This window comes from Rhinoderma darwinii, chromosome 5, assembly GCF_050947455.1.
Source record: "Rhinoderma darwinii isolate aRhiDar2 chromosome 5, aRhiDar2.hap1, whole genome shotgun sequence".
Lineage (NCBI taxonomy): Eukaryota > Metazoa > Chordata > Amphibia > Anura > Rhinodermatidae > Rhinoderma > Rhinoderma darwinii.
This window is the reverse complement of record NC_134691.1, coordinates 28393861-28454808: the sequence shown is the minus strand read 5'-3', so window position 1 is coordinate 28454808 and position 60948 is coordinate 28393861. Positions and strand designations below refer to the sequence as shown.

The window sequence follows — 60948 nt, the reverse complement described above, 5'->3', positions numbered from 1 at the left end:
ATAAACAGTGCACATTGCCCAGATAAACAGTACACATTGCCCAGATAAACAGTAAACATTGCCCAGATTTACAGTACACATTGCCCAGATAAACAGTGCACATTGCCCAGATAAACTGTAAACATTGCCCAGATAAACTGTAAACATTGCCCAGATAAACAGTAAACCTTGCCCAGATAAACAGTGCACATTGCCCAGATGAACAGTGCACATTGCCCAGATGAACAGTGCACATTGCCCAGATAAAACAGTACACATTGCCCAGATAAACAGTGCACATTGCCCAGATGAACAGTACACATTGCCCAGATGAACAGTACACATTGCCCAGATAAACAGTGCACATTGCCCAGATAAACAGTAAACATTGCCCAGATAAACAGTACACATTGCCCAGATAAACAGTGCACATTGCCCAGATAAACAGTACACATTACCCAGATGAACAGTGCACATTGCCCAGATAAACAGTAAACCTTGCCCAGATAAACAGTACACATTGCCCAGATAAACAGTACACATTGCCCAGATAAACAGTAAACATTGCCCAGATTTACAGTACACATTGCCCAGATAAACAGTGCACATTGCCCAGATAAACTGTAAACATTGCCCAGATAAACTGTAAACATTGCCCAGATAAACAGTAAACCTTGCCCAGATAAACAGTGCACATTGCCCAGATGAACAGTGCACATTGCCCAGATGAACAGTGCACATTGCCCAGATAAAACAGTACACATTGCCCAGATAAACAGTACACATTGCCAGATAAACAGTAAATATTACCCAGATAAACAGTGCACATTGCCCAGATAAACAGTGCACATTGCCCAGATAAACAGTGCACATTGCCCAGATAAACAGTGCACATTGCCCAGATAAACAGTGCACATTGCCCAGATAAACAGTAAACATTGCCCAGATAAACAGTACACATTGCCCAGATAAACAGTGCACATTGCGCAGATAAACAGTACACATTGCCCAGATGAACAGTAAACCTTGCCCAGATAAACAGTACACATTGCCCAGATAAACAGTACACATTGCCCAGATAAACAGTGCACATTGCCCAGATAAACAGTACACATTGCCCAGATAAACAGTAAACATTGCCCAGATTTACAGTACACATTGCCCTGATAAACTGTAAACATTGCCCAGATAAACAGTGCACATTGCCCAGATAAACAGTACACATTGCCCATATAAACAGTGCACATTGCCCAGATAAACAGTACACATTGCCCATATAAACAGTAAACATTGCCAAGATAAACAGTGCATATTGCCCAGATAAACAGTAAACATTGCCCAGATGAAAAAAAAAAACACATTGCCCAAATGAACAGTAAACCTTGCCCAGATAAACAGTAAACATTGCCCAGATAAACAGTACACATTGCCCAGATAAACAGTAAACATTGCTCAGATAAACAGTACACATTGCCCAGATAAACAGTACACATTGCCCAGATAAACAGTGCACATTGCCCAGATGAACAGTACACATTGCCCAGATGAACAGTACACATTGCCCAGATAAACAGTGCACATTGCCCAGATAAACAGTGCACATTGCCCAGATAAACAGTACACATTGCCCATATAAACAGTAAACATTGCCAAGATAAACAGTGCACATTGCCCAGATAAACCGTAAACATTGGCCAGATGAAAAAAAAACACATTGCCCAGATAAACAGTACACATTGCCCAGATAAACAGTAAACATTGCTCAGATAAACAGTACACATTGCCCAGATAAACAGTAAACATTGCCCAGATGAACAGTACACATTGCCGAGATAAACAGTGCACATTGCCCAGATAAACAGTACACATTGCCCAGATAAACAGTAAACGTTGCCCAGATTAACAGTTCACATTGCCAAGATAAACAGTACACATTGTCACGGGCAATGGGTTTGTGGACCCACTAGGCCGCTCCGCCGTAGCGGGGAGGCAGCTGACCAGGTCACAGTCTATGCGAACGTAAAATGGCAGACAGTAATGCTTGGGTACCTGAATAGTCCGGGCGGTGGCTGTGGCTTCAGCACGGGTGGAGGCAGGTGCGGCAAGTGGCGCCAGATGTGGCGGGCAGTATCCGATGAGCGGTAGACACTTGACGTGGCAGATGACACTTGACGTGGCAGATGGCACTTGGCGTGGCAGAAGACACTTGATGTGGCAGATTGCACTTGACGTGGCAGATGGCACTTGACGTGGCAGATGGCACTTGGCGTGGCAGATGGCACTTGACGTGCCAGAAGACACTTGAACGCGGGTAGGCACCGGAACAATACGGAATACAGGAACGGTAACAGGGCACGGGTAACAGCTGGAAACGCTCAGGCAAAGATTAGAAGGCCAGGGGCCTTCTTATAGACCAGGAAATTGTGACAGTTGATGATGATGACGATTTCCTAATTGCGCGCGCTGGCCCTTTAAGGCCGGGCGCGAGCGTGCGCGCGCACCCTACGGGACCCAGCCGGACGGAGCGGAAGTGAGCGCTGGCTTCTCCTAGGAGGGAGACGGAGGCCAGTGCTCACAGATCCATGGCTGCGGGCGTCGGGGGGTGAGTAAACCCGACGGCCAGCGGCCATGGGCGCTACACACATTTCCCAGATAAACTGTAAACATTGCCCAGATAAACAGTGCACATTGCCCAGATAAACAGTAAACATTGCCCAGATAAATAGTACACATTGCCCAGATAAATAGTACACATTGCCCAGATAAACAGTACACATTGCCCAGATAAACAGTACACATTGTCCAGATAAATAGTACACATTGCCCAGATAAACAGTACACATTGCCCAGATAAACAGTAAACATTTCCCAGAGAAACTGCAAACATTGGCCAGATAAACTGTAAACATTGGCCAGATACACTGTAAACATTGCCCAGATAAACAGCAAGCATTTCCCAGAGAAACTGTAAACATTGGCCAGATATACTGTAAACATTTTCCAGATACACTGTAAACTTTGCCCAGATAAACAGTACACATTGCCCAGATAAACAGTAAACATTGCCCAGATAAACAGTACACATTGCCCAGATAAACAGTGCACATTGCCCAGATAAAGAGTAAACATTGCCCAGATAAACTGTAAACATTGCCCAGATAAACAGTACACATTGCCCAGATAAACAGTAAACATTGCCCAGATAAACAGTACACATTGCCCAGATAAACAGTACACATTGCCCAGATAAACAGTGCACATTGCCCAGATAAAGAGTAAACATTGCCCAGATAAACTGTAAACATTGCCCAGATAAACAGTGCACATTGCCCAGATAAACAGTGCACATTGCCCAGATAAAGAGTAAACATTGCCCAGATAAACAGTACACATTGTCCAGATAAACAGTAAACATTGCCCAGATAAACAGTACACATTGCCCAGATAAACAGTACACATTGCCCAGATGAACAGTAAACATTGCCCAGATAAACAGTACACATTGCCCAGATGAACAGTACACATTGCCCAGATGAACAGTGCACATTGCCCAGATAAACAGTGCACATTGCCTAAAGTGTAAGCACCCGCTAAGGTCAGGCACATGCTAGGGTCCCATGCTGCTGCTGTATTTCTAAGTTTTGTGTAGTCTTGTCTACAAAGGAAATTGGAGGGAGAGAAAAAGAGAGATAGATATGCCACGGCAAGCCAGGTTTAAAAAAAAAAGATTAAAAGTGCACAATTCAAAAAAAATAACTCCTTTATCACATTATTATGGTGATTTGTAAATGGCATAATAAAATAATACAAATGGTGTAATTGCCCCATATTAAACGTTAATATAAATTTAATGCTACAGTATCTTATGTGTATTGCAAAATGCCGCCAAGCAAAACTGCAGCTTGTCTTGCAAAAAATCAAGACCTTATATACAGCTAAAGATAAAAAAAGCTATGGCTGTTGGAATGTGAGAAGACAAAAGCAAAAATATTCTGCCGGCCACCTGAAACCATATCCCCCACATTTCCGGCACTGAAAGGTGAACATACCAGTAGTGCTATTGGAGGCAGTATTGGTATATATTATACTGTGTGGGTCAAATAAGATGAAACATAAGGGGGCCCAGTGTGGCTGTATTATCCAAGGGCTCACCAAAATCTGGACCTAGCCCTGCAGTCCATTATGACAAGACGTTCAGGCCCTGAAGTTGCAAAGTATCTATCATAACAACATTAGCAGTATAATTACGGCACTCTGATCGCGCGGGCACTGTCACTGTGTGTGCGCAATCAGCAACATGATCACGGCTGTAAAACACAGCCTGATCCCGGCAGTGTAACCCCCAAATAGCGACATCAGCATTTGATGTGCTTGACAGAGCGAGGGTGTTCTTTCTGCCAGTCCATCAGCACTCCACACCGATTGGTTAACATGGAAGCCAGGGCCTAGCAAAGGCCCCCAGGTCTGCCATAGGCCTCTGCCCATTAGGCCATGAGAGAGGCAATAACAGGCACTCACAGGCAATAATGATTTGAAATACTATGTATTTTGAAGAATTATACAAGCGATTGATCAAACTTCAAATCCCCTTGAGAAAGTTTAATAAATAGAATAACAAATCTCTCCCCCAAAAAAGAAATACATAAACCCCTATTTTAGTTCAAAAAGATTGAATTAAAAAAAAATACTGTTTCGTACCACCACAATAGTAACAAAAAAGATAATTTAGAATTTATGCCACACATTGCAGGGCAAGCTGTAGTTTTTATTGGTACCATTTTGGAGTATTTTTTTAATCAGTTTTTATTGCATTTTTTGGGGGCAGGTGATGCCAAGGTCACCAAAGAACAGCAATTCTGGTGGGGTCTTTTTTGCATTGTTCACTGTGCGGGTTAAATAACGTGATATTAGAATAGTTTGTGCATTTATGTATACGGTGATACCAATTATGTTATATATTAAATTTTTTCACATTACTTTAGCGAAAAGATGGTAAATGTGTTGTTTGTTTTTTTTAGCTTTTTATGTATATTGATAAAAACCTTGTTTAACTCTTTTTTACAATTTTTTTTTTTTTAGCCCCCTTAGTGGATTTGAACAAGCGATCATTTGATCGCTCGCACCATACTCTGCTTTACTTATATATTGCAGTGTATGGTACTTTTAACTGACACTATGAAGCCCTCCCTCTGGCAATGTTTAATAGTGGCAAGAAGATGGCAGACTTGGGGGCATTTAATAGGCCCCCAGGCTACTATGACATCCATCGGCACTCAATCCCAAATTGCCCAGGGAATGGGTTGATGGAGGGGGCTGCCCCTCTTACTAATGGCTTGGATGCCGCAGTCACTATTGACCGTGAAGTGAGCGGTCGGGATTGCAGTTAGATGTCGACTGCAACATACAGCCAATGTCTGTCGAGTAAGGAAAGGGCTCAGCCGCTACTGTTACGTCACATGTTGTCAAGGGGTAAAATCCCTTCAGCTGTCCATTGGGGGTGTAACCTGTACTTGTGGATGAGATTTACATAGCAGGACATTTCTGTGCGTGGTATGGGGTAAATTCACCATAATTCCCCTTTAAACTTCATTTGCAGGATTTCGGATGCAAGGAATCAGATTCTAGGTTTTGAATATATTTCCCAGCTGGTAGGAATTGTATTCAGCCTGGAAATCGTAAACACTTCAGTGAACACCCTGCACTTTCATCTTTATTTAGAACGGCCAGCAGGGAGTTCCCTCCGGTGGTCACCAGCAAATTGTTTTGGTTTCATCCAGCCAAGACTCACAGTCCGGAGATATTACAAAAACTTGTAACAAAAAGAAAAGTGCTTAACTCCTTTATATAAAGTACAAAAGCTTTTTTCTGCCCACATGAAAGAAACTAAAACGTTTTAAACCACGGCTTATATTAAAATAAAATAAATCTGCCCTCAGTAGAACACGTAGAGGACCGCGGTCGCCGCAGAATTTTGTATTGTGTAAACCAGTTTTGGACCTTAATAGGCTACCCTAATTCTGGCATTAATAGGACCGTATAGGTGGCGGATTATAAGATCTTCTCATAATGGTGGAAAAATAGCTGTCTATGTGGTCTCTATCACCAAAGTCAATGGACATGGGAGTTATAGGAACAGCATAGTGCGGACCCTTTTTGTTTGGGTTGTTGGGGTCCTTGTAGTCGGATCCCCACTGATAAGACCTTTATGGTATACTGGTAAGGGAAAACGCCTTTGAATTACAAATTCAGCTTTGTTATATGGTTTTAAGTTATTCCAGGAGGCTGAGTAATTTTTACCCATGGGTGCAGCTCCTTTGCTAGTTTTTGTTTTTTTTCAAATATTCTTATCATTTGAATTTCACCTTATTTGCTAAATCTTTTTATTTATTCTAAACCTTCTGGTTCATGAATAAAATGCCAGAACCACCAGAGGTGCTACAATAAGGGTTAAACGAGTATCTCCCTCTTATCTGGCATATCCACAGGGTCCTACCTACCGTATGTTCGCCAGTTTAAGGGAAAAGAGTTCACAGAAAACTTTTGAATTGACCCCCAAGAGCATTTTCCAGCTTCATGCAAAAGTCACGGTTGTAAAAAAAACAACAAAAAAAACAACACATATGAAAGTACAAGTCCCAGCATAGCAATCCGAGAATTGATCATCAGACTACTGTGTCCCAGGGATATACTGTGCCATCCAGACTACAAAATTAATCCAGGCCCTAGACCAGACCCTGAAGTTAATTTTGACCCCAAAATGAATCCATACCTTAGACTAGACCCCAAAGTAAATTGAGACTCCAGACAATAAAATTGACCCAGACCCTAAAATCAATACTTACCCCAAAATAGACCATTCATTTAGTGCTTCTCGTTTACGGGTCTCTTCAATTCAGTCAGCTTCAGGATGCGCTGCTAAACACAACATTCCACTGCTATCTGGTGTCATGACCGTGTGTGCAGCGGCGCCCGGAGGTGAAAAGGGCCCAGGAATGAAGAGTGAAATAGACATTATCTATTGGATCACATACAATAAATAAAAGCTGGCACCAAACCCCCTTGAGTCCACGGGCCCCGTAGCAGGTGCTACAGTGGTAGTTATGCCTGGTCAAGAAAAGGGAACTAATATTTATTATATGGAGTTACATAAAATTATAATAATCCAGGATGTGCTTGTGATGAATAATTAATTTTTCCAGATCAATGGACACATGTATTAAAGGGACTGTCTGCTTATTGTATCTCATTGATTCACTCTGTTTTACTGCTTTTATACCTGCCCTTTAATTCTGGCCCTATCAGAGATCTGGTGAACATATGTTCTAAATAAACAAAAATATATAAAAAGTGGGCGATGCAAACAAAGGCTGAAGCTTTTTCATGCTGACGTCACTGATTATCTCTTGTGACATAATCACCAGGTGAAGGTGGTGTCATTAAGCAGGGGTGTGACTGGTGGGGCAAGTGCCCCAGGTGCTGAATGTTGCGGAATGGGGGTAGTGCCAACAAGTAAATCTGCCTTGAACAGGGTATCGAGATATATGGATAGGCCAGTGACCTAAATCTTTGCTAGGCCACATGACCAAAATCAGTTATTGCACCCACATTTTATTAACCCTATCGCTGACGACATATTTCCACATACAAGTAAATCATATAACATTATAAAAAAATAAAACCGACCAGCACTTTACCCTCGCGGGCACCTTCATGCAATTTTTCATCAAATCGTAGCGCTTTGTAAAAAATGCAAAAAATTCAAACCTGTGGCTGACCCGAGCAGAACCTGAGAACCTCAAAGAAATACAAATTCAAGATGTGCAGAGTTTATACACACGACTTATACCTGTACGTATGTTCACAAAATGATAAAACTGAAGATACCGCTAATATTCTGGTCCAGTAATTATGATGTTGACAAATGGTCTGGTAACGAGCAGGGGGAGATTAGATATTGATTGAAGCGAATGGAAGCTAAGATTCTTGCCTTTACTATGATACCAAGATCTAAGCTCTTGCCCTTATATTCTAGTCGCCTCAATCATTATAAGGGTCCCTTAAAAATAGGTCCCACCTATTCCCATGTGCAGTGCCAAAACATGGGACATTAGGCAGTACACAGCGCCCATTCAAATTCATGGGTTGTCTGTTTAATGCAGGTCAGGTCCTCCAGAGAAAGAGAGAGACACTCTCTGTAGCTGCTCCCACCTCCGGGCAAGAGTTGAGAATTCCAAACAGAACAGTTGACCTCTTCTATTAACTTAGAATTCCCTAGTAGTGTGTAAGAAAATTGGTTTCTAAACTGGACCCACTGACCCTGATCCCAATAGCTACGCTTTTCAAAACTGGAAATAAAATAGGAACCAAGCAACTAAAAAGGGTACTCCAATGATAGGCCATTTGGAGTCGGTGGGTCGTTTTCTGCAGCACGACATTAGCTGGGGGTCGTCCCCGAGGGTACAATGACTTTTATGTATGAATGACCAATTTTAATCAACAATAAATGATAATTTTATATTTACCGTTTCCTGCATTTACTGTACACTGGGCAATTATCACAACAGTTGTGAAGCGTAAACGGCCCTACATGCTTTTTTCATTTACTCTTTAATGTTGATAACCACCCAATTTTTAATGAAAATGAAGAAGTTGTCCTAGTCTCAACCCTGTTAGAAGCATTACTGCATCACAAAAGAATAACTCCATTTAAAAGTGTTATCTGGATTTTGGTGTAGGGAAGGATAAATGCGTCATTGATTCATGAATGTTCCTGTTGTCTTAGTCTTGCACATTCTTCTCAACATTATTAGGCTATGTTCACACTGCAGTTGGAGGCTCCGTCGCCAAGAATAGTGGAAAATGACAGAAAACACTACAGAACTTTGACAAAACCAATTATAAGTCAACGAGGACCGTCGGCACTGTTGGGATCCATCATATGACAGATTTGGCATAGCGTTGTGGCTTCCGTTACGAACATAAGCCAATATACAGATGTGAACAGAGCCTAAGAAGACGTTTTCTCTCAAAGCTGCTCTTCCTTCTATAGCGGAGAACAGGAAGATCCAATCATGGTTAGTCATTTTTGGAGACTATTAAGAGCAGTAGTCAGGGGCTTCATAACCATCATGGTATAATATTCCTAATGATCATGGTATAATAACCCCCTTCACCTCAGTGCAAACTCCATCACCCAGATCCTAGAAAGCAGACAATTCAGCAGACCCCAGACCTTAAGCTGACCATATAAACCAGACAATGATCGACCGCAATGCAGCCGATCAATAATCTGTGAGATCATTCATACAAATGATCCCACCAGCAACAGAACAGACTGAATTGGCTGATCCGGGAGTCAGTTTTGTTTTTTTTGTTTTTTAAAAAGTGATTACCTGGGACTGGCACAAAGTGGCATGTGGTTATTGCTGACCATGGCCAAAATTTTCCAACCTGGCCGATCCCATTTTTGGCAGACAGAAGACGGCCTCGGCCTTGGCCAGCTATAGTGACCCAAATCTTTTAGAAGAATAACCTCTGTCTGCACCACAAACTCTTCCCCGCTGAGTCTATAATATAGTCCGATCCCCAGCGTGACCCATGTGTCAGAGAATAGTTTGCTCTTTTTGGTGATCTCCCGTTTTTCTGGAGTATCTCAGACATTTTGAGAGAGTAGGCAACACTGATAGGCACTCTTATGGGAATTACCTGAATCAGTACACAAGGGGGTGGCTCTCTACACTGAAGTAGGAATGGCCACATGCCAGCCCACATGCCATCTATGAACCAGCAATGCAAGCTTTTCCTCTTAGGCTTTCCATTTTTTCCAATAAAAGGAACAGTAAGATAGAAACAGCTATAATGTGAATGAGAAATTACAGTCAACTCTCTAACACCGCCATTTATAGCCATGTACTGTTAGGGAAATATACATTAGTGGATTTGTGGGCACTACGTGGTTGTCTTTGAGGAGTATATATAGAGAATATAGAAAGACATTTCTTGAGTAAACAGAATTTTGGGAACTAATATGAATCATCAACTTCCTAAAACGTTCTTCCCTACCTGTGTGATGTGACATGTATACTTCCTTACATAAATTATATTGTTCTCGGTGTCCGCACTGAACCCTGTATTTAGATCTTGGAGTGTGAGTCATTATGGACTTTGATAAAGATCACGCAGCTCGGTAATGAGTGGGAGTTGCCAAAACTTTGATCTAATTTCTTGTGAATTAAAATGCTTTCTAGTTAAAGTGACTGGGAAGATGTAGTCAGTGAAAGTTATTTAGGATATGTTAAATTATATGGTAGGTACTACTGATCCTACACGTCAAACAAACAAGTGAATAAGACTTTTTGTGAAAACCACTTATATTGCAATTATTTTCTTTGCTATTTCAGAATGATTTTTATTTCGCAATAATTGGTTCTAAAAAAAAACTCTTCCTTTGTGAAGGTTCTTTTAAGGATTTGTCCATTAGTTGAATAGGGCTAAGCTGTAGAACAAGGCACAGGTGAATATATGGTTGAGCCGCTACGCCTGGTAAAACATTGATGGCCCATCTTGTAGGAGCTGTCCGGGTTCCGAAAATGTTTTTGTAATGGCTGAAAATGAGATAAATTAACCAAATAAGCTGCACTTACCTATACTCTCCTCTGGCAATCCAGCGCTGACACACCGGTGGTACTCCTGGTGATCATTTACATGTATGTAGCATGTGACCACTGCAGCCAATCATAGGGCTCAGCGCTGATGAATCGTATTTCTAGCGTAATGCCAGAAGTACAACTAAGACCTCAGGCGGTTACATGCATGTAAACAATTACTGGGTGTGCCGCCGAAGAATCAGCGCTGGATTGCAAGGTAAAGGATAGGTAAGTACTGCTTATTTTGTTAATTTATCTCATTTACAGCCATTTACAGCACTCCAAGAAAAGCTGATCAGAAATAAAGTGGCTCAGCGATCACCTAAGCTCTGCCGCTTCATTTTAGTGATTGGTGGGGGTCTCAGTGCTCAGACCCCACATATGAAAACTTCTGACATGTCACTATGACATGTCAGAAGTTTTTTGAAAGTTTAGTTACCTTTTAATTTATTTAAATTAATTCATGTTATTTTATATTAATAATGTGTAATTTTATTTCAACTTTTGGTTTCTCTTTCCATTTGATGTGGGAATTTCCTTGGAAGACTCAGATGTATTTAGAAATATTTTGTTTCTTCAAAATATTTTTTCAAACAATGTAAGAAATGTTTTCTTTTAATTACTTATTGTGAAACCGGTAGTTGGGATTATTTATTACCATGGAATAATATAAACCCCACAAGGAGAATAAAAAAATAGCTTATTTTTTTGTTTTTTTAGATAACTAGTGTAAACAGCACTGGCTGAGGAATGTCTTCAGGATTTGATATAAAAACATATGTGATTCTGTGCTGAGCTGCGGGAGTGTGTCCTATAAAAACTATTTGAAATGCTGAAAAGCTTTGAGCCTCTGATGTATTAATTGTAGGATGTTTTTAATATCAGAGGAATTAGGGGCTATTTATTGATGCAATTTAATAATTCTTTATTATTCTATTTATTATCTATCGGTCTGTCATATTGTGTATTTTTTTTATTTATTTGTATTTAGTTATTTAATTACTTTTCAGATGTGCTTTAGGGCAGCCACTTGGCACAAGAGAGCTAGAAGAAAAAGTGAGACAGTCATGTGCAGAAAACATCATTCCACTTTTGTAGGAGGCCATGGATCCCTTACCACTCCAACCCCTTGTGCAATACTGATGTAAATGTTTTAAAGAACTGGCCCAAGTCTACCAAACCTGGAGACGCTCTTATAGAAGAGTTCCCCCTACTGGCTTCTAAAGTGGGGTCCTGAGTGGGGGACCAGCCTCTATGATGTCCATATAGTCAAATAGGACATATGGATAGGAGTTGTCTTAATAAAACAACCCCTTTAAGAGGAAAATTACATATGATATCTTAATAAATAAAGGGAGTGGGACTGATTGGTTTCCGATAAGTCAATAAAAACAGTAAATTTAAACTAGGGAAGAATTGTGCGTTTTGTAAAGGATTTAATTCAAGGGGAACATTTACATGATCCATGTGACATATGCTGTAATCTATGTGCATGATGATAGAATATAGCAGTGTGTCAAATGCAGAACCTCATTATAGGGAGACCTAATTACCATGTATAAAAATAGCAAAGATCCATCTAATGGCCTTCATAAGCCCTGGCTTGTAACCATAACAAGGGGGTATCTACAGAAAATAATCCATAGTAGCTACATAGGAGCAGTAAGATTAGGAACAATGGGTTGCTTGTTAGATAAATGAATGATACATATGTAATCGTTGATATGGATTCAGAAATGTGTTCTGCTGCCACCACTGTTGGATTCCATGCAATAGTTGTATTACAGATACATTAAGATTGCACCCTCATGCGATTTTAATGAATTTCACTTTAAGGTTGCATAATGTGTGCCTCTGTAGCCCATTGCTGAACTTTTAGGAGTACACTAACAGCTGCTATTAATTATGTAACCCAGCATTAGTACAGCAGCACCTGGTTTCCTTATTATGGACCTGTAGGTGTGCCGCCATAGGGTGCCTCCATGCTATGGGTACCACGTTACAGATCCATACGGATGTACATTATGCCTAAAATATCTGAGAAATTAGTGATTAAAATAATAAATGATGCACACAAGAGGTCAACTCTGGGATTTAGACTTCGTCCAAATCGGCATCGGAGCCTTAGTCACAAATTTTGCCACATTAGATAGAAAAAATAGCGCAGCATGCAGCACTATTTTTTTCTAGTAATATGATGAACACCTTGGGGGAACCCGATGGACCCAATTATAAGTCAATGGGGTCCGTCAGGCGCTGTTGGTGTCCATTATGCGAGGGATCCGGCATTCCATCAATTTCCACTCAATACAACTAAAGGCTCATGTTTTCTTAGTCTGCGCAGTATTTTACTTTGTTAGAGATGCAGTTTATACTTCAGAGCTGTATTTCCTTACATAAACTGTGACAGAAAGCTGCAACTGTAGTCATACATTTTGGAGGTTCAGTCCCCAAACCCATCTCTTTTCTCTTTTGGGTTTAGTTGGCCTTCATTAAACAAGGTATTTTTTCTAATTCTGCCCAAAGCGAATACACATTACCTTCTGTTCAAATGACCTTCTTCTAAAAGACTTCCAGGCATCTTTACAAATAAGACATTCTATTAAAAATCCAAATAATAAAGTCAGAAAAACAGCAATTAGTTTATTTTCCCACATACTTGTGTTCTTAGCACTGACTGCTCCATCATGTACAGATGAATGAATATAAACATCTGTCAGGCTGAGATAACTACTCCTGACATTGAGCAGACTGCTGGAAGATAACGTGTCAGCCATAATTGTTTAACACTAATTACTTGTCTTCCTTACAAACAGACATTTGGAAAGTCCACATCTCAGAAGCGTCTCCAACATGTTGTGTCGAGTGACTTTATACGTTACTTTGCTTGTGTTCCTCCCGGGGGACATCTACTCTTCTGAGGCCGAGAACCGATCTGCTTCAGACATCTGTTCCACGCACACAATTCTACCTGGACCCCAAGGTGAGATATTGATATGATGATATTTCACTTACAGATTTTTTTTTTTTGATCGTTGCATAAAGGTTTACGTACAAGGTCGAAAAGGAATATCTGAGGTCAACTTTATAGTGTTATCTACTCTAGCGGAACTTCATAATTGATGATAAAGAAAAATACTTGTAAATTACTTTATTTTATTATTCCCGTCTACTAACCTTCCCTTTTATAAAGATGTAGCAGAGCTGAGTTTGTCATTTGGCATAACTCATTATATCATGGATTATCATCAATGGTACATATCATACTGAAGTCAACTGAATTTCTTAAATGGGGATTCCAGTTTATTTTTATTTTTCATGTGTCTTACAGACACTTCAGAAGATAGCATTGGCGTTTTTTTTTAAATTGAATGCACCGTCGATTCCAAGACTGAAGCAGCTGTGTTGCTTGGTATAGAACCTGAATTATTTTGGTGCTGGTCAGATCTTCCTCCAGAATTTATTTCATTGAAAACAACAGTGATTCTAAAGAAGCGATCAGTCGAAAACTTTAATTTATGGAAATTTCTGACCAGCGCCATAGTTTAGGTGCTATACTGAGCTCCACAGCCTCTTCATTATGGTATTTGGTGGTAATCTCAGGTAATAAATCCCCAATAATAATTTAAGGCAGAAACATACTTTAACTCCTTAACGTCAAGGCTTGTTTGGACCTTAAAGGGGTATTCCAACCGCCAGCCTTTTTCACCTATTCACTGGATAGGTGAAAAATGCTAGATCAGTGAGGGTGAGACCGCTGGGACCCCCACTGGTCACCAGAACGGGGACCCCGGGTCCCACCAATCTAGCAATTTTTATCTATGGATAGGTGGATATTGATAAAGGCTGGAATACCCCCTTAAGAATCAAGTATTTTTTTTTTCTTCTTTTTCACAGTCGCTTTCCAAGAGCCATAACTTTTTTATTTTTCTGTCGACGTAGGTGTTGTGACTTGTGAGTTTTCATTTTTAATGCCACTATTTTTGGCTACATATCTTTTCAACTTTTATTATCTTTTTGGTGGGGAATAAAATTATAGTGTAATTTTGCCATTTTTTGCGCCATAAATAATGTGTTATCTGTATTCTAACGATCGGTACGATTGTGGCAATTCCAAATACGTATAGTTTTTTTTTTTATGTTTTACTAATTTTGCACAATAAAAACATTCTAAAAAAATTATTGTTTTTGTTGCCGCATTCCAAGAGCCATAACGTTTTTATTTTTCTTTCGATTTGACTATATGTGGGCTTGTTGTTTGCAGGCCGAATACAATTTTTTTAATAGAACCATTTTGGGGTACATAATAATTATTGATTTACTTTTATTAATTTTATTGGGCCGTTGATACTTTGCTTTTTTATGTAATTTAATGTGCAGTTTAAATAACATGTTAACTTTTTTATATGGGTCATTACGATTGTGCCAATACCATATATGTGTTTTTTGTTTTTGCACTTTTGCAAAAAACAACAACACATTTATTATTATTATTTTTATATGAACACTTTTTTTTTCTTAACTGACTTTGTTAAACGTTATTTTTTATTATTTTACATTCCAGTAGGGGACTTCACAATATATATAATAGTATAATGCTTTGGTATACTCCGTATACTAAAGCATTAGTAAAAATCTGAAAGGCAATCTTATAGGGTGTCCCTGCCAGCCTAGAGTGGGTGTTCGACTGACGGCCATTTAACACTTTGATTGCTGGGGTCAAGAGTGACTGCGGCATGATTAAAGGGGGTCACCGGATATCTTTTTTTGAGGACTGGGGGATCCCTGTTCAGTAGTCCCTTGGGGCCTGGAAAGGACCCTAGGGCTGTCTGTTCACAAAGTCTTATGTTGGGGCACACTAAGTGTTGCCCTGACAGCAGCCTGTGTCATAGTTTCACAGATCATAATGTATTAGTATACATGAGTATAAGTTTAAAATAAACATGTAAAATAGTAATCCCTTAGTGGTATTTAAAAAAAAAAAGCAATAAAAAAAAGTAATAAAATCGAGTAATTTAAAATGGAAAACATTTTATTTAAAGGCTATGTAAACCGTCGAAAGCGATTTTTTTAAAATAAAAATATCAGTGTGATTTGTGCAAATTTTTAAAATTAGTTTTTATAAAAAAATTTAACTTTTTTAGATACAGCTGTTTTGTATCCTGTACACAGAACAGCTGTTTCTTATGCTAAATCCTGCACCCATCAGGTCAGCGGGACTGACGGTTCAGTGTCAGGGGGTCCTGCATGTCAGAGACACCTATCGATCGCATATATGTTCATAACTAAGATGTGATGGATAACGGGTGGATCGCAGGACCCGCTGACACTGAACCAGTCAGTCCCGTGGACCTGATGGGTACAGGATTCAGCATAAGATACAGCTGCTCTGTGTACAGGATACAAAGCCGCTGTATCTAAAAAAGTACAAATAATTGTTAATAAAAACGGATTATAAAGTTGCACAAAACACACTGATAGACATTTTTCTTAAAAAAAATTTGCTTTCAAAAGGTGTACATAGCCTTTAAATGTTTGGAGATATGTCACGTGAAAGCATCTCATAGGGTCCTTTAACACGGCCCGATATGAGCCGTGAAATGAGCGCCGATTGGTGAAAAAGCTCATCGATCGGCGCTCATTTGTTTCTTTCACAAGGAACTATGATCGGTAATATATGGAGATGAACAATCGTTCATCAGGTTTGCAGCACATCTCCTGCTTTACATAGCGAGATGAGCTGTCAACTCGCGACCATTTTATTTGCCACAAAAACAAGCAGATCAGCCGATTAACGCTCATTCGCCTAATTAATGGCCTGCGCAAAATGGCCTTATCTCATCTAAAGTTAATATTTTTGATATTACCCCTCTCCATCTCCTAAATCTAATTTCTTGCCTCTGAAATAATGATCCTCCCTGGAGACCATAATACATTGTGCCACCAATACTACAAGGCTGGGAAACAAATAAAGCCGTATAAATATTTATGTAAAAATTAATGTTTTTTAACAAGTGAACTTATAAAAATGGATCCAGCACATGACTGTGTAAATACATTCTCTCCCACTCACATATCAGCCGATACCCTGTAGGACTTCCTTTAGGACCAATGTGACATCTAGAAAGGCAGGTTCCCTGGGTGAATGGATTGTTTTCTTAGTTTTATAATAAGGGCATTGCGTTGTTATTTTAGGTTTCAGGTTTCCCCTGTTGTTTTGTAAGTGGTTGGACTGGCACACACTATTTCTTTTCTGCGGAAGAACAATATTTCAGAAGTTCTCCCTTGTTTTCATATTGGGTGTCCAGACCTATATACTTACTCAGCTTATATACTGTTTGCAATTCTAGAAGAAATAATAATAAAAATGGAGGAAACCTTTAAAGAGCATTTCCCCCTAAAATTCAAAAATCCCAATTTAGGGTAGGGCTCTATGGGGAATAGAGCCCTACCCTAAATGGAGATTTTTGAATTTTAGGGGGAAATGCTCTTTAAATGTTTCAGCCTTTTAGTTGCATGATGGTCATGGTAAACGTGTGCTTACCCGCAACCTCAATGTTTTCCTTCTATAGGGGACTAGGTAGGAGGCATAATGCTGGTATACAGGCTGGCATGAGCCAGCGATGGTCTGTTAGCAAGTATGGCAGTTCATATTTCATGAGTTTTACATGGTGGAAGTATTAGATTTCACAGTGCTTTTGATAACTGAAGAATATTGAATGGTGCCTCTGACGTTACCTGCGCATTGGACAACCCATTAGAATATAGCAGATTTACCTACAAGGTTGCGCAATAAATCTCCCTTTGCCCCTAACTCTTTCTAAGATTACCAGTAATTGACCTGTAAATGGAGCTTTTCAAGGTTTTTTTTTGGATCGCCTTCCAAAAAGTCTCAAGAAACAGTTGACCAACTCTGAACTGAACGCTGAAGAAATGTTCATATCGCCATGACATGGCTGAAGAAAGATAGAATAAATTGCTGCTGGTATCCTCTGTCCCAGCCCGCTCCTGCCTTGGATAAGTTGTGCAGTGACGGGTATGGCCGCTGGATTTATTCTAGTCAGGAATGTAGACAAATTAGGCATCGTAGCTCAGAAACACAAAAATGGCGCTCCAATGCTAAGTTATATATATTTGTATTAACTTCCATGTCTTGTTCTTGGAGAACTGGGAAGTGGAGGCTCTTGGGCAATGGCCTCTTACGCCTTCCCTATATTCAGGTACTGACTCGCCACTGTACCTCTGCTTCCGATCATGGACTCAACCGGACTGCACCTCATCATATGATGTTGAGTATATATTCTACTAATGTGATATTGGGACTGTGTTTTTGAATAACATGTGGGCAAGAATTCAAGACCATTAGTCCAGTGTGATGCTGTAAATAAGTAGGTAGTCTTAAACTACCATAGACCGCTTCTAGGAATATACCTATAAAGGTTGCAGTCCATCCGGTACCTGATTGGGCCCAATGATTCTTGTACACATAGGAGGACAGCAGTACTAGCAATGGAACATTATGGTTGAGGGTCGCAGGGGCAGATCTTGTATTGGGGCTCAGAAGATTCATGTTTTGCCTGGCAGTGCCTACTTCTTCTACTACATTTTCTAGCCTTTTACTCTTCTTTTTGTATTTGTTTTTGTCATTTAAAAATCAACCATTGTAATATGGCTTTTAATAGGATCATTGATATATGGGTCAATGACCTGAGATATGGGATTCATTAGAGAATGGGAGTAAATTATTTTCTGGTTAGGGTGAGGAACGATAGTCCACTCTGCTTTGTGTCAAGCCCTATTCCACTTTTGCTCGTCTGTCTCCAAGACGTAGTGTGCAAACATCCCATACTGTGAGAGAAGAGGAACGTGCCAGTTAGCCCACACTTCCTGGAGAATATGTGATTCTGTTTCCCACATCCCGCAGAATTGTCAACCAACGTTCCTGTTCTGTGTCCTCTTTTATTCTTTCATCTGAGGAAAACCTATAATTTATTGAATTTGTTTTTGGATGTCCAGAATCAACATATCCCCCAATTAACTCATTCTCTTACCTCATACTGTAATATTTCCAGTAAACCTTCTGTTATCTGTTTTGGGATAGTAACGTAAAAGATATAATCATCATGATCCTCGCAGATTACACCAGCCATATAAAAAAAATAGATTAAAATAATAAAGTAACAAAACAAAGACTTTAGTGTATATTCATTTAACCGTTTATTTTGTGCATTATGATGACTTGTGGGGGGTTGTCCACTTTCAGAAAATGAATGTTATTTTTGTTTATAATGAACAGTTAGACAATTATCCAATATACTTTCTGTATTAATTCCTCAGTTTTCAAGACCTCTGCTTGTTGTTGTTATTCAGTTGTAAATATCATTGTTTACTTCCAGTGGATACAATTCTGTCCATGGTCATGTGATGGACACACAGGTGCTGGGATTGTTATAAGACACAGCTCTGATACACATACTGTAACTGTAACACCTGTGTGTCCATCACATGACCATGGACAGAATTTTATTCGCTGGAAGCAAACATTAAATGTTCCTACTGAATAACAGCAAGCAGAGATCTTGAAAACCATGAAGAATTAAAACATAAATTATATTGGAAAATTGTATAACTTTTAATTATACAAAAAAGAGAATTAATTTGCTGAAAAAGGAATTCCCTTTTTAAATAATAAAAAAAGGTTTAACAGCAGTGATAGGCTATGCAGACGAATTAGCCCAATTGTAATTAAAATAAATGGACACTAACTTTTCAAACAACTTATGCTGATCTACTAGTATACCTGATATAAAACTATTTTGTAATTTACTTACTGTTAAAATGTTGTTGTTTTATCCATGCAAATTCTGGGTAAAGTTACTGCCACTAGGTGTCTCCCTTCTTGAAATCTGCTGTCAAGCATTGTCCATCCCTGGTTACAGGGTAGAATTGACACCTGCAGAAGATGGAGGGGGGTGTCACTTCACTGCCTGCTATGACAGGCTATGGATGGGGAGCAGTAGTAGGGAGCAGAGAGAGAGTGTGACTCAGTAACACACGCTGTATGTAAGTCTATGGGGAGGCGAGGGGTGAGCAGGGGGAGGAAGTAGGAGCAGAGAGAGACACAGTACGCTGCTGGTAAGATGTCTATGTCACTCCAGTGCTGGATTCTCAGCTACACCGCTCCACAGTCTATGGGGAGGGGAAGGGTGAGCAGGGGGAGGAAGTAGGAGCAGAGAGAGGCAGACACGCTGCTGGTAAGATGTCTATGTCACTCCAGTGCTGGGTTCTCAGCTACACCGCTCCACAGCTAGACTGCTAATTATTGTTGTATGATGTCCTCCATGCTGCTGCTGTTGCTTTTATATATATATATATATATATATATATATATATATATATATATATATATATATATATATATATGTGACATATATATATATGTGACAGAGATAGGAGAGCAGGATTCTCCTCTTCTATCTGAGCAGTGTACAGGACATGATAGGTGTGACTGTAGATTTGTTGACATTATGGCTAGTGCTACATCTAGACTTTTTTCTAGAGAGTAATCAAATCCTAAAGGTACATACTAGGATTAGAAAAACATGGCTGCTTCCTTCCCAAAACAATGCTACGAGTCCGTGAGTTAGGGCTGGTATTGCAGCTCATCTCCATTGAAGTGAATGTGACTGTGCTGCAAAACCGTACCATAGATTTTTATGTTACTCTATGGAAGAAATAGCAGCTACTACTTATTAAAATCACTTAGAAATCCCAGCATATAGCATCTAAAAAAGAAATTGCTCGCTTGACTGGAGCGATTTTAAAGTCATTTTCAACCTACTTAAAGGGGTTCTCCACAGGATAGTTCATTAGTTTACGATCGGTGGGGGTCTGACAGCCAGACCCCGAACCGATCAGCTTCTCCAGCTGCCTCCGTGCACCGGATGTCTATGCCAGAAGCAGATGGCTCCAGTCCAGAACATCGGCCGAGCTGCAGTTCTGCAGCACGGCCGCTTTTCAGTGTACGGAGACATCTGTTTCCGGCAACCGAACTTTGCATACACTGCATAACATCCGGTGCCCGAAGGCAGCCGAGGCAGCTGATCGGTGAGGGGTCTGAATGTCGGACCCCCACCGATCATATACCGCTAACCTATCCTGGGAATAGGTCATCAGTTGTCCGTGCCCGGGCAACTACTTTAATGCATTTCTGTGGACAGTGATTTCTGTGCAATTTTCTTGCAGTGATAAGGCTGCGGCTACATCTGGACTTTTTAATCATTCATTTAAAAAAAAAAATCGCTCTGACAAAAGACTCATGCAAATACACTTAAAGCGTTTATTCACACATTGCGGTCAAATTACGGTTTTCGCCACGATATAATTATAAAATCGTGACCACGACTTGTGAATAGACCAGCGTTCCCCAACCAGGGTTCCGCGGCGATTCAGCCATGCTGTCCAACGGCTCCATGTGGATTTACGGAAGAGATGACCTTCTGCGCAGCTTTCAGTTTTACATCTTGTCTCCTAAACAGTGATACAAATCGGTGCAATTACATCAACACGATGGTCTATATCAGCATTCAGGAGTCAGGGGCACCAAGCAGAAGGTCTTCACTCCCTCTGCGAATCCCCAATGAGTGTTGGCAGAGGAGCCGAGAAGCACAGACTAGTGTTGTCCAGCTACTTAGAAGCTCTGAGCAAGCGAGCATGCTGGGTGTTGTAGTAGAGCACCGTACGTAGCAGTAATAACGTTTTCAGCACTACTACAGTATGAAGCAGTCCGCCTCTTGTACCAGGTATACTCCCACCCCCACTAAACCTACAGTAGTTCAGTCATTGTGGGCTTTAAGTGATTCAATTAGGCACCAGGTAACTTAACAGAACTAAAGGGGCAATAAATAGTAAATGGGCACAGAATGCAGTGCCTCCTTAGTACCCATTTGCCATTTATTGCGCCTTTAGTGCCCTTTCTTTCAGTGCCTCCTTAATGCTCATTTGCCATTATTTTAATTTTTAGTGCCCTTCTGTGATAGCAGTGCCCTAAAGGGGGCAATAAAGGGCAAAAGGGTCTTTCAGTGTGCACTGAACAGAAGGGCACTAAAACGGTCAATAAATTGCAAATTGGCACTAGGGCAGCATTGAATTCTGTATCCATTTGCAATTTATTGACGCTCTAGTGTCCTTCTGTCCAATGCCCCCTTTCTGCCCAATTGACAATTATTGCCTTTTAAGTGCCCTTCTGTGGCTGAAGGGTTCAAAAGAGTCAATAAATGTCAAATGGGCACCAAGGGTACACTGTACAGATGGGCACTAAAGGGGCAACGAAAGCATTAAGCCTTGAAGTGCAGTAATTTAATGCCACTTTTCTATACAGAAAAAAGTAGCAGAAAACTTTTGTAAGTCAGCGATGCCCACAAAAATTACGGAAGTAATCGGTAAGGGTTCCCCGAGATGAAAACTTTTTGCCAGGATTTCCTTAATGCTAAAAATTTACAAATCACTGGAATAGACCCGAATATAAAACAGAGGCATAACAAGAAGCTCCTGGACCATTAATAACACTGATACCGTCTTATGTGGTAAAGGGACCTCTGGGCCCCCTTAGGTAATAGGGCCCAAGTATGACTGCTACCTTGGCACCCTTTATAGCTATGCCCCTGGTTCTACAATAGCAGACGGCTGAGTTATATTTATTCTAAGTAATGCAGACTTCTCAGGACATGGCAGATGAATAATGCAAGAAAATAACTCATGGAATAAAACATTTACCAGAAACACATTCTTAGAATTTCTGAAACTCATTTGTTTCCAGAATCAGCGCAGGAAAACCATTGTGTTCTATCTATTGAATAAAGATTTCGGAAAAAAATCCCCAAACCTTTAGATTACTTCACCCATGATTTGATCATAAAAATAGAACATTTCAGGTGCTTTCCTTCTAAAATGACAACATCTCTGATAGAAGTGAATGTTTATGTAACAGGAGAAGAGTCTGATGATTCACAGCATGGCATTTTGTCTAGACGACGGCCCTGTCTGGGGTGGCAGAACACAGATCTGAAGGCACAAGGTGCTGCTTCAGCCTTAAAGGGATTGCAAAACTTTGTGCATATGTATATCTGACTTTTCATAAAAACATGCCAGATAATAGCATTTGTAGGGATGCCGGGGCTGGGACCCCACTGAACCCTAGAATAAAGAGGCTTATGGAGGCCCTCAAAGTGCGCTCCATGGACTTAAAAAAAATCCCTGACACACATACCCTTGGCACCTGGACCCCAAACACCACTATATTCTCACACTTTTTTATGACATACCCTTTGACCGATTCCCACGCACTATCACCTTCATGCACGTCATTTAAGAGCTTTGACTGAGGGAAGGGGCTCCATCTGTCACCCATTAATGGCCCATGAACGCCATGGCAGAGTTTTTTTTTACAAAGGTCCCCAGGCCTGCCATGACTATGCCAGAGGCACGGTCTGATAGACTGACTGTCAGTTTTACACTGACAGGCAGTAATGCTTTTGTATTTTGTGCATTATAAATGAAAAAAAAATGTAAAATACACATACATGGTATTGCCGCAAATGTAACGACCCAAACAATAAAGTTAAAGGGGTTGTCCACTACAGAAAAACTGATGATCTATCCACCGGATAGGTCATCAGTATATAATCGGTGTGGGTCCAAAACCTGGACCCCGCACTGATCAGCGCTCCAGTGGCCGCGGGAACTGGATGTTATGGCACATTATGTTAAGTATGGAGCCGGAAGCAGTTGGCTCTGTACATAGCATAGTGGCCGTGCTGCAGAACTGCAGCTCTGCTCCTATTCACTTGAATAGGAGCAGAGCTGCAGTACTGAAGCTCGGACACTATTCCATGGCCGGAGCCAACTGCTTCCGGCATATACGTCTGGGACACGGAGGCAGCCGGAGCAGCTTAACTGTGCGTGGTCCGGGTGTCAGACGCCCACAGATCATGTACTGATGACCTATCCGGTGAAAACCTCCAGAATTAATTTTTTCCATTTCTCCCCAATAAAAGTGAATCACTAAGTAACATATTATTTACACAGCACAATGAACGGTGTCAATTTAAAGCGCAAAAAAACAATGCTGTAATAGCTGTTTTTTTTGTCTCTCCCAAAAAAAAGTTAGTAAAAATTAATTAATATACTCTATGCATCCAAATATGGTACCATTGAAAAATACAATTTGTCTTGTAAAAAACAAGCCCTCAGACAGAAAATGAATTGTTGACTTCTACAGCAGAGTGTTGTGAGCATGCTCTGTGTCGGGAGGAGGGGAGCTGTGTCCATCACCTATTGCCATTGGTGGACCCTGTGTTATCTATATATAGGTGTTACCTGTCAGTGTAATCCTGCCTGTGATGTTAATGAGATGACTGCTGACAAGTGATCTCTACAGAACAGGAAGGGTCAGTCTATTGTGAGGCTCAGTGGCCAGAGGAAGAACTGCAAAATTTCAAGACACATTTTCTTCATATGGTGAGAGGCAAATACAAAAAAATGGCATCAAAAGGTTTAACATTTTTATTTTAACAATTTTTTCATGATGCATTCCCTTTAAGAGTGTGTGCTGAGTTGTTTTTTTTTTATGCTACTGTGTAGGTGACATTGGTGAAAATGGTGACACAGGTGAAACTGGAAAACAAGGGAAAGAAGGTCCCAAGGGGTTAACCGGTAAGTGGATGTCTTACTGTTTTGAAATACATTTTTATATTTGTATTAACTAACTGCATCTGGGTGAGTGATCAGAGAAAGTAAATGAAATGGCAGGAGGGTAATAGTGTGTTTATCTTGAGGAAGACAGTGACCTGTCCACTCCTGATTATTTTAGTGTAGACTTTATACATGTAAACATGTTATAGGGGATGGGGCAGTGGTATGAATACAGTATACCTGTCAGATCATGAAAATGATGACAGCAACAGAAGAGGAGTATGTTGATTTTGTGAGTGACAGTGATCCATCCACTCATCTGAATTTGTTAATGTAGAGATTGATAACATGTGTCACAGGGGATAAGGCGATAGAACACAATATAGCATGGCAGATACTGTAAGTTTCATTACCGTCGCCGCAGGGAAGGGGTGTGCTGATCTTGTAGTAGGCAGTGACCTAAAAGCTTATGTAGTTATAATACTGTATGTTAGGGATGACAAGGCTGCATGTGACCGGTCCGATAGTGAAATGAGTAGCATACTTACCATTACAATGTAGATAAATGTACAGTAAGTCTAAAAAAAAGAATTGTAAAATGTCTAGAAACATTGTTCATGTTCTGAAGTCAAACCTGCGTGTGTTCCCTACAAAATGAATGAAGCAATGCCTGGAAGATATCCACAACTATAATGTAACCCACATGCAGGTCTAGCAGCTATTTCCAACTCTTGCTACAGATTTTATTACAAAGTTGTAGAGATTCGTGCTGCTACAGCCTGGAAAAGAGATTAGTGTTTCACGTTAAACCTTTCAGGCTGCAAAATCTTAAGCAGCAAAGGTCAAGTGGGGAAAATCCTTCCAGACCACCAACAAGCAAACTGCCAATTCCTTAAAAACTACTACTATGTTGTGTTATTAATGGCCGGGGCATCCCTCCCAAGTGTCTTTCTTCATAAATGGGTTGTCCCATCAGGACAACTCATGTCTATATGCGCTATGCTCGGGACCCCCCTTACGAACCAGAGTGGAGAGATGCTAACAAGCAGAAACTCTTGCTTTGATGGACCACAAGTCAGCTTGCCAGAGGTTCATCATGCCATGAATGCCCCCACAATAAGCAGAACTGGAGTTCCACTGGCCCCTTCACTGCTGTACCAACACATAGCAAAACACGTGTACATGCTGCTGTGGTGGGTGTGGGCATGGACATCGCTGCATGGGGTATTACAGTCAAGGTGCCCCTTTTTTGATCGGTGGGGATCAGGCCATCAATGTAAAATCCGTTAAAAATCCTTTATATCATAAAATTCTCTCCGCCTGCAGCCACCACTAGGGGGAGCTCACTTCGTACAGATTTATTAAACTCTCATTGAAATGAATAGCAGAATTGCAGAACACTTATTTGTCTCAACCCCTAAGTGCTATTACGTCCTGGAGGTGGGTGTGATGTTTGGAGCACGCTCACGGGCTGAGCGTGCTCAATATGCTGCGGGTGTCGGCTGTGTTTTACAGCTGACACCCAGGATTAACAGCCAGGATCAAGCGATCGCACTGTTCCTGGCTGTTTAACCCCTCAAATGCTGCAGTCAATCGCGACTTCAGCATCTAAGGCGTTGAAAAGAGGGGGTCGGCCCCCTTCGACAGCTCATCCCAGCCTCCACAACGAGATCGTGGGGTGACGACGGTTGTCATGGCATTACTTTTTGAGATACAGCTGATTTGTATTCTGTATACAGAGCAACTGTGTCGTGCGCTAAGACCTGAATCGGTCAGGTCCGCGGGACTGACAGGTTTAGTGAAAGCGGAGACACGCAGGATCCACCTGTAATCGATCACATCTAAGTTATGAACGGCACTGAGTGGCACGGACAGGTTCAGTGTCAACAGGTCCTACTTGTCTCCGACACGCAGGATCCACCTGCAATCGATCACATCTTAAGTTATGAACTTAGATGTGATCGATAACAGTTTGATCCTGCCTGTCAGAGACAAGTAAGATCTGTTGAAACTGAACCCGTCAGTGCCGCTCACAGAGGCGTAGCTAGGTGCAGCAACCCACGGGAGTGTGTGTTGAGAGGATGGGAGTTGTAGTACACGGCTGGCTGTGGTCTAGGGTGTAGCCAGTGGTTCCTAGGGACTCTACCTTCTCCTCCCCACTCCTCTTGGGCTGGTTCAGTGATAGGGGGCTGCACTGATGATGATGGTGGTAGTGGTCTTTCCCCCTGGGGCAACACCCAGTGCTATATAGTGTCTCTGGCTGGTGTTGTGAGTGGGGTGCCCATGATGGTGTAGTGCAGAGACCAGAGGACACAGATGGATGGTACAACTCACGTTTACTGAAGTATCCAAATATGTACAATACATCCAAGATAGAGGCACAGTCCTTGCGGTCCACTTCAGCCAATAGGGAAATGAAGGTGACTAGTTGGTTACGGTTTCTCTTATCCAGCAATACCTTGGCAGAGATGGACACAATTTCCAGCAGCAGTTGTATAGTTACATGAATTCACTTTTGCAGTGATTTTGGTTAAATGGAGTGACTTGATAGACACTTAGATTCTGTTGCGGCGTGGGGCAGAACCAGGGACGTAACTAGGAAAGACTGGGCCCCATAGCAAACTTTTGACTGGGGCCCCCCTCCCCTGGGTATCACACAACCTCCCCTTGTAGATAGTGCCTCCCTATAGATTCCGCCACACAGCGCACCACTGTAGATAGCGCCATACACAGCCCCCTGTAGATAACGCCTTACAGGCCCCCTGTAGATAACGCCATACAGCCCCCCCTGTAGATAACGCCATACAGCCCCCCCTATAGATAACGCCATACAGCCCTAAACCCCCCCTGTAGGTAATGCCATACAGCCCCCAACCCCCCGCCCCAAAAGAAAAACGGCCTATAGTTTGTCCTACAAAAGAGATGTATCCCCTATTCACAGGATAGGGGATACGTGTGTGATCACTGGCAGCGATAAGGAGAACAGTTCAATAAAAAATTAAAGGAGCGCTGGTCACGCATGCACACAAGCGCGACCGGTGCACAATTCATTTCTATGGAGCTGCCGACAGACCCCGGAATTCCGAGGTTTGTCATGGAGAACTTCGGGGGATTTTCGGTCCCCCGTTCTCCTTATCGCTGGGCGTCCCAGCGATCCCACATGTATCCCCTATCCTGTGGATAGCGGATGCATGTCTTTTGTAGGAACAACCCCTTCAGTGGCGTCGCGCTGTAGCAGCCATAGCGGCTGCTAGCGGAGCCTCCGGCCATGGGGGGGGCCATGCCGGCGGGCGACACGGGCCCCCTCATGCTGCGGGCCCCGTAGCAGCCGCTACGGCTGCTACAGCGGTGGTTACGCCACTGGGCAGAACCCCAGACAACGCCGGCACAAGCTCTGAAGTCCAGTAATGGTTACACTTCTCCTCAGAGGCAGGACACACAGCTTCTGGGGAGCTGAAGGAATATTGCTGTGGAGTTGTGGTAAAAGCCGGTATGCAGATGGATAATTCTCAGTCTCTTGTCTGCATTGAGGCTGTGGTAGGCTCAGCTAACAGGGCTGAGGCCTAGCGCCTTTTGGAAGATATAACAGTGTATAGATACCCTAGAAACACGTCCTCTGCTTAGAGCAGGCAGGACTCAACTCACTAACTGATTTCTGTGTGAGCTCTATGGTTAACCCCTTCCCGCCGCAGCCCTTTTTCAGATTTTCATTTTCGTTTTTTCCTCCCCACCTTCCAAAAGCCATAACGTCTTTATTTTTCCGTCGATATAGCATACCTCCCAACTTTTAAATTCGGAAAAGAGGGACATTTTAAGACACGCCCCCTAACCACGCCCAATATCCCGCATAAACACATCAAATCACAGCCAGATCCTTCTGCAAATAACAAGTGCACATTCTCACTGCAGATCTCTAGTGTCACGATGCGGGGTGTGGACCCACTGGGCCGTACCGCATAGCGGAATGGCAGCTGGCCAAACAGGTAAGTACAGAGTTCAATTAGTTCAGCGAGGGTACCTGAGGCAATTGTAGGCAGTAGCGAGGCAGGCACGTCCAGGACCAGGCGGCGGGAAGTCGTCAGGTGAGGCGTAGCAGATCAAGTGTAGGCTGTAGCACAGCACGGCAATAGCACTAGGTAGCACGGAAACAGGATACAGCATACAGGATACAGGAGCAAGGTACACTGGAAGACACTGGGAGACCATAAGCACGACAAACAAAGGGTAACGAACAATGCTCTGGCAAAGAGCAAGAGGACAGAGCCCTTTTTATAGCCCAGGGCTAGATTGCAGACTTCCTGTAAAAATGCGCGGGTTCGCCGGAGACACTCGAGGTCCGGAAGTGAGTGCCGGAGCCTCATAGGAGGACGACGCTGCAGCGAGGTAAGATGTCCATGGCCATCGAGGTTAATGACTGAACGACGGACCGTGGCCATAGACGTTACATCTGACTGTATCACAGATATTATGGATCCGGTTATGTCGTCTTTGTGTTACTTTTCCTATCTTGGGTATAACATTTGCTCATCACGGCGGCAGCTGCAGGACAAACCAAGAGGCTGAGAACAATGAAAGTCAAGAGGGAGACCCTGTGGTTGATGACTTTTCAATTGACAGGTAGCAGAGTTACATGATGGGGAGTTTTTTTCCAGTTGTGTAACTCTGCTACCGGTCAATGCAAAAATCATCCCCCAGAGCTCCCTTGTAGATCGCTCCACACACAGCCCCCTGTAGATAGCTCCACACACAGCCCCCCTGTACATAGCGCCACACACAGCCCACTGTAGATAGCTCCAGATACAGCCCCCCTGTAGATAGCTCCACACACAGCCCCCCTGTAGATTGCTCCACACACAGCCCCCCTGTACATAGCGCCAGACACAGCCCCCCTGAATATAGCGCCAGACACAGCCCCCCTGTACCTAGCACCAGACACAGCCCCCCTGTAGATAGCTCCACACACAGCCCCCTGTAGATAGCTCCACACACAGCCCCCTGTATATAGCTCCACACACAGCCCCCCTGTACATAGCGCCAGACACAGCCCACCCTGTACATTGCTCCACACAGCCCCCCTGTACATAGCGCCAGACACAGCCCCTCTGTAGATAGCTCCAGATACAGCCCGCCTGTAAATAGCTCCACACACAGCCCCCCTGTAGATAGCTACACACACAGCCCCCCTGTACATAGAGCCAGACACAGCCCCCCTATAGATAGCTCCCTGTAGATAGCGCAACACAACCCCCTTATAAGAGGTAGCCGGCCCTACTGCTGCCACTCTCCGCTCTGCTTTCACTCACCGTCAAAAGAAGGCAGGAGTCTTGCAGCGGCGTTCCCACTAGTGTCGATGCCGGCCCGGGAGTGAACCAGTCCAGTCACCTGACCGGTGAGGTCAGGTGACTGGACTGGTCCACTCTCGTGCCGGCATCGATTCCAGTGAGAACACCACCGCAAGACTCCTGCCTTCTTTTGATCGCTGCTGCAGACGTCTGGCATGCAGGGCGCCTGTCAGCAGCGATCAGCTGTTTTGATACAACTGCAGTGTCCAGTGGGATATTTTGCAGACCGCCCGGGATGGTGGGACAGCGCTGAGAAACCGGGACTGTCCCGCCGGATCCGGGACGGTTGGGAGGTATGAATATAGTACTATGAGGGCTTGATTTTTGCGGGACGAGTTGTAGTTTTTCGTAGCACCATTTATTTTGCCATATAATATATGTGCAAAAAAGAAAAATTATTTTGTGTTGCCAAATTCCGAGAGCCATAACTTTTTTATTTTTCCGTCGATTAAGTGGTATGAGGGCTTATTTTTTTGCGGGATAAGCTGTAGTTTTTAATAATAGCATTTAGGTGACAAAAAAATAGAGATTCTGGCATTTACAATTTTTTTTTAATGTTGTTCACCGTGCGGGTTAAATAAGGATATATTGTAATAGTTCAGACTTTTACGGACGCGGCGATTACAATTATGTTTAATATTTTTATTTTTTTACTATGCTCTAGGGGGAAATGGGAAAAGGGGGGTTTTTTGAACTTTTACTTTTTTTTACACAAAAAAAAACTTTATTTAACTAATTTTTACTTATTTTATTAGTCCCCCTAGGGGACTTCAACCAGCGATCGTTACTAATGTATTGCAGTATATCGTGATTCTGACAGGCAACTATTAAGCCCCCCTCTTTCTAACGATTTAAATGCTGCGGTCGCTATTGACAAACATAGCATTTAACAAACAGCTGACATCGTATGGAGCGGGTTCACTCCGTGAGCCCGTTTCATACTTCCCCTACCCGAAATTTCGGGAAGGGATTAAAGCAGGCTCCACTTTCTTCCAAACACATCAAAGATGCACTATGCTCCCTCTAGTGGCTCCCAACTAGAACCGTCACATCCTATTTGCATGGTGAACAGCACATAATGTGGAAAATAACAAAACATGTCATATACATTTAGACAGGAACCAGAAGGGTATCTTCTGGGATGCTGCATAGATTCTCCTGCACCCAGGCCAAAGATTCAGATTGGCGTCCCCCGCCCCGAATTTCTTCCTCGACATCTCCTTTCCCCTCTACATGTTTGCTTTCTCTACCAAACAACGAGGTGTAAAAAAAAAATTCACATTTTTTTATTGTAACTTGAGCATAAAAGCATCTGTACATTTTACAAGTAATATAGTTATATAACAATACACACAGCCCCCTGTAGATAGTGCCACACAGCCCCCCTCTTGTAGATAACGACACACAGCCCCCCTTGTAGATAACGACACACAGCCCCCCCTTGTAGATAACGACACACAGCCCCCCTCTTTTAGATGGTACCACACACAGCACTCCTTGTAGATGGGGAAACACAGCCCCCCTTGTAGATATTGCATACAGCCCCCTTGCTATGGTGCCAAATAGCCCCCCTTGTAGATATTGCATACAGTCCTCTTGTAGATGGTACTATCCCCCCGATGTAGATGGTGCCACACAGCCCCCCCCCTCTTGTATATGGTGCCACACAGCCCCCCTTGTAGGTAGTGTCATATAGCCCCCCTTGTAGATAAAGCCACACAGCTCCCCCTTCTTGTAGATAGTGTCACACAGCTCCCCCCTCTTGTAGATAGTGTCACACAACCCCCCCCCCCCCTTTTGTAGATAGTGACTTCACTCGCATTTAGGAGCAGGTCTGAGTGAGGTCAGTGCCGACCAGGGAATGTACCAGTACAGTCACCTGGCCTGAGTCAGTCACGATTTGAGGTCAGGTGTCTGAAGTGGTCCACTCGCGGCACCGACCTCACTCAAACGTACTCACTTGGCCACGCCCTGCATATTTTCAGATTGTCCCTTGTCCCTTTTGGCGCATGCGCAGTGCAATGGTCCAGGAGAGTTAGAAAAAAAAACTGTTTTCGCAGACTGTGCCAGCGGCATCCTCCTTCTTTCATCCTAGTTGCGCCTGGGGCACATGACCGACCACCTCCCCCCCCCCCCCAGCTATGCCCCTGGACATTCACAACTGAGATGTGATTGATAACACGGGGATCCTGCATGTCAGAAACACATAGGACCCGCTTTCACTGAACCCGTCAGTCCTGCGGACATGATGTATTCAGGTCTTGGCGCACGATACAGCTGCTCTGTATACAGGATACAGGGCAGCTGTATCTCAAAAGTTTTTTTGCAGCATTTTTTTTGCCGTGGTAACCACAGGCAAAAACCGTGGCAAAAAATTGACGAAATTGCCTCCCATTGATTTCAATGGGTGGTGGAGGCGTTTTTTTCGCGCGATTGGAAAAAAACTCTTATGGGAAAAAGAAGCTACATGCTCTATCTTGAGGCGTTTTCCGTCTCAAAAACCCCATTGAAATCAATAGGAGATGGAAAAAACCACCGCGAATGGTGGTGGCATTTTTTGACGCGTTTTTTTACACCTCCTTTGCCTGTTGAAGACAGAGGTAAAAAAAAAGAGACAAAAAAATGAGGCAAAAAACGCCTGTTGTGCAAAACCACTTAAATAAAAACAGAGCTGATTTTTACAGACAGAATTTTCTGCCTGCAAAAAAAACCTAAAAAAACTAAGTGTGAACAGGGCCTAAGGGTATGTTCACACGACATATTTTCTGCCGTTTTTCGGGCTGTAAACATCCCGAAAAATGGCTAAAGAATCAGAAGCAGAGCGTTTTCTTACGCCTCATTTTCGGTATACGGTGCGTAAAAACGCGCCAACGAAAAAGAAGTGCATGTGACTTCTTGAGCCGTTTTTGGAGACGTTTTTCATTGATTCTATAGAAAAACAGCTACAAAAACAGCCATAAAAAACGCAGCAAAAAACGCGAGTTGATTAAAAAACTTCTAAAAATCAGGAGCTGTTTTCCCTTGAAAACAGCTCCGTATTTACAGATGTTTTTAGCTAAGCGTGTGCACATACCCTTAGTGTACAAGCCTAATACACTTTAAGCTCCACCCATACTTTATGCTCCTCCTCCTGGTGGCTGAAGGCAATTAGAATATTATCATTTAACTCTTTCATGTCTATGCAGATTATTTGGAGCTCTCACCACTGTAAAGATTTATTAAGAAATTTATCAGCACAGAATTTTTGACCTAGATAGTTAATTTAAAAAAAATAATAATAATTGTGTTTAAGGGTGGTCAATCACTTTGAGCACTTGAGGACATAGGATAAGAATGCTTGTCCTGAGCATCAGGCAGCTGTCTCATCAGTACAAGCATTGTCGTCCTGATAATAGAGCATGCTGGGGTGGACCCACCTTTGATCACATCACTAGAAATACCTGGGATGCAATTGGGGCACACACTTAGCTGGGGCAGTCAGCCCAGAATGCATTGAAAGACCCCTGGGCTGCCTGACCATATTATTCTGCCATTAGGGCATGCATAGGGGATTCTGTTTTTAGGACATACATACTAACAACTGCCTGGGCACAATTAGTACACAAGTTAACAGACTGGCATATAGGTAAATGCCATAACATTATAGTTAAAATAAAAATGTCAAAACTCCCTATGTTCACACCTGCGCTGAACCATTCCATTGTACTGCTCAGTCAGAGGAGCAGAACAAGGGAATAACGGAACCAATGATTCCGTTGCACAACGGAACCCGAAGGTTGTCGAGGGAACCCACTGACTTTAATAGGTTCTGTCAGATTTACGTCGGGGTGTCTATGATTTTACCAGACAAAATAGCGCCACATGCTGTGCTATTGTCTCCGGTAAACCTTGCCAGATTTGCGACTGAGGCCCCTAACGGAGCCGCCGACGCAGATGTGAACAGAGCCTTACAAGCAATGTTAAAAAAAAGAAATGAAAATTTATTAAAATAGACAAACACACATTTTTTTAAATAAATAAATATAAATCACAAAACATAAAATAATATACACAAATTTGGTATCATTACAATCGTTATAACCTGAACAATAATTGTATTGAATATCTTGTGATGATTTGTCTATGCAATGAAAAAATAATAAAAACTGCAGCAGAATTGCTTTTTTTCTGCAGTTATGCTGAAATAAAAAACGTCACCAGCATAAAGTACAGCTTGTCCCGAAAAAATTAAAGCTTCATACAGCTATGTCGAACAAAAACAACCACAAAAAAAAGTTATGACTGCTAAAATACGAAGAAAAAAAAAATGCTCTGGTCCTCAAGGCAAAAAATGGCCCAGTCCTCAAGGTGTTATAAGGGTTGTACAGCATTTGAAAACATACCCGTTGTTTGATATCCCACCATTCCCTCCCATCCCCTTGGGGGAAGAAAAAAAAGTATTGTGTACTTGAGATAGTTAGGATTTAATTTTTTTTCTAGAAACAAGTTCCACTTTTTTTTACATGCAATACCAAAAACCACCCATAGACAGGTGAGGCACTGTTTTTGAAAGAAAGCAATTCATGTTTTTCTTATCCTCTACAAATCCTCAAATATATCCACGTCTCTCGGCTTACTAAATAATTGTCAATGTGAATTTTATAGCTTCAAAGCTGTAACTGTAAAGAATCCTTTCATGGTTTGAATATTGTGGTCATTTAAAGAAATCACTTATTGAATGGGTTTTTAATTCTTTGAAGCATATATTTTAGTCTGGTGGGAAACTAGTCATATGAATATTGTGGCTTTAATTTTCTGTTTTTCTTTCAGGTGATAAGGGGATAATCGGTAATGTGGGTGATCACGGTCTTATAGGTAAAATTGGTCCAATTGGAAGTAAAGGTAAGCTGGTTACTTTTCTCTGAGCAGAACTTATTCCCATGTTGTAGTTCAAAACTTCTTAAAAAAAATCGTTTTAAAACAAATAATCTGTACTCCTTATGACGGTTAACCAGCTCCCCCTACTGACTGTTCATGGTACTCTTTAATGTTTTGGGGAATTTCCCTTACTATTGTATACTGTCTAGAATCTGTCTTTATCTATTTCTTTATCTATCTATCTATCTATCTATCTATCTATCTATCTATCTATCTATCTATCTATCTATCTATCTATCTATCTATCTATCTATCTCATATCTATCTATCATCTAATTGGCTTTATTGATAGGACTGTATAATGCCCGTAAAGCTTCCCCCACACAGTATAATTCCCCCATAGCTGTCCGCACACAGTATAATAACCCCTTAGTGCCCCCATTACACAGTATAATGCCCCTATAGCTGCCACTCACACACAGTTTAATGCCCTATAGCTGCCCTGACAATATAATGCACCTATAGCTGCCCCTACACAGTATAATGCCTCCATAGCTGCCCCCACACAGTATAATGTCCCATAGCTGCCCCCACACAGTATAATGCTCCTATAGATGCACTTCCCACATTATAATGCCCCCCATAGATGCCTACACACAATAAAATGCCCCCATAGCTGCCCCACACAGTAAAATGCCCCTGTAGCTGCCCCACACAGTATAATATCCCCATAACCGCCACATCACAGTATAATGCCCCACAGCTCCCCCCCATGCAGTATAATGCCCCTATAGCTGCCTTTACACAGTCCCAATAGTGCCTAGTAAAAATAATAAAATACATACTCACCTATGCCTGTTCCCACGAGGGGTGGAGATCCCTCTGCTTCTCCAGTCTGTGCAGTGTATGGCTCAGTGCAGACGGGCGTGATGGCGTCACTACAACGCGTCTGTCTGTTCTGAGCCTTTTTACATCACTCCAGCAGGTGGAAGGCGGCGCTGCGCTGGCTCCCTTCCCCTGCTTATTTCAGAAGCGCCCCGGCCTGGCGACTCAGCAGCCGCCTTTTCGCCTGGGCGCTTCTTTACTCAGCGTCGTCGCTAACGCTGTAGCAGCTGCTACAGCGGTAGTGACGCATTGCTATAGCAGAGCAGTGAGGTGTCTCCCTGCTCTGCTATCTACTCGCGCCACTGTAGGACCCTAAAGGAGCGGAATCCCCGTGTGGCCGGGGATTCTGCTCCTGGATATAGCGCTTGATGTTTCTATCCAGACATGGACTGTGACATCAGGGGCAACTCCTGAAGCGAAATCCCCGTCCACAGCGTTGCCGACTCTGTGACCGGGGATTCTACTCCAGGAGAACCCAGTGACGTCAATGTCCATAAATGGACACAGACGACAGGGGCTTCTCCTGGAGTAGAATCCCCAGTCACAGCGTCAACACTGTGGACGGGGATTCGGCTTCAGGACTTGCACCTGATATGTCTCTGTTCACAGGGTGATTCCACTCCTTCAGGGAGCCACAGTGGCGCTATCTCCAGGAAGGGGGGTGCTATCTACAAGGGGGCTGTGGGCTGTGTGGCACTAGCTACAAGGACGCTGTGTGGCACTACCTACCAGGGGGCTGCATGGCACTACCTACCAGGGGGCTGCGTGGCACTACCTACAGGGTGCTGTGTGACACTACCTATAGGGTTCTGTGTGGCACTACCTACAGGGTGCTGGGTGGCACTACCTGCAAGGGAGCTGTGTGGCACTACCTACCAGGGGGCTGTCTGGCACTAGCTACTAGGGGGCTGTGTGGCACTACCTACAAGGGGACTGTATGGCACTACCTAAAGGGTTCTGTGTGGCACTACCTAGAAGGGGGCTGTGTGGCACTACCTACAAGAGGGCTGTGTGGCACTACCTACAGGGTGCTGTGTGGCACTACCTACAAGGGGGATGTATGGCACTACCTACAGGGGGCTGTGCGGCACTACCTACAAGGGGCTGTGTGGCACTACCTATAAAGGGCTTGTGTGGCACTACCTACAAAGGGGGCTGTCTGGCACTACCTACAAGGGGCCTGTGTGGCACAACCTACCAGGGGGCTGTGTGGCACTATCTACCAGTGGGCTGTGTGGCACTACCTACAAGGGGGCTGTGTGGCACTATCTACAGGGGGAATCTGTGAGTGGCGGCTGATGGTCATTTTGGGGGTCACAATATGGCGATGCAAATTCTTTTGTTTCTTTCAAACTTCTACATTTTTTTTAAAGCTATATAAATTTTGTATTACTGTGATCGTACTGACCCGCAGAATAAAGATAACGTGTCATTTTCACCGTACAGTGAACACCGTAAAAACGAAACCCATAATAAAGTGGTGGAACTGCTGTTTTTTTCCAATTCCACCCCATTCTGAATTTTTTTCCAGCTTCCCAGTACATTGCACATAATATTAAATAATACCATTAGAAAGTACAACTTGTCCAGTAAAAATTAGGCCCTCATATGACTGTGTCAACGAAAAGAGGCAGGGAGGAAAAACAAAAGCATAAAAATGAAAATTAGTCTAGTCCTGAAAGGGTTAAATGCTATGTACACATTTGAAAATGATTTTTTTCTTCTATTTGTAATAAAAAAATAATGACAAAGTTGCACCGAACATACTGATAGACATTTTTTATATAAAAGAAAAAAAAATTGTCTTCAATGGTGTACACAGCGTTTAAATCTCCCAATCTACCAGTTCCAATCCGATGTAGTCTAGACCACAAATCTTGCATTTTCTGGATATTAGCGCCAACACCGTCCTGTAATATCTGGGATAGTTGGTAGCTGGTCTATGGTACATGTGAGAGAACATCTTTGAAATGTATCCAGCCTCTTTTCTAAGGAAGGGTTGGCTATGATATTACTATTTGTTGGTAAAATTAATAAAACAAAGACTTCCTTTAAATACATGCACAGAACAAGGCAGCACAAACATGAGTAAACTGGATCCATGTAATATATTAGTAGTAATAACAATCCAAACACCTAGTGGTGTACTCTGGGTCATATACTGGTGTGCGATAGATAGATAGATAGATAGATAGATAGATAGATAGATAGATAGATAGATAGATAGATAGATAGATAGATAGATAGATAGATAGATAGATAGATAGATAGACTACCCGCGGCATGAGGGGGCCCGTGCCGCCCGCCGACACGTGCCCCCCATCAGTCCCATGGCGCCGCTAGCAGCCGTTAATGTTGCTACAGCGGTAGCAACGCTACTACGGGGCCCGCGCCGCCGAGTCTCTAAATTTAATGGACCGGGTGGCATGCTTGTTCAGCTCCAGCAGACCTGCTCAGAAAAGAGCAGATCTGCATTGCCACCGGATGGCGCGGGAACGGGATCATGTGAGTATGTAGAGTTTTTTTGTTTTTTTTCTACTAAAACTGTGAGTGGCATTATCTACATGGGGGGGGGGGGTTCTACATGTGGGGATGTGGAGCACTATATAGAGGGGGAGCGATATGTAGGGCACTCTCTGCAGGGGTAGGCTATATGTGGGACACTATATACAGGGGTGGGCTATATGTGTGACACTATATATAGGGGTGGGCTATATTTGGCACACTATATACAGGGGTGGGCTATATGTAGGGCTCTATTTACAGGGGTGGACTATATGTGGGACACTATATACAGGGGTGGGCTATTTTTGGGACACTATATACAGGGGTGGGCTATATTTGGGACAATATATACAGGGGTGGGCTATATGTGGAGCACTATCTATAGGGGGAGCTATTTGTAGGGCACTATCTATAGGGGTGGGCTATATGTTGGACGCTATATACATGGGTGGGTTACCCGTGGGGCACTATCTACAGGGGGGCTATATGTAAGGCACTATCTACAGAGGTGGGCTATACGTGGAGCACTATCTATAGGGGAAGCTATATGTAGGGCAGCACGGTGGCTCAGTGGTTAGCACTATTGCCTTGCAGCTCTGGAGTCCATATGTGGGCACTATCTACAGAGGCTCTATGGGGGTCACTATCTACAGGGGGGCTATGGGGGCACTATCTACAGGGGGCACGGTGTGTGTGTGTGTGTGTGTGTGTGTGGGGGACACAGTGTATGGTACTATTATAATCAGGGACACAGTGTATGGTGCTATTATAATCAGGATCACAGTGTATGGTACTATTATAATCAGAGACACAGTGTATGGCGCTATTATAGTTAGATGTGCAGTGTATGGCGCTATTATATTTAGGGGTGTTGAGAATTTTAACATTGCTTATAGGTGCAGAAATGTTTTAGAAGCGAGAAGCTGAAGACATCTGAAAACTGCATAAATGGGTCGTGGCCGGGAGAAATCCATCATAGAGGTCTGGATCGGAGGGAGAAGAAAAGAGAAAAATAACTGGAATCTGAGACGTCACCGGTGAGTCACTTAATGTAAATGTTTATTCTGCCTCTTATCAGTCCTGTAGTCACTGTATGATCTGCAGCAAGATGATGGGTGGTATGATTTTTTTTGTGTGAAACAGCATCTCCCAGCATATCCTTACCATTGTTCGGGCCATGCTGGGAGCTGTAGTTTTACGCCTTACAAACCTATACTGCAGGGGTTGCACTAAATTTAGCTGTATTTGTTCTGGTGTTGTATATATGTACTGAGTTTGGTTCTGAGGCTGTATTTATGTACTTAGCTTGGTTCTGGTGTTGTATAGATGTACTGAGCTTGGTTCTGGGGATGTATTTATGTACTGAGCTTTGTTCTGGTGTTGTATGTATGTATTGAGCTTTGTTCTGGTACTCTATATATGTACTGAGCTTGGCTCTCGTGCCGTATATGTATGAGTGTAATGTCTGTGGTCACTGACCACGAACTCCTTCCATCCAGTCGATGCCCTTCTCTCCAGAGATGTTTGCACATACGGCCGTCTGTTCCACAGTGACCACCAGGGTGCTCTCGCGAGCTCAGTCCAGACTCAATAAGCCAGAGCGCATGCTTTTGGGAGATTGTGCTGATTGCTCCCTGAGCACCCAGGCCTATAAGAAGGTCTCAGTCCCTTCCTCCCACGCCTGAGGATTGTTGTTGTATCCTAATTTTGTCTTGCAAATGGTCCCCTAGTGTTTCCTGCTCCCAGTGTTCCCTGTTCCTGTAACCTGTATCCTGATCTAGTGCCGTGTTGAGCTGTTACCATGCTGTGCTGTATACAACGCCTGTCCTGCTACTCCATGCCTGACGTCTACCTGCTGCCTAGTCCCAGCCAAGCCTGTCTTGCTACTGTCAAAGCTGCCACAGGTACCCTATATGAACTATAAGCTCTGACTTGCGCCCTGTTGGCCAGCTGCCATACCGCTTAGGCGGTACGGCCCTGTGGGTCCACAAACCCTATGTGACAGTACGTGTCGTTCCTCCTACTACACCTCCTGGCAGTGTTGATCCACGTATTTCTTTGCCACTTCCTGACCGCTATGATGGAGACACAAGTTCATGTCGTGGATTTTTTAACCAGTGCCAGATCCAATTAAGCCTGTATTCAAGGGCATTTTCGTCTGATGGCGCAAGGGTCGCTTTCATCATCTCTCTTCTTACTGGCAAGGCCCTTGCTTGGGCGAACCCTATCTGTCATTCCTCCTACTATACCTCCTGGCAGTACTATTCCTCAGACTACACCTCCTGGCAGTGTTGATCCACGTCTTTCTTTGCCACTTCCTGACCGCTATGATGGAGACGCAAGTTCCTGTCGTGGATTTTTGAACCAGTGCCAGATCCACTTCAGCCTGTATTCAAGGGCATTTTCGTCTGATGGTGCAAGGGTTACTTTCATCATCTCTCTTCTTACTGGCAAGGCCCTTGCTTGGGCAAACCCTATCTGGGAGAGACAAGGACCAGAGATCCATGACTTCCAAGGGTTCTTCCGGACATTTCGCACAGTGTTTGAGGAGCCTGGACGAGTCTCCTCTGCTGCGGCTTCCTTGCTGAACCTACGCCAAGGAGACATCTCTCTGGGCGAGTACGCCATCCACTTCCACACCCTGGCGGGAGAACTTTTGTGGAACAATGAGGCCCTGGTGGCTACATTCTGGCATAGACTGTCTCCTAAGATTAAGGACGAACTTGCCGCTTGAGACCTGCCGTCTACCCTGGATGACCTCATCCTCCTGGCTGCCCGGATTGATAGAAGGCTCTGAGAACAGCTCCAAGAGGTTCGTCGGGAGGGAGGCCTTCCTAGTCTGGCCCCTACCTTGCAGCAACCCCTGTCGTCCTCAGATGCCGATCCTCCTCAGGAGTCTATGAGGATGGACCTATGTAAGCCATCTACCCAGGAGAGACAACTCAGACGCACTTCGGGACTCTGTCTTTATTGCGGCCTCGGAGGCGATATTGTGCGTCTGTGTCCCCAAAAGCCCCAAAGCCTAGGGTTGGTAGGAGAGACAACCTTTGGTAAAGAAGGACTCCCGTCTAAGTTGTCCATACCCGTGAGCATAGTGTCCGGTGAGAAAACGCATCGGGTCTCTGCTTATCTGGACTCTGGAACCGCTGACAATTTCATTTGTAGAGACCTGGTGGACCTTCTACAATTACCTACTACCCCTCTGGAGAGATCTTTGATGGTTGCATCAGTAGATGGACTACCTCTGTCAGACCCAGTAATAGCTGTGACCAAGCCTCTGAGGCTCCAAGTAGGGGCTCTCCACTCTGAACTTCTACCGTTCTATGTCCTGTCCAAGGCATTTAACCCTGTGCTGCTGGGTCTACCTTGGCTCCGACTACATGCCCCAATCCTGGACTGGAACTCTGGAGAGGTTCTCCAGTGGGGCCCCGAGTGTCACAGCCGATGCCTGGTGCAGATTAGTTCGGTCCAGCCTCCTCTGCCTCGATCATTGGCTGAATTGCCTGGTCATTATGCTGCATTTTCGGACGTCTTCAGCAAAAGGGAGACGGAGACACTGCCCCCACACCGGGCGTATGACTGTCCTATCGAGCTGATCCCTGGTGCATCCCTTCCCCGTGGTAGGATATATCCTCTCTCCTTGCCAGAGACTCTGTCCATGTCCACCTATGTTAAGGAGAACTTGGAGAGGGGCTTCATACGAAAGCCTTCCTCCCCGGCAGGAGCCGGGTTCTTCTTCGTCAAGAAAAAGGATGGCTCCTTGCGTGCTTGTATTGACTACCGGGGTCTCAACCAAATCACGGTGAAGAATAAATATCTGTTGCCGCTGATCTCTGAATTATTTGATCGTACACGCGATGCCAAATTTTTTTCCAAACTAGACCTGCGTGGGGCTTACAACCTAATCCGGATTCGCCAGGATGACGAATGGAAGACTGCATTTAACTCCCGTGATGGACACTATGAGTATCTAGTAATGCCCATCGGCCTGTGTAGTGCTCCCGCGGTCTTCCAGGAGTTTGCTAATGACATTTTCCGTGGCCTCCTCTATGTTTGTGTTGTGGTCTATCTTGATGACATCTTGATTTTTTCTCCAGATCCTGTAACTCATCAGAGACATGTCCGTCAAGTTTTGCTGCGGTTAAGAGAGAATCGTATGTACGCCAAATTGGAGAAGTGCGTGTTTGAAAAGGATGCTCTGCCCTTCCTCGGATACATTGTCTCGAATATATGTCTCAAGATGGATCCTGAAAAGGTAAAGTCCGTTCTGGAATGGCCACGCCCTCAAGGCTTGGGGGCCATACAGCGCTATCTGGGATTCGCCAATTTTTACAGACAGTTTATTCCAAACTTATCACTGACTTCTCATATCTCTGACCTCACTAAGAAGGGTATGAATGCCAAGGTGTGGACTCTTGAGGCAGAGCCTGTATTCAATAGCCTGAAGAGTGCCTTCACGTCAGCTTCTATCCTCCATCATCCCGACATTTCTCTACAGTTCTTGCTGGAGGTGGACGCATCCTCTGTTGGTGCTGGTGCACTCCTGTTCCAGAGAAGTCGCAAGGGCAAGTCCATGGTATGTGGCTATTTCTCTAAGCTCTTCTCTTCCGCAGAACGCAACTACTCAATTGGGGATCGGGAGTTACTGGCCATCAAGTTGGCCCTGGAGGAGTGGAGACATCTACTAGAGGGCGCAGCTCATCCCATCCTGATTGTTACGGACCACAAGAACCACACCTATCTCCAGATGGCCCAACGGCTGAATCCTCGTCAGGCCAGGTGGTCGCTGTTCTTTATCAGGTTCCAGTTTGAGCTCCATTATCGCCCGGCCGACAAGAATGTGAGGGCCGATGCCTTGCCCAGGTCTTTCGAGGACACCATGGAGATGCCACAGAACATTATTGATCCGTCTTGCATTGTCTCTGTCATCCCCTGCAAGTTGGGGACATTCCCCCAGGGAGGACTTTTGTGCGCCTGGCTGACCGAGGGAGAATCTGGTGGCCCACGCTGCTCAAGGACATTTTGGACTTTGTTTCGTCCTGCTCAGTGTGTGCAGCTAACAAGGTCGCTCACTCCAGACCTACTGGCCTGCTCCAGCCATTGCCTGTGCCCGATGCTCCCTGGCAGCATATAGCTATGGGCTTTATTACTGACCTGCCTCTCTCTGCTGGATGCAGAGCTGTCTGGGTGGTGGTGGATCGATTTTCGAAGATGGCCCACTTCGTTCCTCTGACCGGTCTTCCATCTGCTCCTCAACTGGCCAAGCTGTTTATCCAACACATCTTCCGCCTGCACGGCTTGCTGCAGCATATTTTGTCTGATCGGGGGGGGGGGGTTCAGTTCACCTCGAGGTTCTGTAGAACCCTCTGCGGACTTCTAGGTGTGAAGTTGGACTTTTCCTCGCCCTACCATCCTCAGTCCAAATTCACAGGTCGAGAGGATCAATCAAATCTTGGAGAACTACCTGCGTCACTTCGTCTCTAGGCTGCATGTTGACTGGGTATAGTTGCTTCCATGGGCTGAATTCTCCTACAACAATCATACCAGCGAGTCCACAAGGAACACTCCGTTCTTCATAGTCCTTGGCTAACACCCACGAATACCTCTCCCGGTTCCTAATTCATCCAAGGTACCAGCTGCTGACGCAGCCTTTAGGGATTTTCTACAGATTTGGCGACAGACTCGATCCTCCATCCTGCTGGTAGTTGACCGTATGAAATGGAGGGTGGACACAAGGTGAAGAGAACCTCCTCAGTTTCTTCCTGGCACAAAGGTCTGGCTGTCCTCCAGGAACATTCGACTAAGAGTGCCGTCATGCAAGTTTGCTCCCAGGTTCCTCGGACCATTCGAGATCCTACAACTGATCAACCCTGCCGCCTATAAGCTTCGGCTGCCTCCTACCCTCAAGATCCCCAACTCCTTCCATGTATCCCTCCTGAAGCCAGTGGTCCTGAACCGCTACACCAAGACCCTTAGCCCTGTGGTTGCCTCCAGCGGCCCTTCAGACACCTTTGAGGTTCAAGAGATCCTAGACTCCGAAAGAGTGAGAGGAAATACCTTTTATTTGATGGATTGGAGGGGATTTGGTCCTGAAGAGAGGTCTTGGGAGCCAGAGGAGAACCTCAATGCTCCTGCTCTTCTGAAACTTTTTCTCTCTCACTCTGGTCCCAAGAACAGAGGGCGTAAGAGGGGGGGATACTGTAATGTCTGTGGCTGTGGGCTTTCAGCTCTGTTCTCTCCCTGACAGCCGCAGCCAAGAGTCGTCAAGCACTGGCCCCAGCCTCCTCCTCAGGAGAAGCCAGCGCTCGCATCTACTCACCACAGCCGGATCCCGTAGGGTGCAGCGCGCGCACCGGACTTCGTTCATGACCCTTGACCCGTGAGTGCTCTGGACTATAAGAGGGGTCCAGTCCCCTAGTTCTTTGCCTGAGCTTTGTTGTGTCTTCTTAGTCTGTCTTGCATATAGCCCCCTAGTGTTCCCTGCTCCCAGTGTTCCTGTTCCTGCATCCTATACTTGTATCCTTATTTAGTGCCATGCTGAGCTGTAGTCGTGCTGTGCTGTATTCCACGCCTTTCCTGCTTCTCCACGCCTGACGTCCACCTGCTGCCAAGTTCCTGCCTAGCCTGCCTTGCTACTGTCCCAGCTGCCACAGGTACCCTATACAAACTATAGACTTTGACCTGCGTCCTGTTGGCCAGCCTCCTTACCGCCAAGGCGGTACGGCCCTGTGGGTCCAGGAACCCAACGTGACAATGAGAATCATGAAGTGGTAAAAATATCAATCAAATAGAACCACTGAGAAAGAAGAGGGCTAAATATAATACCATGGACTGATAAATAAAGTACTGACTTTAAATAGTATAATGATCACAGGGCAACTGCTGCACATAAACACGATGAATTATACAAATAAGTGGAGCCTTGTCGGACATACGTATAGACTGCATAACATAACATTCAGACAGTCAAGCCATATAGTGAATGTATGAGAGGATATACTTATCAAAAAATATGTGCATGACAACCGACAAGGAGTCCATTTGAGACAGGCTCTGTCAGTGGAGGCGACTGTATCATCTCTCAAGCAAATATGTACCGCAGTTCAGGGAGGTTATTTCCTTTCCCCTCCTCTTTTTTGTCATTATATAGGATATATTTCTAGTAACAAAATTGTAGGGCAGATGGAATTGTTTTCAATTCATTGTATATTTCGTGGGAACCTGTCTGGTAGTTTTAACCCTTTGAACCGCCACCATGCGGGAAAAACATGACCTGACAATATTTCCAAACATTCCCCTGTGTGTTTTTGTCAGATGCAGCAAAATCTATAAAATCAACTATTAAATCCGCGCACACTATATGCTAATTACTCATTAATGGCCATGGGGTGGTGAGGCTATATAGAAAATTCACATAGTCCTGCCTCCAAACCCACCTTTCCATGTTTGATTGACATCCCCCTGGCTGATACAACTTTCCCGGATGTGCCATTGCCTTGTACTACTTGAGGGGCTGTGTGGCACTATATACAAGGGGGAGCTGTGTGGCACTATACACAATGGGGGAGCTGTGTGGCACTATATACAAGGGGGAGCTGTGTGGCACTATACAGAAGGGGGAGCTGTGTGGCACTATATGCAAGGGGGAGCTGTGTGGCACTATACACAAGGGGGAGCTGTGTGGCACTATATACAAGGGGAGCTGTGTGGCACTATACACAAGGGGCTGTGTGGCACTACTAAGGGGGGGCTGTGTGGCTCTATCTATTAGGGGGCTGTATGGCACTATTTACAAGGGGAGGGTTGAGGCTCTATCTACAGGCGCCTTTATATGGCGCAATCTACAGGGGTCTGTGTGTGGCACTATCTACTAAGGGGGGGCTGTGTGGCACTATCTACTAAGGGGGCTGTGTGGCACTATATACAAGGGAGGGGGCTGTGTGGCGCTATATACAGGGGGAGCTGTATGGCACTATATACAGGGGGCTTTAAGATGATATCTACAGGGGGGCTGTATGGCACCATCTACAGGGGGGAGGTTGGGGGCGCTATCTACAAGTGGGGTGTGACACTGTCTACAAGCGGGGCTGTATAACAATGTCTACAGGAGGCACTATCTATAGTGGGGGCTCTGTGTGGCACCTGCGGAGGCCCAGTCAAGACATTGATATGGGGCCTAGATAGATAGATTAGATAGATAGATAGATAGATAGATAGATAGATAGATAGATAGATAGATAGATAGATAGATAGATAGATAGATAGATAGATAGATAGATAGATAGATAGATAGATAGATAGATAGATAGGTAGATAGACGGATTAATATTAATAAACAGAGAATTACATTTCTACAACCCTGTTGCAGGTTGCAATTAGCTGATATATTTTGCACAACAAATCTATGTGTTACTATGCAAAACTGCTACTTTTGTAAATTTACAAACTCACCACTAGATGGCAGAGCAAGACAAGCATCTATTCAGTGACCGCTTATCAGCCGCTAGGTAAAGACTACATTGTAGGGTTCCCCACAGAACTTCAGGTTTTTATCCCACATTCCAAAAATATACTGATAGATGAACTGGTTTCTTATCAATATAGTCCATAATAACTGTGTGTGTCATGTACACTGGCACAGAATATGTTGGTGCTCTACCAATAATTAAAATAAAGGAATTATTTCGATAAAAGGAAGAAGATTCCAATTTTTTTAACCCATATTTGTTATAACTTGTTGTATATGTGAAGTGTATGAACTAGTCCAGGGACAATGCGGCGTGCGGGTAACGTATTCCCTGGGTACTTTGCCACTGGAAGCAAAAGTTAATAATAACGTTTTAATAATAATGGGGATACATTCTATTATGCATCCCAGTCTTAGGCCTCATGCACATGGCCACAGTGTTTTTCTGGTCCGGTAATTCCGGTAAATGTCATCCGTAGTTCGTCCGTGTGTCATCTGCAAAATGCGGATCATATAAAAAAGTGCAAGGAAAACAATGATGCTGACTTCCTGTCGTCCTGATTTGAGGCGTGTCCTTTCTTGCCGCTGTTCCGCCTCTGACCTCCCATTGAAATCAATGGGAGGCAGAAAAAACCTGTGGCGCTAGATTCCGAGCGTTTTTTGCGGCGTTATGTCTTTGAACGCAGGTAACTATGAGATTACAAGAATTCCTCACCACATACTTCTTGTCTACCATTGATGGTTGAACTAGTTAGCGTTCAAGGTATTTACAATCAGTCATACTTACAGTAAAAGGTTGAGTCCATATGACATGCACTGCTAGAATTATTTTTAACTCATTGTGGGGTGTTTGCAACCTTTCATTTATTTACCCATCACCTACTCAGTTACTATAATACCGAAAGGAACACTCTGGGCAAAACTGTATTATGCCCACTGCAGGGCCTGGGGGGGCGGAGCATGACACCGACATTCAAAGAACACCAAAGAGAGAATCCCTGTGTCATGCTCCGCCCCCTTCAGGCCCTGCGCTAGGCATATTACAGTTTTTCCCAGAGTGTTGCTTCAAGTTAACAATGGTGCAATTTTTATTTATTTTTTATAAACATGCATTACTGTGAAAGGGATTTCTAAAAATTCTGCTTGCAAATATTTAACTTAAAATACAGATTGGAGATAGGGAACCCCCACACATTGAAGTCATATACAATCAGTGAACCAGGGCTGACAGCTGTTGGCCTGGTGGCAATCATGCAGCCACCACTAGAGGGAGCTTTGGAGTCTACTGCATACTGTGTTATTGTGGAGTATACAGTGAGCTCCCTCTAGTGGTGGCCGCAGGTAGCCAATGTTTTATCCTATAACGATGTCTGTGCAGGAGATTTGGAGCTCTTTCTTCGAAAGACAGATCTCTTGACTACTATAAAGATAGATAACAGATTAATCAGCTCAGAATTTCGGGCCTACAAGTGACATGGTGCTAAAAGGTGGAAATTCACTTTAAAGAGTTACCAGTTTATAAGAGCCCTATCTCCTACCTAATCTGATAATCGCTGTAATGTAGATAATTTTTTTTTTTGTTTTTTAAATGTTTTTTTTTTCACTATTTTTTCTTTTATGCCAATTTCTTCTAAATGCCCAACTGGGTGTTTTTTACTTTTGAGCAAGTGGGCATTGTAAAGAGACGCGTGTGATGCTGACCAATCAGCGTCATACACTTCTCTTCATTCATGTTCAGCTGTACTCACAGCACAGCGTGATCTCGCGAAATCACGCTGTGCTGTAACTTTAAGTGACAGCACAGCGTGATGAGCCCACTTGTTCAAAAGTTTAAAAAAAATGCCCTATTGGGCATTTAGTAGAAATTAGCATAAAATGAAAAATAGTCATAACTCCGTCCAAAAAAAATGGTTGTTATCTACATTACAGCGACTTTCAGATTATGTAGGAGATAGGGGATTTATAATCTGGTGACAGAGCCTCTTTAAAGGCCGACACCACACCGTGTGGCTCAAGATCACCCCCCGACTGAGAGAAGTTGGGAAAACGATAGCGGAGCCTACATCTGTGCTTACTAACATCTGACTGGACCATTCATACATGTTATTAAGTGAAATGTATTGGACATTTATTTCAGGTGACAAGGGATATACAGGTCGGCCTGGACTACCAGGAGAAAAGGGGAAACCAGGTACAGCGTTCATGTTGCCGATGGCTGATGTAACAAAATGTTTTGTTGAGTTGAACATACAAGTTAAATAAAAAATTATCCGCACTCTGGCTGTAGAATTTAATCAAATTTCAGAAAAGACAAATACATCATTTTTCAACATAATCTTCCGGCTTTTCGTTACACTTTGTCCATCTGTCGACAAGCTTTCGTATTCCCACATTAAAAAATGTTTTAGGCTGAGCTGCGAGCCACGAATGCACCGCTGTCTTCACCACTTCTTCAGACGTGAATCTTCGTCCTCGTAGGACTTCTTACAGGGGACCAAACAGGTGATAGTCCATCCAAAAGAATCGGTTCGCGTTCATGCTCAATGATGTCATCAGAGGTGGACGGGCGTCCGGCTCCTTCATGGTTGACACTTGGCGACCTTTCTTGGACTTCTCTATCCATTCCTACACTTCTTCATGACAAAACAATTTCTCCATAATGTGCACAAAGTCTTCAATAAATATTGGCACCAGACACACCCTCAGAACGCAAAAAAACGAATCACTGAACGCTGCTCTTCTTCCGTGCAAATCCCAAGTGGGGCAGCCATTGTTTCTCTCAGCGCAGTCACAAATAAACAGACGTAACACGTTCAAACCTGCACAGCAGTGACTGGGGAGGCAGCGACCTCGTACAGAAAGCGCAGAGTGCGGCCAACAGAAGTTTTAATATAACCGGAGTGCGGATCATATTTGATTTGCCCTCATATATACCATGTATAGAGAGATGTAGCAGGGCCCAGTGTACACAGCCACTAATATCTAGCACAGGATAAGCCATAAATGTCTCATAGATGGGGGTCCCACCTCACTTCTATAGGAGTTACGGAAACAGTGTACCTCAGTGAGCTCGGCTGTTTGCTTACTCCCAAACACCTCGTCAGTGAGTCGACAGAGAGCAAGAGAATGTAGGACGGGAGTCACAGGGCCCCATTCTAGAGAAAGGTCTGGGTCCCAGAGGTGGGACCTGCATCTATCGGACATATGCGGCTTATCCTGTGGATATGTACAGATGTCGCCACCTTTATCTTGACTTTTAACACATTAAATAGACATTAGCAAGAAACGTTAACGTGCCTTTTCAATGGTTTTTGTTGTGTGATATCACGCTGCAGCAAGTTATCAGTCAAGATAAATTTGGCTACATCAGTATAAATGTTCAAGATGGGAAAACCTCTTTGACCATTCTCAGAAACGTGTTAATGAAAGGATTTTTTTTCGTTTATTTTTTATGCTGGTTACGTAACCTGTTAAATGTATTCCTCAGGGTCTTTCGGTCGTGTGGATACCTAATATGTGTAGGTTTTTAATGTATGTATAATAAAAATTATTTTATAATAAATAATAACTTTTTGGGCGGACATTTTTTTTTATTATTTAAAAAAAAAATATATAAATTTTTTTCAATTCTTTGAAGGGATTATTATTTTACTACCTTACTTCAAACGTATAATGTATTAGCATACTCCTGTGGGCTAATGCATTTATACTGTGTCCCCAGGGTCCACCTGACTGACTGCAGAGAGGTTCCCAGTCCCCTATTGGGTCACCAGAAATCCTGGTGATCAGATCAAAAGGGGTAGTCCATTTTAAACACGTGACGGACCATGGCAATTATATGTATCATATAATTGGTGTCAGCCATCTGGTTTTCAGTGGAGACCTTTAACCCCTTCCCGAAATTTGACATAACTGTACGTCATGGCCGGGCTCAGCCTACTCTATACTCAGCAAGTGTGGGGCGTATGTTACAATCTCTTCACTGTAGTAGCCAGGATCGAAGATTTCTCGGATCCAGGCCACTTAACCACCTAGATGCCGTGGTCAATAACGACCATGGCATCTAAGCCATAAGAAAGAGGGAGGATGCCCTCTGTGTCATGCCATTGCCCCCTACGCCATGCAATCGCGGTGTGCAAATGGTTGTAATGGCAGCCTGGTCACCTAATTAAGGCCTGCATGTCTGCCATCTTTGTGCTCATATTAAGCCCTGTCGAAGGTGGGAGTCGGTGAAAGTGACATTACATAAGTAGTGCAGTGTATTGTACCAACGATCAAATGCAAAAATCAATCAAAAAGTTATATGTACCCAAAAACAGTACCAGTAAATACTACAGATTATCCCGTAAGACACAAGTCCTCACACCTTCTCGTCGATGAAAAAATAAAATATTATGGCTCAGAATATAGCGACACAAAACAATCATTTTTTTAACAAATATTTTTTTCTTTGTAAAAGTATATAATAAAATACTATATAAATGTGCTATCTCGTAATCATGTCTCTCTCATGTCTCGCAGAATAAAGGTAACATGTTATTTTTACCACACATATATGGTACATAAAATGGTGCCATTAAAAACTACAACTCATCCCGCAAAAAAAAAACAGGCTTTTATATGGCTATGTCCACAGAAAAATAAAAATTTGTCGTTTTTGAAACGCGGGAAAGAAAAAACTGAAATAAAAACCTAAGGGTCAGTTCATGCGGAAACAGCGTCAGAATCAGCGCAAAAAAAAAAAGGACGAATCGCCCTCCCATTGATTTCATTGGGAGGCAGAGATGTTTTTTTACCCGGGTGGCAGCTCACAGAAAAAAAAAACCTTTCTTGCCGTGGTTTCCACCTCTGACCTCCCGTTGAAATCAGTGAGAGGCAAAAAAAAAACCTGTAGGGCATATTTCTGAGCATTTTTTGTAGCGGTTTTTGCCCATGGTACTTGCATTAGCTTTAATTGTCGCGGATGAAAAATGGCATAAAAAAAACCTGGAAAAATACGTGCAGGCTGTTCAAAATCTGCCTCAAAATTCCTGAAGGAATTTTTCTACCTGCAAAAAACTCTGTGTGAACAGGGCCTAAAAATTGCTGCAGTGGCAAGTGGTTACATATCACATAATGGACCAGTCACCTGAAGCCTATAAGGCTGGGTTCACACGAGCATGTTATGTCCGTAATGGACGGAACGTATTTCGGCCGGAAGTCCCGGACCGAACACAGTGCAGGGAGCCGGGCTCCTAGCATCATAGTTATGTACGACGCTAGGAGTCCCTGCCTCGCTGCCGGACAACTGTCCCTTACTGTAATCATGTTTTCAGTACGGGACAGTAGTTCCAAGGAGAGGCAGGGACTCCTAGCGTCGTACATAACTATGATGCTAGGAGCCCGGCTCCCTGCACTGTGTTCGGTCCGGGACTTGCGGCCGAAATACGTTCCGTCCATTACGGACCGAACATGCTCGTGTGAACCCAGCCTAAGGGTCCATGGAAATGACTGATGCATTTCTCGGCTGACTTCATTGATGCCCAGCTGGTAGAGTTGCCCTACGATGCCATTACCATCATGGTAGCTACCAAAAATATATATTTTCTTTTTTCAAAAGTCAAAAATAATAAATCCCGGTGAAGTGAAGTTTAATCCTCACACATATTTCATACATTGATTCTCCTAGGAACCTTCTGTGACTGTGGAAAATATCGTAAAGCTTTTGGGCAGGTGGATGTAAAAGTCAGTCAGCTCAAGTCGTCTCTACAATTTGTCAAAAATGGTGAGTATTCAAATTTGCATAATTTTTTTTTTTTTAAATTCTGTCCATGGTCATGTGATGGACACACGGCTTGTTACAGTTACGGTATGTGTATCACAGCTGTGTGCCCGTCGCATTGTCATGGACGGAATTACATCCACTAGAAGTAAACAATGAATCTTCCTACTGAATGACAACAAACAGAGATCTTGAAAACTGTGAAGAATTAATACAGAAAGTAAATTTGAAAATTGTATATCTTTTAATTATACAAAAAAATAACATTAATTTGCTGAAACCGGGCGACTCCTTTAATTGTAACCTTTGTATTAGCTTTTCAGAAATAGACGGCCAATTGGGGTTTTGTCAGCCTGTACTGTCACTAACAAAGAGAAGAGAACTCAATAATGACAACCCATTTGGCTGCACTTTCTGATGCCACTTTCTAAAAAATTGCCGCACAACTGAATAGAGAAGTCCCATTTTTTTATATGAGCAAAATAGATATAATTAACAAGCTGACTATCATTCTACATAAATATGAATATTTTTACATTTTGGGTGGACATCCTTTTTAAAGGATTGTCCACTTGTAACCCTTTTAGTGGAGCAGATCCTCTGGTGACTAGCTGGGAGGTCCTGCTTCTGGCAACATGATCAGTTCCCCTAAAGTCACACTCCAGCCACTGAAAGGCGACCATGTGAGGCAGGGATAACGGCGGTCCTTCAGTGCAGTGGCCATGCTGCGGGGATTCTGGTTGGGGTATTCCCCCCCCCATTACCTCTATATGACCTAATATGGAACATGGAAAGACGTTGTACAGTCCCTTCAACAATCATACCATTAACAATGATCCATACTTACCAACATTAATCCCAAATCTTGGGGCATTTAATTTTGATTCCTTATATATATTAAAAAGCGTTACTTCTTATTTACATTGTAAGTACATTTTAGTACTTTTCCAGTACTGATCTTGATTTATAGTCCAGAGCTGTATTCACAATTCTGAAGCCTTCAGAGCGAAAATCTCCCAGCATTCTTTGCTGGCTCAGTGTCTGCACAGAGCTACCGCTAGTGCTTTGCATTCTGGAAAGTGTTGTTTTTGCATTTGACACTTTACAGTATTCTAATGAAGGAGGAACTGACTATCCAAAGCATTATAGGAGCTGAGCTAAACTGTTAGGGGCGTGTCTGTCCACTTACTTGTAGACTGTTTCCAATAACAACCAGCAGGATTGTGAATGTAGCTCTGAAAATAATACAGGCTGTAACTCAGGATCAGTACAAGATAAGTAATGTAATGTATTTACAAAATTACTCACATTTTTATGTAGATTATATCTATATATAATATTTGAAATGTTGGACATACCCTTTTAAATAAAGTAAGGCTAGATATTGAGTTCAAACGTTACATAGGCACAGATGTAGCAGAGCCGAGTTTCTGTCAGTGTTCTAAAGCTGGGTTTTTCATTTGGTACAACTTATCGTGAAATCATGATATGTTATGAGTGGTTTTACATAGAACTGCTGGAACACCTACTGCATTCTAAAGTTAATAGTAAAAGTGGAATATTTATGTGATGCACAGTAATGATCATAGAATGATACTTAAATTTTTTTTTTTTACTTTTAATAGTCATCGCTGGTATCCGGGAAACAGAAGAGAAGTTTTTTTATATTATAAAAGAAGAATGCAGTTATAGGGAAGCATTGACAAAGTGCAGGAAAAGAGGTGGCACACTGGCAATGCCCAAGGACCAAAGAACCAACTCACTGATTGCGGATTACATCTCCAGCCTGGGATTATTAAGGGTCTTCATTGGAATTAATGACATTGACAAAGAGAAGCAGTTTATGTATGTGGACAACACTCCAGTCCAGAACTACAGCAGCTGGAAGGTCGGTGAGCCCAATGATGGCTCAGGATATGAAGACTGTGTGGAGATGCTGAGCAGCGGCGCCTGGAATGACGTTGACTGCCACCTAACTATTTACTTTGTTTGTGAGTTTAACAAAAAGATCAAATAATCAAGATATTCTTCTGATACGGCCTTTACTGTATGTGGATAACTGACCGGTTACTAATAATGTGTGAAATGTGTCAAACATGAGAAAACCCAATATAACCTTATAATCATAGGTGCAAAGCTTTTCAGTCATAATTGGTGACACCATAACAATACCAGTCACTCTCAATTTTCTCATAACAGTACCCCAGAAAAAGTGGCAGCCACAGTGATCCCAGAAAATACGAACCAGAGTTCTACCTAAGCGTCAGCCATAGTGACCCCATAATAGTACCAGCCTCAAGGTGACCATAAAAATTACAATCACAGTGCCCCTAACAATGTCGGTGGCTGATAGCAGAGTTGGCCACAGAGCCCCATAACAGTTGCAGCCACAGTTTCCCAACAAAATGCTGGACAGAGTACAACATAACATTGTCAGCCACAGTGTCCCCATAACAGTTCCAGCCAAAATAAAACAGTTTGTGACGCTGAAAAAAAACATAAGTCTATTCAATTCAGTCTATTATACTACAATGTTGATCCGGAGGAAGGGTAAAAACCCTCATGAGTCAAAGCCAATTTTACTCATCTCATGGAAAAAATCCCTTCCTGACTCCAAATCTGAGACTCAGAATTAGGCCTCATTTACACGAACGTATTATACGCGCGTGCGACGCGCGTGCTTTGCACGCATGTCGTACGCACCTATATTAGTCAATGGGGCAGTTTAGACGATGCGTGAATTGCGCTCAGCGCGTGTGCGCAGAAAAAAACTCACGACATGTTCTATAATCGTGCGTTTTTCGCGCACTCACGCACCCATTGAAGTCAATGGGTGCGTGAAAACCACGCATGCCGCACGGAAGCACTTCCGTGCGAACTGCGTGATTCGCGCAAGAGCTGTCAAACTCCTGAATGTAAACAGAAAAGCACCACGTGCTTTTCTGTTTACAAACATCCAAACGGAGTGTCAAATTCGAGATGAGCGCACCGAACTTCACCGGGTTCGGCCAAACTCGTTTTGACCGAAACCGGGAAAAAATGTTCGGGTACGCGACGTCAGGAGACAGTCACTGTCCACGGTGCTGAAAGCGTTAAACTGGTTCAGCACCATGGACAGTGACTTCCGCTCCGAAAATCCATGAACCTGTAAAAAAAAAAAGACGTTCTGACTTACCGATAACTCCGGTCCGACCTCCCGGGATGACAGTTAAGTCCAAGTGACAGCTGCAGCCAATCACAGGCCAAGCACAGGCTGCAGCCAATCACAGGCTGCAGCGGTCTCATGGACTGCGGCGTCATCCTGGGAGGTGGGGCCGGATGACAAGAGAGGGACGCGTCACCAAGGCAACGGCCGGGAGCCCGGACTGGGGGAAGCAGGAAGTTCTTGGTAAGTATGAAAGTCTTTTTTTATTCACAGGTTGGTGTATATTGTGTTCGGCATTCACTGTCGAGGGTGCTGAAAGAGTTACTGCCGATCAGTTAGCTCTTTCAGCACCTTGGACAGTGACGGGCGTCGACTAGCCTCATCTCTATGATGGCGGCTGCGCGAAAATCACGCAGCCGCGCATCATACACGGATGACACACGGAGCTGCCAAGTGCCTTTTGCGCGCGCAAAACGCAGCGTTTTTTGCGCGCGCAAAACGCACACGCTCGTGTAAATGAGGCCTAAATCCCTTGATCAACGACCCATCTCCAGAAATCTAGTAAATCTAGCAATATTATTACACTGAAGAAAGCCATCCAGGCCCCTTTTGAAATCTTTTAGTGAATTCACCATGACAACTTCCTCTGGGAGAGATTTCCATAGTGTCACTGCTCTTACAGTAAAGAATCCTCTTCTATGCTTGTGTAGAAACCTCTGTCCTATAGATGTAGAATATGCCCCCTTTGTTATATTTACAGTCCTGTGTATAAATAGATAATGAGGGAGATCTCTGTATTGACCTTTAATATATTTATACATAGTTATTAGGTCACCCCTCAGCCGTCTTTTTTCTAAACGAAATAACCCTAATTTTGATAATGTTTCTGAGTACTGTAGTAGAACCACTCCATTTATTACTTGGGTTGTCCGTCTTTGAACCCACTCAAGCTTTACTATATCTTTATTGCACCGTGCCCAGAACAGTACACAATATTCTAGGTGATTTATAAAGTGGTAAAGCTATATTTTCTAGATTTTCATCATATGTATCTATGCTCCTTTTGGTGCACCCCATGATACTATGCACCTTGGCAGCAGCTGCCTGACACTGGTTGCTACAGTTAAGTTTACTGTCGACTAAAATTCCTAAGTTCTCTCCTAGGTGAGTGTTACTTAGTGTTTTCCTATTTAGTATATATTGGTGGCATATGATTTCCCTTCCCAAGTGCATATCCTTATATGTATCAGTGTTAATCCTCATTTTCCACTTCTCTGCCCAAACCTCCATCTTCTCCAGATTTACTGTCCTTCTTTATGTTTATTCCTTTACACAGTTTAGCATCATATGCAAAAGTTGATATTTTACTCTGCAATTAATATTCTATATGTAATTAATAAAGATATTGAAAAGATTAAGGACCATTATTGACCCCTGTGGTACCCAACTAGTAACGGTGACCCAAACTCAATATGAACCGTTAACCACCCTCTGTTTTCTATCACTGAGCACGTAACCTATCTGCTTACACACATTTTCCCCTATTCCCAGTATTCTCATTTTATGTGGTACAGCATCAAATGCTTTAGAAAAATCAGGATACAATATATAAAATCCAATGATACACCCCGGTCCAGTCTAGAACGTACCTCCTCAGAAGCTGACGAGATTAGATTGACGCCTCTGCCTCCCATTGAAATCAATGGGGTGAGATTTAGGGCGTCCTTTGGCACGGATTCTGATGCGGTTTCCGAGTCAAAATGAGTGCCAAAAACTCTGTACTGGGCCTTACTCACAGTGTCATCATAACAGAATTGGCTACAGTATGCCCCATAAAAGTGCCAGCAACAGTGCCCTAAAACAGTGCCAAAGATAGTGCCCCAGAATAGTGGTACACCCTGACAATGCCAATCATAGTGCCAACCAGAGCACCACATACTAGTGCTAGCCATAATGCCCTATTACAGTGTTAGCCATAGTACCCCATACCAGTGCCAGCCACAAAGCTCTATAGCAGTGTATGCCACAGCACTCCATAACAGTGACACCATTTTTGCCTCCATAACTTTGCTATCCAAATTAACCCATAACAGTGCTAGTGAGAACAGTACCATATTATAGTGCCAGCCTCAGTACCACCATAAAAATGTCAGCCAAACTGTATGCCATATACTCCTTCATGCTCCTGCACTACTTTCCTCCACTGTAAGAAAGTTACAGAACATGTGAGCAACTAATCAGGCAGCTCTCATATACATTTCTCTTCGTGTGGACTGGAGATGCATGCAGCATATCCGTCCTCTGCGCCGCAGGTAATACTGGGTGAAAAACCGCACCAAATGGACGTTTCATCCCTGGAGACAGCTGCAGCCTCTAATTGGCCGCAGTGGCAGTCAGATGGGATGAAGCGTCATTCCAGGGGGGCAGCACCCTGACGTCATCCAGGCTAACCTCCTGTGATGATGTTTCATCCCATGTGACCACCTCGACAGCCTGTGACTGGCTGCAGCACTGACATGGGAAAAAAGTCATCCCAGGAGGCGAGCCCGGAGGAAGAAACACAGACTCCTGGGTAAGAATAACATTTTTTGCAGAGTTGCGACAGAATCGCTGCAAACTTGCTGCAAATAATGCAACAACTGCTATTTGTTGCGGGTTTTACCTCCGCATTGAATACAAAGGGAAAAACCAACAACAAATAAGCAGCGTTTACGCAAATACAATTAACATGCTGCGGAATAAAAAAAATACGTTCAGTATTTACGCAGCGTGTAGATGAGATTTGTTTTATCTCATCCACTTTGCTGCTACTGTAGGGGGCCGTATTATAGTAGTTATATTCTTGTACATCGGAGGTAGTATTATAGTAGTTATATTCTTGTACATAGGGGGGCAGTATTATAGTAGTTATATTCTTGTATATAGGGGGTAGTATTATAGTAGTTATATTCTTGTACATCGGAGGTAGTATTATAGTAGTTATATTCTTGTACATAGGAGCAGTATTATAGTAGTTATATTCTTGTATATAGGGGGCAGTATTATAGTAGTTATATTCTTGTATATAGGAGGCAGTATTATAGTAGTTATATTCTTGTATATAGGGGGCAGTATTATAGTAGTTATATTCTTGTATATAGGGGGCAGTATTATAGTAGTTATATTCTTGTATATAGGGGGCAGTATTATAGTAGTTATATTCTTGTACATAGGAGCAGTATTATAGTAGTTATATTCTTGTATATAGGGGGCAGTATTATAGTAGTTATATTCTTGTACATAGGGGGGCAGTATTATAGTAGTTATATTCTTGTATATAGGGGGCAGTATTATAGTAGTTATATTCTTGTATATAGGGAGCAGTATTATAGTAGTTATATTCTTGTATATAGGAGCAGTATTATAGTAGTTATATTCTTGTATATAGGGGCCGTATTATAGTAGTTATATTCTTGTACATCGGAGGTAGTATTATAGTAGTTATATTCTTGTACATAGGGGGGCAGTATTATAGTAGTTATATTCTTGTATATAGGGGGCAGTATTATAGTAGTTATATTCTTGTATATAGGGAGCAGTATCACAGTAGTTATATTCTTGTACATAAGAGCAGTAATAAAGTAGTTATATTCTTGTATATAGGGAGCAGTATTATAGTAGCTATACTCTTGTATATAGGGGCAGTATTATTGTAGTTATATTCTTATATATAGGGGGCAGTATTATAGTAGTTATATTCTTGTACATAGGTGTCAGTATTATAGTAGTTATATTCTTGTATATAGGGGCAGTATTATAGTAGTTATATTCTTATATATAGGGGGCAGTATTATAGTAGTTATATTCTTGTACATAGGTGTCAGTATTATAGTAGTTATATTCTTGTATATAGGGGCAGTATTATAGTAGTTATATTCTTGTATATAGGGGCAGTATTATAGTAGTTATATTCTTGTATATAGGGGCAGTATTATAGTAGTTATATTCTTGTATATAGGGGCAGTATTATAGTAGTTATATTCTTGTATATAGGGGCAGTATTATAGTAGTTATATTCTTGTACATAGGTTTCAGTATTATAGTAGTTATATTCTTGTATATAGGGGCAGTATTGTAGTAGTTATATTCTTGTATATATGGAGCAGTATTATAGTAGCTATATTCTTGTATATAGGGGCACTATTATTGTAGTTATATTCTTATATATAGGGGGCAGTATTATAGTAGTTATATTCTTGTACATAGGTGTCAGTATTATAGTAGTTATATTCTTGTACATAGGAGGCAGTATTATAGTAGTTATATTCTTGTATATAGAGGCAGTATTATAGTAGTTATATTCTTGTACATAGGAGCAGTATTATAGTAATTATATTCTTGTATATAGGGGCAGTATTATAGTAGTTATATTCTTGTATATAGGGGCAGTATTATAGTAGTTATATTCTTGTATATAGGGAGCAGTATTATTGTAGTTATATTCTTGTATATAAGGGGCAGTATTATAGTAGTTATATTCTTGTACATAGGTGTCAGTATTATAGTAGTTATATTCTTGCTTATAGGGGCAGTATTATAGTAGTTATATTCTTGTATATAGGGGCAGTATTATAGTAGTTATAATCTTGTATATAGGGAGAAGTATTATAGTACTTATATTCTTGTATATAAAGGAGCAGTATTATAGTAGTTATATTCTTGTATATAGGAGCAGTATTATAGTAGTTATATTCTTGTATATAGCGGGCAGTATTATAGTAGTTATATTCTTGTATATAAGGGGCAGTATTATAGTAGTTATATTCTTGTACATAGGGGCAGTATTATAGTAGTTATATTCTTGTACATAGTTTCAGTATTATAGTAGCTATATTCTTGTATATAGGGGGCAGTATTATAGTAGTTATATTCTTGTATATAGGGGCCGTATTATAGTAGTTATATTCTTGTATATAGGGCAGTATTATAGTAGTTATATTCTTGTATATAGGGGCAGTATTATAGTAGTTATAATCTTGTATATAGGGAGCAGTATTATAGTACTTATATTCTTGTATATAAAGGAGCAGTATTATAGTAGTTATATTCTTGTATATAGGGGGCAGTATTATAGTAGTTATATTCTTGTATATAGGGAGCAGTATTACAATAGTTATATTCTTGTACATAAGAGCAGTAATAAAGTAGATATATTCTTGTATATAGGGAGCAGTATTATAGTAGCTATATTCTTGTATATAGGGGCAGTATTATTGTAGTTATATTCTTATATATAGGGGGCAGTATTATAGTAGTTATATTCTTGTACATAGGTGTCAGTATTATAGTAGTTATATTCTTGTATATAGCGGGCAGTATTATAGTAGTTATATTCTTGTACATAGTTTCAGTATTATAGTAGCTATATTCTTGTATATAGGGGGCAGTATTATAGTAGTTATATTCTTGTATATAGGGACGGTATTATAGTAGTTAGGGCATGACCACACATGGCGGAATTCCTCCGCAACTGTCCGCATCAATGCCGCACAGAATCTGCGTTGCAGATTCTGCAGCGGATCTGCACAAAATGTGCAGAAAATTGATGCGGACTGGCCGCTGCGGACTGCAGGAAAAGTGCTTCTCTTCTCCCTATTCAGTGCAGGATAGAGAGAAGGGACAGCACTTTC

At 42.8% G+C, this 60948-nt stretch overlaps 1 protein-coding gene across 1 annotated transcript; it reads left to right on the top strand.

Annotated features, from left to right (window-relative positions):
* The first annotated feature begins 13435 nt into the window (after nt 1-13435).
* On the top strand, nt 13436-54923 carry COLEC10 (collectin subfamily member 10). The gene is made up of 6 exons (XM_075827978.1): nt 13436-13608; nt 24267-24338; nt 34469-34540; nt 48511-48564; nt 52042-52137; nt 53760-54923. The coding sequence occupies exons 1-6, from the start codon at nt 13479-13481 to the stop codon at nt 54149-54151; spliced, it is 816 nt and encodes a 271-aa protein (XP_075684093.1). The 5' UTR covers nt 13436-13478; the 3' UTR covers nt 54152-54923.
* Nucleotides 54924-60948: the final 6025 nt, after the last annotated feature.

Bases quoted from the DNA above. Each gene is read 5' to 3' on its own strand.
- COLEC10 (XM_075827978.1), top strand. From the start codon at position 13,479: ATGTTGTGTCGAGTGACTTTATACGTTACTTTGCTTGTGTTCCTCCCG. The intron at 24,339-34,468 runs GTAAGTGGATGT...TTTTTCTTTCAG, and splicing joins AGGTCCCAAGGGGTTAACCG to GTGATAAGGGGATAATCGGT. The intron at 48,565-52,041 runs GTACAGCGTTCA...TGATTCTCCTAG, and splicing joins AGGAGAAAAGGGGAAACCAG to GAACCTTCTGTGACTGTGGA.